The sequence below is a fragment of the Tachypleus tridentatus genome, chromosome 1 (genome assembly GCF_004210375.1).
Source record: "Tachypleus tridentatus isolate NWPU-2018 chromosome 1, ASM421037v1, whole genome shotgun sequence".
Lineage (NCBI taxonomy): Eukaryota > Metazoa > Arthropoda > Merostomata > Xiphosura > Limulidae > Tachypleus > Tachypleus tridentatus.
In genome coordinates, this window is record NC_134825.1 from 66,723,595 (window position 1) to 66,778,075 (window position 54,481).

The following is a 54,481-nucleotide window of genomic DNA, read 5'->3' on the forward strand; positions in this document are numbered from 1 at the left end:
GAGTATAACCAAAGCATAACGGGCATCAGTACAAGTTTGAGCATAATAAAGCATAACGGGCATCAGCACAAGCCTGAGTATAATAAAGTATAACGGGGCATCAGCACAAGCCTGAGTATAATAAAGCATAAACGGGCATCAGCACAAGCCTGAGCATACCAAAGCATAACGGGGCATAAGCACAAGCCTGAGCATAATAAAGCATAACCGGGTATAAGCACAAGCCTGAGTATAATAAAGCATAACGGGGCATCAGCACAAGCCTGAGCATAATAAAGCATAACGGGGCATCAGCACAAGCCTGAGTATAACAAAGCATAACGGGGCATCAGCACAAGCCTGAGTATAACCAAAGCATAACGGGGCATCAGCACAAGCCTGAGTATAATAAAGCATAACGGGGCATCAGCACAAGCCTGAGCATAATAAAGCATAACGGGGTATCAGCACAAGCCTGAGTATAATAAAGCATAAACGGGCATAAGCACAAGCCTGAGCATAATAAAGCATAACGGGGCATCAGCACAAGCCTGAGTATATAAAGCATAACGGGGCATCAGCACAAGCCTGAGCATAATAATGCATAACCGGGCATCAGCACAAGCCTGAGCATAATAAAGCATAACGGGGCATCAGCACAAGCCTGAGTATAACAAAGCATAACGGGGCATCAGCACAAGCCTGAGTATAATAAAGCATAACGGGGCATCAGTACAAGCCTGAGTATAATAAAGCATAACGGGGCATCAGCACAAGCCTGAGCATAATAAAAAGCATAACGGGCATCAGCACAAGCCTGAGCATAATAAAGCATAAACGGGGCATCAGCACAAGCCTGAGTATAATAAAGCATAACAGGGCATCAGCACAAGCCTGAGCATAATAAAAGCATAACGGGGCATCAGCACAAGCCTGAGTATAATAAAGCATAACGGGCATCAGCACAAGCCTGAGCATAATAAAGCATAACGGGGCATCAGCACAAGCCTGAGTATAATAAAGCATAACGGGGCATCAGCACAAGCCTGAGTATAATAAAGCATAACGGGCATAAGCACAAGCCTGAGTATTAACAAAGCATAACGGGGCATCAGCACAAGCCTGAGTATAATAAAGCATAACGGGGCATCAGTACAAGCCTGAGTATAATAAAGCATAACGGGCATCAGCACAAGCCTGAGTATAACAAAGCATAACGGGGCATCAGCACAAGCCTGAGTATAATAAAGCATAACGGGGCATCAGCACAAGCCTGAGTATACCAAAGCATAACGGGCATCAGCACAAGCCTGAGTATAACAAAGCATAACGGGGCATCAGTACAAGCCTGAGTATAACAAAGCATAACGGGGCATCAGCACAAGCCTGAGTATAACAAAGCATAACGGGGTATAAGCACAAGTTTGAGTATAATAAAGCATAACGGGGCATAAGCACAAGCCTGAGTATAACAAAGCATAACGGGGCATCAGCACAAGCCTGAGTATAACAAAGCATAACGGGGCATCAGCACAAGCCTGAGTATAACAAAGCATAACGGGGCATCAGTACAAGCCTGAGTATAATTAAAGCTTATAACGGGCATCAGCACAAGCCTGAGTATAATAAAGCATAACGGGGTATCAGTACAAGCCTGAGTATAATAAAGTATAACGGGGCATCAGCACAAGCCTGAGTATAATAAAGCATAAAGGGGCATAAGCACAAGCCTGAGTATAACCAAAGCATAACGGGGCATAAGCACAAGCCTGAGTATAATAAAGCATAACCGGGCATAAGCACAAGCCTGAGTATAAACAAAGCATAAACGGCATCAGCACAAGTTTGAGCATAACAAAGCATAACGGGGCATCAGTACAAGCCTGAGTATAATAAAGCATAACGGGGTATCAGTACAAGCCTGAGTATACCAAAGCATAACGGGGCATCAGCACAAGCCTGAGTATAATAAAGCATAACGGGGCATCAGCACAAGCCTGAGTATAATAACGCATAACGGGGCATCAGTACAAGCCTGAGTATAATAAAGCATAAAGGGGCATAAGCACAAGCCTGAGTATACCAAAGCATAACGGGGCATCAGCACAAGCCTGAGTATAATAAAGCATAACGGGCATCAGTACAAGTTTGAGTATAATAATGTATAACGGGGCATCAGCACAAGCCTGAGTATAATAAAGCATAACGGGGCATCACCACAAGCCTGAGTATAATAAAGCATAACGGGGCATAAGCAACAAGCCTGAGTATAATAAAGCATAACGGGGCATCAGCACAAGCCTGAGTATAATAAAGCATAACGGGGTATCAGCAAAAGCCTGAGTATAAAAAAAGCATAACGGGCATCAGCACAAGCCTGAGTATAACCAAAGCATAAAGGGGCATCAGTACAAGCCTGAGTATAATAAAGCATAACAGGGCATCAGTACAAGCCTGAGCATAATAAAGCATAACGGGGCATCAGCACAAGCCTGAGTATAATAAAGCATAACGGGGCATCAGCACAAGCCTGAGTATAATAAAGCATAACGGGGCATCAGCACAAGCCTGAGTATAATAACGTATAACAAGGGGCATCAGCACAAGCCTGAGTATAATAAAAGCATAACGGGGTATAAGCACAAGCCTGAGTATAATAAAGCATAACGGGGCATCAGCACAAGCCTGAGTATAATAAAGCATAACGGGCATCAGCACAAGCCTGAGTATAATAAAGCATAACGGGGCATCAGTACAAGCCTGAGCATAATAAAAGCATAAAGGCATCAGCACAAGCCTGAGTATAATAAAGCATAACGGGGCATCAGCACAAGCCTGAGCATAATAAAGCATAGCGGGGCATCACCACAAGCCTGAGCATAACAAAGCATAACGGGGTATAACAACAAGCCTGAGCATAACAAAGCATAACGGGGCATCAGCACAAGCCTGAGTATAACAAAGCATAACGGGGCATCAGTACAAGCCTGAGTATAATAAAGCATAACGGGGCATCAGTACAAGCCTGAGTATAATAAAGCATAACGGGCATCATCAGTACAAGCCTGAGTATACCAAAGCATAACGGGGCATCAGCACAAGCCTGAGCATACCAAAGCATAACGGGGCATCAGCACAAGCCTGAGTATAATAAAGCATAACGGGGCATCAGCACAAGCCTGAGTATAACAAAGCATAACGGGGCATAAGCACAAGTTTGAGTATAATAAAGCATAACGGGGCATAAGCACAAGTTTGAGTATAATAAAGCATAACCGGGTATAAGCACAAGCCTGAGTATAATAAAGCATAACGGGGCATCAGCACAAGCCTGAGTATAATAAAAGCATAACGGGCATCAGCACAAGCCTGAGTATAACAAAGCATAACGGGGCATCAGCACAAGCCTGAGTATACCAAAGCATAACGGGCATCAGCACAAGCCTGAGTATAACAAAGCATAACGGGCATCAGCACAAGCCTGAGCATAATAACGCATAACGGGGCATCAGCACAAGCCTGAGTATAACAAAGCATAAAGGGCATAAGCACAAGCCTGAGTATACCAAAGCATAACGGGGCATCAGCACAAGCCTGAGTATAACAAAGCATAACGGGGCATCAGCACAAGCCTGAGTATAATAACGTATAACGGGGCATCAGCACAAGCCTGAGTATAATAAAGCATAACGGCATCACCACAAGCCTGAGTATAACAAAGCATAACGGGCATAAGCACAAGCCTGAGCATAATAAAGCATAACGGGGCATCAGCACAAGCCTGAGTATAATAAAGCATAACGGGGCATCAGTAAAAGCCTGAGTATAATAAAGCATAACGGGGTATCAGCACAAGCCTGAGCATAATAAAGTATAAGGGCATCAGTACAAGCCTGAGTATACCAAAGCATAACGGGGCATCAGCACAAGCCTGAGCATAATAAAGCATAACGGGGCATCAGCACAAGCCTGAGTATAATAAAGCATAACGGGGTATCAGTACAAGTTTGAGTATAACAAAGCATAACGGGGCATAAGCACAAGCCTGAGTATAATAAAGCATAACGGGCATCAGCACAAGCCTGAGTATAATAAAGCATAACTGGGCATAAGCACAAGCCTGAGTATAATAAAGCATAACGGGGCATCAGCACAAGCCTGAGTATAATAAAGCATAACGGGGCATCAGCACAAGCCTGAGTATAATAAAGCATAACGGGGCATCAGTACAAGCCTGAGTATAATAAAGCATAACGGGGCATCAGCACAAGCCTGAGTATAACAAAGCATAACGGGGTATCAGTACAAGCCTGAGCATAATAAAGTATAACGGGGCATCAGCACAAGCCTGAGTATAATAAAGCATAAAGGGCATAAGTACAAGCCTGAGTATACCAAAGCATAACGGGGCATCAGCACAAGCCTGAGTATAATAAAGCATAACGGGGCATCAGTACAAGCCTGAGTATAATAAAGTATAACGGGGCATCAGTACAAGCCTGAGCATAATAAAGCATAACGGGGCATCACCACAAGCCTGAGTATAAACAAAGCATAACAGGGGTATAAGCACAAGCCTGAGTATAATAAAGCATAACGGGGCATCAGTACAAGTTTGAGTATAATAAAGTATAACGGGGTATCAGCACAAGCCTGAGTATAATAAAAAGCATAACGGGGCATCAGCACAAGTTTGAGTATAATAAAGTATATAAAGGGTATCAGTACAAGTTTGAGTATAATAAAGCATAACAGGGTATCAGTACAAGTTTGAGTATAATAAAGTATAAAGGGGTATCAGTACAAGTTTGAGTATAATAAAGTATAACGGGTATCAGTACAAGTTTGAGTATAATAAAGTATAACGGGGTATCAGCACAAGTTTGAGTATAATAAAGTATAACGGGGTATAAGTACAAGTTTGAGAGAACATTTTCGCCAACGGTGTCGATTATCTACACAAAACTGATGGAAAAACGACTACTGACATGAACATGCAGAAAGATAATAATCCCACAAGAACAGAAGCTATGGTAAAATGATATTATCACTGTAAAGAGGACGATTGTTTGGTGTACACTAAATTCTTACATGGACTTGAGCAAAAAATCAAAAGGTGACCAGATGTAACTTGGCTAAATTGGTACAGATGGCATTTGGAACAATATTCTAGAATGGTACACGCATAAATGTATAGCGGCATGAAAACAATAAAACCTGTACAACCTGTTTATTTATTTTTTGTGTACAGTTGCTGTTATTCGTTGTTTGTTGTTATGTTTGTTATGTGCAAACACATATACATGCAGAGTACATACACAACACATACATATGTATAGACATACATATAATAAACAATCGCACATTCAGACATACGTACACATATAAATAACTATTAGGCTTGTGTATTTAACTTCGTGTTCAAGTATTAATGGCTATCTTCGCCATGCCTACCTCAGGTACCGAACAATAATTGTTAGTTTATAAGGACATAAGAATAATGTTGAAAAACCGGAGGCTATATACACATAGATACAGGCACAAGTATTTAAAACGTACACACGCACTTTATACGGCCAAAATGCCCATATAGAGATATGCATACATGTAAAAACACGCATATGCGTACACACAGTCAAGCAAACATACATTCATACATAACCACCTGCGTATGTGTATACGTAAAGATCCAGGAACATACAAACAAGTGTTAGAACTTGACTTCACTTCTTTTGTTCCACATCAGTAACAAAAACGTGAACTGTAAGAAGTAGGTGAGCATTTATTAAATACAGCAAAGTGGGAGGGTCTATTGAATATAGTAAAGTAAGTGGATCTTCGTTGAATATTCATATAATAACCTTATTGAAATCTAATTATTAATTTTCTTGAGAAAAAATCATGAATTTTTTTTCAGGAGCTAAAATTATTACATTTTTTTACATTCACACTTCTCTAAAACAAGATATAACAACGCGGCGAGAATTATGATAAAGTTATGTTGTTGTTTTTGCTCTTGTAATTTTCTGTGTCATTTACAAATTGTGTACAGAAGCTTATCAAATAAAAAATATTTATTAAATGTGCGGCAACTTGATATTTATCTTTCTTTCAAGACTTTTATAAATATTGAATTATTTACATGGAGGTTCAAATACACACTAATGATGAAACACTATCAAAACTGTTAAGAAATTCAAATAAAAATAACATCTAAAATAAATCACTTGCTCCTATAGAACAACAATATGTCGTGCTCACCTCAGTAATAGTAATGAATATACGAACTCTACATGAAATATGCTATCGAACAACACTGGACAAATATAGAGAAACAATATATTTATAGAATTTCTGTGCACTAGTAATTTCGTAACCCTACGTGAAGTGCTCTTTTGTACAGTACAATAGTGATGCACAGAAATGATATATTTACAGGCGTTCCGTGCACCAGTCAAATAAATAGAAAATGAAAAAAACTGGATAAGAGTTCCGAAAGAAATATAACCCTGTTTAGGAGAGTTTGTTTGTAATTAAGCACAATGCTACACAATGAGCTATCTGTGCTATGCAAACAACGGGTATTGAAACCCGGATTCTAGCGGTGTAGCTCCGCAGACATGCCACTGTGCCACTGGGGGAGCGCTTGGGATAAAAGGTTTGAAATTGCAAAGGAACTGTAATTTATAATTAGTTTTATCCCTTACACTACACAGCGCTTCAAACAAAATCATTTTTACGTACACACAAAACCAAACACACACACATATACATGTATATATAGAAAGTGGAAGAAAAAGAGACGTTTAATAAAAAGTAGAGGTTAAACAATAATTCAAGATATAATTTCATCTTCATATTTACGGTCTTGTCTAGTTTTTAGTTAGTCTCAATGGACAAAGAGAGTATTACCAATGTTTATATATATTAGCAGGAAGGAAGAATAGAAACAACCATCTCACTAGTTCAGATCAGACTTAGATTTTCGCAATGTTTTATCAGATATCCTTTCATGTAACTGAACGATAAGTTTACTTGGTAAGTTGCCAATTATAGCGCCATCTATCTTATCAAGTATAGTCCTCGATAATAAAAACAGATTAAACCGTATGAAAAACGATAATTTTTACACACATCCCCAACTTTTCAAAGATTTTATGAATTTACTACACGCGTTGAAGAACATTAAATAACTATCAGAAAAAGTATTGCTTTTGTTTACTGGATTTTATTTTCTTACAAATGACGCCCAAAATATACGTTTTTTTCTCTAAATTTGCTCTAGCAACACAAATTTATATGAAGCTTGACAACTCATGATAGTGTACAGCCTTTGATGATAACGTTCGTAGTTTTTAATTTCATTAATGTAAGTAGACGTAAAACAAATTATTGAAAAACAATTTTGTTAAGAGCTGTTGATTGAAAGTATAATTTTATCAATAATATGAAATGTTTTCTGTTTGCTAAAGATAAAAACAGTTGAAATTTATTATTTTTGTTATTTAATTATCGAAAACAGAATTGAATTCATTCTCTCATGATCCATCGATGTATGCGAAAAGAATACGCACGTGCAGTAGATAAATCGTGAACCTTCCATATCGTTTTACCTCTTTACTATTGTTATTGGATCGAATAACACGCAAGCGTCACGAAAGAACGAAAACACGCCACTAGACCAACTGGGCGCAGTGCAGAGAACGTTACACGTTAGTTTCTAGGTTTAATGCAGGGCGGGAAAATTAGGCTGGAATATCAAGAGTTGCAATTACACGAAAAGGAAGTTAGTTCTCATCTCGAGCCTTTAACGAGATTCTTTTTGTTTTAGTTTTTCCTTCTAGCCAAATAACGTGTGTATTGATTTTTATTGGTTTTGTTGTCAACTTATGGACAATAACCTCCAAAAAACTTACAGGGTCAGGTTTTTCGTTTAAAACATTCGTAAAGTGTTTAATCTGTCACTTGTCTACTTGTTTCTGACTGCATGATCAGATGAGCGCGTAGCAGGTTATTGTGGAGTGTGGAGCTACAGTTGAAGGTTATTAACGGTAAGAGATATTTTAAACTATATATTAACAGTAGTATATTAGTAAAGAACTGTCTACCACTCAGCTAATATATCTTTAACTATATAGTAGTTCACTAGTTTTGATGTATCATCATAACTACATTATCTTCTAAAGACTACTGGTAATATTTGTACTATAATATAAACTCTAACAACAATCATTGTCTACAGGTGTACTCATTATTATTCATATTTCCTCGTGCTTAAATCCTCAATGTTACTAACACTCACTACACTATTGTATTATTTTCGACTTTTCTATTTTTAATTACATAGATAAATAAAGCCAACTAATGTGAATTTGGAATGGATTTAAACAAATGTTTTTTTTTCCCGTTAGTCTACGCAGGGCGAACGACGATGGGTGAAAATTTAACGACCTTGTGGAGAATTCTTTCCCGAAAGAAAACAACGTCTTGTCCAGGAGAGGGCAGACGACCGTTACAACGTTGTTTGTCCATCGTTGATGTAACATGCTTAGGTAAGTTCTGAACTCGGGTGCCAACTAGAATCTAAACACCTTAACATCTCAGATACTCTAAGTTCTTTAAATATAAATGATTTCCTGAAAATAATATTATCACAATTTCAGAAATCTAAGCCTTTAACGTTTCAGATATTGTAAGGTATTTTAAATATAATCGGTTTTGTGAACATAACGTACTGCCAGACTCAGAAACGTAATCCTTCTAAACATATCAGATATTGTAAGATCTTTAACTATAACCGGTTCCCTGGACATAGTGCACTACCAAATAGAAACACTTAAGCCTTTTAACGTGTCACATATGGCAAGGTTTTTAAATATAGTTGGTTTCCAAAACACGTACTGACAAACTAAAACACCTAGGTATTTTTATTTTACAGTATGTCGCATAATCGAGAAAACATGACAGTTCTGTTGTACGTCTCGTGAAATGTAATTACTTTTAATTTTAGCTAATACATTAATTATATATAAAAGTATATATTATGTCTATAAAAACCCGAAAGGTGAAGAATGAAAGCTTTACCTTTGATGAACAAGATGGAAATAATAAAGTAATAATTTTGTATTTTTCACAGAAATTATATAACACTGCTGGTTTGTTGAAGATTGTACTGATAAATTAATGAGATTTATTGTTCAGTTCCACATTGGATAACGATAAAACGCAAAACTTCTTGTTGAAATCACACTGTGATTTGATGAGGAGACAAAGTTTGTTGTAAGCTTTGTGTTGTATTAAAGCGTAACAAAAATATAGTTATTTAATATTGACACTGTAGTATGGTGAGGAAACAAAGGTTGTTGTGTGTTTTATGTCATATTAAAGCGTAATGAAAATATAAAGTTATTCAGTATTGACACTGTAGTATGGTGAGGAAACAAAGGTTGTTGTGTGTTTTATGTCATATTAAAGCGGAATGAAAATATAAAGTTATTCAGTATTGACGCTGTAGTATGGTGAGGAGACTTGTAAGCTTTGCATCATACTAAAGCTTGGTGAGATGGTTAATTTATTAAGTATTTATGCTAAAGCATTGGTTTAGTGTAAAGTTTGTTATTCTCTGTCTTGTAGGGGTTAGATTAAGATGTCGCAGTTTATTGGCAATCCATATCTAAGTAAATGTTCAACAAGAGATTTTAGTCTCTTTTGTATATTGTATATAAATATTTTATAATTGAAGTTGTTTGTGATGTCTGACGCCCAAATATTTTGTTCTTTCTCTAAATACGTTTTCAAACCGTAGTTAAATATAAAATAAGTTTTATCTTTTGTTTGTAAGTGAGGCTCACTCTTCTGTATCAGTTATCTAAAGCTTATGTTTAATTTAACATAATCCCTAAAGAGACATTACTGTAGATTCGTCATCTCTGCTACTTTTTCTTTAATTTTATTATTATATATGTTTATACTGTGGAGTAATTGAATAAGTGCCTGAGTAATAGCAGCATACGATTGGAGAAACATGTTATTCTTGTCTGCATAAGTTGTTTTAAGCATCGCTTCTTCTAAACACACATACACTCTTGTTATGTAAACAAGTGTGTATGTTTGGTATAACCTGTTTAGAAACATATCGAAGCTTTGTTCAGACATTTTATCTGTATTTGGTGTAGAGTCATAACTTGTCACGTGCTAGAAGTTATAGGACTTCAAATTGTTCATCTATCCAGAAATGGTATTAAACAAACGGATATTGCCAGAACAGTATGGTATCCCTCGTGTACTGTATCCAGAATCCTAAAACGTTATCGGACTAAAGGAAACGTTGTTCCAGGAAATTCTACTGATAGACGCCGAAAAACTACTGCTCCAGATGACCGTATTATGATCAGGTTAACAAGTCAAGATTGAAAGAAATCTTGCAAAACCTTACGACAGAAATGGCATGACACATTCATTAGAATAATTTCAGAAGAACAGTGAATAAGAAACTGACCAAACAAGATTGTATTTGCAAGAAGAGAGGTCTGTAAACCGATATTAGCCAGAATTCACAGCTTTTACCATGTTACTTGGGCAAGACTACATGTCAACGTACATTTAAGACACTGGCGACATATCCTTTCGGATGAGTCCAGTTTCCGGCTTGTTAAAGCCGTTGGTAGAATTGTGTTTGTCGTTTGCCAGGAGAAGAGATATATAAAGACTGTTTCTTCCACAGGGAACATACAGGAGGTGGTGTGATGCATGTTTGGGCAGTTTATTAATCACGGTGGAAAAATGCTCTTCATATCCTTCAGGGAGACATCAGTGACGTCTCCTACAAGCATCACATGGAGTTGAGATTTCTATCACATGCTCGGGCAAGGTTTAATGATAATTTTGTGTTTCAGGATAACACTGCCACTTCCCACAATGTGCGTATTGTACAGGATTGTCTCAACCAGGAAGATGTTACAAGAATGCTGTGGCCAGCAAAGTCTCTAGATTATAATGCCATTGAAATATGGCAGATATGAGCCAAAAAGTTGGTAACCACGACCCTGAACCAGCTACGATACCGAAGTTTTAGCGTATTCTAGTGACATGTTGGAGTGGAATCAAGGTGGATTACACCAGCAATCTCAATGACAGCATGCCACATTGCCTTGCAGACGTTATTAAAGTACGTGGAGGACCATTCAAGCACTGAAAGTTTAATATGAACTGATATAAAGTTACAGACGCTATTTATAATAATTTGATGTTATACTGAATATAACTTACATTTTTCCGTTTGACAGCTATAAGTGTATTTCTATTCTATCTTAACAATAATGAACTTATTTGTTACAATGTAGTATGCATTTCTGACCAAGACTTTACGTTCTAACTATTCTGCAGCATGTAACTGAATTAGTTTCATTTCTACCCATACATCAGCACATTATTGAAAAACTTTATTTTCTCCATACTTCAACATGTTACTAAATAACCTTTTTTTATTTTCTCCATACTTCAACATGTTACTAAATAACCTTTTTATTTTCTCCATACTTCAACGTGTTACTAAATAACCTTTTTTATTTTCTCCATACTTCGACATGTTACTAAATAACCTTTTTATTTTCTCCATACTTTAACGTGTTACTAGATAATTTTATTTTGTTCTCACCATAACTGAGCACATTACTGATTAAACTTTGTTCTCACCATGTTTCAGAACGTTACTTATTAAACTTTGTTCTCACTTTGTTAATGAACTATAAATTTGATGCTCGTATTATACACCAGTATAACACTGCTCATTACATTTCATGATTTCGTCACACTTTAAAATCATGCTTACCAATAGATTTTATGTTCACATTATACTTCTTAATAGATATATTTTAGTTTAATACAACTCTTACAAATATTCCAGATTCTAATATGTTATTGTTATGTATTATGCTGTACGATACTGTATAGAGCACTTTTATTTATAAAAATCTTAGCCCTCTGTACAGTTATATGATTAAACCTCTGATTGGTCTATAAACCTTCTTGAGATCTGTTATGAGTTTCGACTGTGAGGTCTTATATGAGAGATACACAGTCACCCTAAGACCATCCAGTATATGAAACAACATCTTGAACGAATTGTTACATACATAAACATGTATATCTACAGAAAGAAGGAAACAAATATAAACAGGATAAATAAATAATAATAATCATAAGTGAACAGGTTTCCTGATGTTCTATGCGAAGTATAAAGACATAAAATTGTGTTCTATATAACAACTTGGGAAGCTAAGCCTTCCTATTACGTGTAGCTATGAATTGTACAAAAAGTCTAGTAACATACAACGTACATAGACAAAAAGGAGAGGATACATTTTGAAGTCATATTTAAGCACTGTCGCTAGAAGTGAAAATTTTAACTAATTTACTAAAATAATGATGTAAAATTCCATTAGTCACCTTAAATATATAATTGTGTCTTATCTACTGATCTTACCGCCCACAGATACCAAAAAAATCCATATATTTGTTGGTTTTATTATTAAAATATGTAGAACAAAAAGGAAAAATATAAAACTGGTACCATAATATTTTTAGTTTGAGCTTGTCTCTTCACTTTATTACATTCTAGAGGCTGTAACAGCTCCAGATGTGCTCATTTCCGATTTTTTTATCTTCTTTCATATGCTTTAAACTGGTAACTTTACCATATACAATGTATGTAAATGCCTCTGGCAGATAAACAACGGATACACATATTCGATAAACTGATCTAGTTTCCATTGAAGAATCTAAACTATCGGCCTCAGAAGCTGGAAAAGACTAATCTACAAGTGCAATGCTTCCTGATTTTCCTGTTCCATTTCCTCTGTCTCCATCTTTTCGTACACACGCTAGCTGCATTAAGATTGGAAACATCTTCCATTTTCCTTGGACATTACCCTCAATACGAGGTGGTTCTCCTCGAGCATTTTTTTCCGAACTTCTGGAAGCTCTGCTGCTCGTTTCTTTTCTTTAGTATGCAAATCAAATCATAGCTCATTGAAGTTTCGAGGGTTTTAATCGTCTTTGATAGTCTGTTCATCTTTTCTTTAAAACTGGGTAGAAATTTAAGCAAATGCATTCACTGGCCACTTACGGACATCAGACTTATATCTGTAGTATAGACATTCATTTAAATGTATCTATCAATTAACTCTGTAGCAGTTTTGAATATTATCTATTTGAGGGTATCTGGTCTTTTTCTGTGACAAAGTTTTCATTATTCATTGTCACCATGTTGATATATGGTGTTATCCAATCCCATAACAATGATAAACCAACTTGTTGGGCAAATGATTTCTTTAAGAAGATCTTTAGCAGAATATTCCTTCTCCTTCATTTCTAAAAATGGGCGCTCGCTTCTGGTACTTTCCATGCTTGTTACAAACTAAGCCTGAAAACCTTCTGCACTGAATTTCTTTCACTGTGAATAGAATGCTTAGTCTACGAACAAAAATTAAGAAAAAGCATTCAACATCTAGATGTTTGATAATCTAGGGTAATATAATCGTTTTTATTTAACCACGACTGTATGGATATGGTTACGTGCTTTGATAAACCTTGATTATAGAATAAGGAAAAATAACAATGATTCCTTACAGAGTAGATGGATATGTTCATGTAGTACACTGCATTTAATTTACTTTGTTATAATATTTGTATTAAGTATGTACCAATGTTGGGAAATACGTGCAGGATTTAGAGTATTCTCATCTTTAGGGAGCGATAGGATGTTTGTATTAAGTCAAAACGAGAAATCGATGTCACTAGTCAAAGTTTCAGTCAAGACTTCATACACCTTAAACTAGCGATCAGTTGCTTTTTATTTGTATAACCCAGGCCTACTCTTACGATATAAAACATCAGAAACCAAAACAGTTACAAAACAAGCAAACAAGTTTTGTATTTATTTGTTCAATAAATACCTAAAAATTATGTTATTTATTGATATAAAGGGAAACAGATAGCCCTTCGTGCTTGATTACAAACAAACAAATCATTCATGGGAAAGTCATTAAGATATTTTAAGAGTGGCACCTAAAAGTCGCTACTTCCTACAAGAACGCTTTGCATTAAACGGAGTTTGAGCCTTAAAAGCATGTCGGTATAAATTAAGCGTCTTGTCGTATTCCTTTCCTAATAGCCAGTGAAGTGAAAGCAAAGAGTGACGTCATTCGAGACGTTAGTTAGTTGACTGAAGCATGTGCCTTGTAAATGGAGAAGGATCTTTGAGGTCCTAATCTTCATGTCTTCAGAAATATAGGAAAGTTTATACTAATTGTTCATAACTCCACAAGTAAGACGATTGAAAACAAAGATATTAAGCAAATCCTAAACTAACGAAGCTAGAGCGTCAAAAATATTAATTTCAAAGATTTAAAAAATTAGCACGAATTAAACATTGTTGAATTTTTTATTTAGAAAAATGAAAAAAAACTAAAGCATTTACGTATTTACTTTCTTGACACCGTTTTAAAGAAGAAAACTATCCTGTCAGTATAATACCAGAATAATAAAACTTATCCATGAAAGAAATATCATTATGATTATGTTTAATATTGGCCTGGCATGGCTAGTTGGTTAAGGCACTCCGAGTGTCGCGGGTTCGAATCACACCAAACATGCTCGCCCTTTCAGTCGTGAAAGCGTTATAATGTGACGGTCAATCCCATTATTTGTTGATTAAGGAGTAGCCCAAGAGTTGGCGGTGGATGGTAATAACTAGCTGCTTTCCCTCTAGTCTTACACTGCTAAATTAGGGACTGCTAGTGGAGATGGTCCTCGAGTAACTTTGCGTGAAATTCAAACCAAAGCAATGTTTAATACAAAAATACCCTTTAAATTTCTAATAAATAATTAATTGAACTATCCACTTTTTAGTAATACGATATTCAATGAATTGAACAGTGGTTAAATCAAGCGGAATCACTTTTTGTTTTAATTTGTGTTTTAGAATTCGATGAAAAGGTAAAAATTCAAAATCAATTTGTATGGCGTGTCATGATTTTCGACGTGTAACAAAACTAAAAGGGGTGATGATAATATCAATATAAGCGACCAGTAGTAAAATAAGTAAAAACGATTTTAGAAAAGTAGTTTAATAAGATTTCCAGCTATTATTTCGTGTTTATATTTTTATCAAAATTGCAACACAAAAGTTCAACTAAGTAAAGAATAAACAGTGACTTTTTGTAAGATTTGTTTAGAGTATAACGTGAAAGTTCAGAAAATGTAACTATCACAGTTTGTAAATATATTACAAAAAGAAGGTGGCGCCCACTCAAGAATAATTGATTCAATCTGAGAAGAGAGAGCAGCTCTTGCTCACACAGCTGTAAGTAAAGTTTTCTTAAGGACAGAGAATACCGGTTCTTTATAGCAAGGCCGTGCAGCGTCAGTGCAGTTTCAGCATGAAAGTTGCAAAGAAAATTTAGCCTGAAAGTTTGAAATAACTTAGTCAACAACATTGTAATGTAGATCATATCAATAAGTCATGTAGAAATCTAAAAGGACAGATATTTTACTTCCAGTCGCTTCAAAAAATAATAACGTATTTGGTGGATTTTTCTCATAATCAACGTTCGTTATATCTGTGTTATCAATTGAATCAACATACAATTAATATACATTTTACAGTGATGTTAAAATAATAGCTTTACTAAAACTACACGTCATTAGTTTACTTTCAACTGAAGAAACTAGCATGACTTTATTTTGATTAAATTTAAACTGACGTTTATGATTATTCTCAACCAGGTCATTAATCTGAGCTCAACCTGAATGCCACATTCCCTTCAACTCAGTCAGATTGGATAACCAAAGCTTGAATGCAGATTTTTTTCAGATCAGTTCGAGTCATTTCTATTATATTTAGAATTGTTTATTGCCAAGACCGTTTCAGGAATTTTTTCCTTCAATTTATTCAACAATTACAGAGTTTATTTATCCGAATGCCTTAGTTCTCTGTAATGTTTGAGAGCCAGTCTTCTTTCTGTCAAACGGCCTACAAGCACATGGTATCATTACACAGGGTGTAAGATATTTTAATACATGGCTACATTCGTTCGCTTTTAAGTCTCAGGAATGCTTCCAGCTCCTACATTGTTAAAACGCCTTCTCATCCCGTACCCCGACTTGTTTTAAACATTCACTTCTTTCAAGCACTTCAGATGAATTTGTTCTGCGGTACTTCTTAAATATTCTTGTAATTGTAGATTTTGGTACTCCATATTTCTTTGAAAGTGCTCAGTAGCCAATTCTTTTGTTGTAGTCCACTACAAGTACTTTCCCATTCTGTTGTTACCATAAAGTTCGTCCTCAACAGATGATGCCACTCATTAATTCTTTTCTAGCTACTGTCTATAATACAGCTTTATTACTTTGCAATGATTTTCAATCAATTATTACATTCTTGAATTAGATCTACTGACGTTCGATGGAAGGTGGCGCTACTTTTGTCATAAACAAATATTTTGAATGATTGATCTTGCTCTTATAAGTTATTCGTCAAACTACCCGAAGTTGTGTTTTTTGTTGTCCTTGTCATATTAATGTTGGGTTAATGTTCATTAATTACTTGTATTACACACGTTGTTCTTATTATTTTTGTACTTTGTGTGCTGAGTGTAGGGTGCCTACGACTGCATGTATTTTGAAGTGCGTGTGTAAAGTAGTTCCTCTTTTACATTAAATATCATATTATCATAAAACGCTGTCTGGAAAAAAAAAAGATCCTGCTATATCACTGGAGAGAATCTTAAAGTTATTTTGTTTGTAGACCAGTCAAGTAGTTGAACAGTAACCTAAACATTGAAAGAGTGATGTAGTGTTATTAAGTTTAGATAAAGTAAATGTATTTCTTTTAGACTAACATAATATGTGGAAGCAGTTATTACTATTATGAAGCATTAATCGAGAAGCATGTGTGATGAAATGTGCGTTAATTATTGTGTGGAATATTACTATACAGGTATTAATTTAACACAGTGAGTGTCCCTCTACAAAATAAGGCGTACGACGACTTGGTTAGTGACCTTACAGTGACGCCCTAAAGCGTAGCGTGACAAGAGCAAATTTTTAGAATAAAATAAATCTTGTTAACAGTAAAATGAAAAGATGTTTAATTTGGAAGCTCTATCGCTTCCCCTTACTCCTGTTGTGTTTATTCATAGTAGTATTTAGACACTCCTCAAATACGCTCATTCCTGTTGTGTTTATCCATAGAAGTATTCAGACACTCCACAAACATGCACCTAGACAGAAATCCTGTTTTTTATTTATCCAATAGAGGCTGAATGTAAAGCTGAATAGACACACATCAAACAAGGTTTAGAATTTCGCGTTTGTATTACCCCCTCCAGAGGAGTGGGACAGCGATAAGTTTTCAAGTTTACAACGCTAAAATATAGGGCTTGGTGAACACAGCAGATGGCTCATGTGACTTTGATATAAAAGATACTGATATTTGGGTTGCGTTGTTTATTCTATTTCTAACAGATTTTTTGTTAAAGGCAGAATGTATTACACTCTGATCTAATTTACTGTAGTAAAACTGTTTTGTTATTATTAATTAGAAGCTTGTTCTCGTCCTTAAAGAAAGTTACATCGAAAAGTTTAACCTATATAAGGGCTGGTGGTTGAAGCATTCGACTCATAATCTGCGACTCGAGGGTTTGAAGTCCCTCCACCAAAGATACTCGTCTTTTTATTAGCGGATGCGTTATAATGTGACAGCCAGTTCCACTATTCCTTTATAAAAGGGTAGCCCAAAAGTAAACGGTGAGTGGCGTTGACTAGTTGCCTTCCTTCTAGTTTGTCACTACTACTAGGTGCTCGGCTAGCGCAGATAGTCCTCGAGTAGTTTTGCGCGAAATTCAAAACAAGTAATTTGTATGTATATAAAAAAAGAATGTACGGTCGTCTACTTGCTCGATCTAGAGAAGGCTTTTGATAAAATGTGGCACTCATATCTAAAGTCCCGGATGTTACAGATGGAACTACTGCAAGATATTATTCACTGGTTATCAATCTTATTAGGTAATCGAAAATGTCGAGTAAATGTTGAGGGCACTTACTCAGAGTACTATACTCCTGAGTACCTCAAGGAGAGGTAGTTATACCCCTACTCGTCATAACGAATGTAAGTGACATGCTACTGTCCAATAAAAGTTTATGTTACACTTCTCAATTCACGGATGACGTAGCAGCCACAAACGTACAACCCACCTCAAACGAAACAACATAATATTGCCAAATGAAAAGTATATAAATTAATATATTAAAACCATAAGTGCTAGTGCTTGCAAAGTTTAGTAAGCTCCTTAAAAATAATCCTGAAATTATCTCCGTGGAACCTTTCTCCATACTGTTACAATATTTCGGCCTATGATACAAAACTAAAATGGCAAACACGCATAAACAGAATCACAATCAAAATCTGGAAGCAAGTGAATCAGGCTAGAATTCTGTCTGAGAAGAATACAAGCACGTCGCTAAAAAGTATAATAAAAATCTACAAACAGTATGTATATATGGCTGGTAATCAAGTATGGCTGCCGAGCATGGATTAACGTAGCGCAGACCAAAACTAAACTGTAAACATTACAAAACTCTGTCTTTCCTAATGTATGTAAAGTCCCACGCAAAACAAATTCACACGTGTTACATAACTAAGCAAATATACAAACACTCTGTGACAGGCTTCTGAATAGATTTTTTGTTTACTTTCAGGGGGGGAGGCTTAAGCAAAAAGAGATTATTATGCTCACTCGATTGTTGTATCATACATGATGAAAATGAGGCTAACTACCTCTTAGCCCTAAATATGCGCTCTAAGTATAGCAAACAGCCACCTGCTGCTAGACATACTTAACATATCATTTGTGTTGTATGTATGCAATATATTAAAAGGGCATTTATGTCAATACATACTAGAGATATTAGAAAATGAGTAAGCACTGTTTGTGGTATGCAAGGCTGATAATATATCAAATAAAGCAGAGTGTTACCAAAGCAAATGACAAACATTCAACATAATGGACATGGCTCCGATAGAGGTTTTGTAATCATGCTAATAACATCAAGCGAAAACAACGCCCTTATTTATGGAATGTTCATCATGTTACTAGAGCAGGTGGGAATAAGAGGTGGTAGCATCATCTTGACCCTCCCAGATTCCAAAAAGGATCTACATCCAATAAAGAGAGTTCACTTTCTGCTATTTGTAGGGCATAGTTAGTATGACTGTACAGGTACTGTTACGTCAAACTATACGCAAAATTGGATAAAAGACACTCGTCTAATTAACTTTGATGTGGAATATTTGAAGTATTTTCTGATAATGTGTAAGTTCAAATTTAGATTTTCAGAGCAAGAATTTCTGAATAACTATCTTCTCTTTAATATAATACCCAAACGATCAACGTTGTATAATACATGTTTCATCGTAGCTTACGTCATCCTCAGGAGTGTGAAAAACTAATGGTGTACGACATGTAAGTACAAAACACGAAGCATGGTCATGTGACATATGACTACTAGTTTACACATTAAAATAATAGATCATGCCATCTGGTTGCTTTCTGATTTTCTCATTCTTCATCCTTATTTAAGTTGAAATTCTCACAGTTTCATTATTTCTATGGTGTTTCTCTTAATGTTTTAAGTCATGATATCATTCGGAGCCAAAATAACACAATTTTCTTCACTGGATCACATGACCAATATAATTTACATGTTCAACAAGTACAGAACGTTTACTTTTGTTTTTCAACACTTATCTTATGTTTCTTTATTCTAAATTTTAAATTTATTCTAGTTTCACCAACATACACACCGCCACATTCACATTCAATTTTTATTAGCAATCGTTTTATCCATAAGTTTGATTTCATCTTTAGTTTTATTCAGTGGTCTATAAATTGGAATGATATTTTTTGTTTTTAAATGTACGAAAAATTTGGTATGCTAAACGTATGAAGTATGGTAAAACTATGGTAAAAAACAACATTTTTTATTTATTTTATCAAATCTGTATTTTATTTCTTTTTAATCATCATTTCTTATTTTGTTAAATTTTCACTATGAGGCGAAAAACTTTATCTAATGCTACATATTTGATTAATAACACTTCATTTTTAATTCTTCTGGATTAGAACATAACTTAAAGGACCCCTAAACATAAAAGTAAAAAGCTGACATTTTTCTGTGACTTTGTATAGCATGATTTTTCGCGTGTGGCAGCATAGTATTAAAAAAAACAAAAACGTTTACGATAGACCGTAGTTTCTAAATTATTTTTGTTTTTCTTAACTAGTACATCCAAAAACAGTAAATTATTATTTTCTTCAACTTCATAAGTAAATTGAATAGCGGATTCAAGAAAAGTTAAGTAATTAGCAAAATCTAGCATGTTTTTTCACCATGTCGCCACACTACGACGAAAGCAACATCATATACCTAATCTATATTTATAGTTTAAGTTTAATATTCTGTAAGCCATCAGTTTCAAATTTATAAATAGGAGATAATAGAGAATTCATAGCTAAACTTTTAGTCTGTAAAGTGATTTTTTTTTTCATACACGTTTAGTTTAAATTTATCGTGTCCGAAAATTTCAATGGCTGGCACATTATTCACCCATAGTTTGTCTCCAAAACAATTAACACCTTTATCAATAGGTACTTTCGTGAATAATGATACAATATCAAAAGATACAAATATATCATAATTACTTAGATTCGTCTTACTAATTTGTGTTTAAATTCTACAGAATATTTAATGGTATAAATATTTTTATCACTCAAGAATCAACAATTGAGAATTTCGCTACGTTGTACAAAGATGAACTGTATTTGATACTATGGGTCTGTGTGAATCTCCTGTCTTGTGAACTTTTGGTAAAACATATCTATAAAAGTTTGTTCGTTTTTCTAATTTCGCGCTAAGCTACACGAGGGCTATCTGCGCTAGCCGTCCCTAATTTAGCAGTGTAAGACTAGAGGGAAGGCAGCTAGTCATCACCACCCACCGCCACCTTTTAGCCTACTCTTTTGCCAACGAATAGTGGGATTGCCCGCATATTATAACGCCCCCATGATTGTAAGGGAGAGCATGTTTGAGGCGACGGGGAATCGAACCCGCAACCCTCAGATTACGAGTCGAGCGCCTTAACCATTTGATCATGCTGGGCCATCTACAAAAAAATTTTGAATTAAACATTTTTTCTCTGGAGGAGCTAAACGTATACAGTTTTTAACGTTTCCTCAATCAATTTATTAAGTTTATAAATGGGATTGATTTCAATCTTTTCATAGATATTTTCATCAAGCAACTCCTAAACAGTCTTCAAATAATCCTTTTTATTTTGAATGACCATATGACCACCGATTGCAATGTCCCGATCGTTTAACGACTTTAAAACGTGGGCATTTTCATTTTTCTTCAAATTGACTTTAACATTTTATACAAACTGTTTACACTCAGTTCTAATGATACCAACTTTATTAATGTTCTTGATTTTGTTCAAACATGTTGACACTTCCGTAATAAAAACTTCTTTTTTTCGAAAATGTTTCGGTTGCAAGTCAATCCCATCAATATGTTTATCGTTTAACACAATGTCTGATTTATTAATTATTTTTTATTAAGTTTAGTTTGAATTTTGGGCATAGATACACGAAAGCTACCTGCACTAGCCGTTCCTTATTTAGCAGTGAAAGGCTAAAAGGAAGGCAGCCAGTCACCACCCACCACAACTCTTGAGCTACTGTTTTACCAACGAATATAGAGATTTACCGTCACATTATAACATCCCCATGGGTGAAGGGAGGAGAATGTTTGGTAAGATGAAGATTCGAACCCGCGGCCCACAGACTGCGATTCGAACGTCCTACTCACCTGGCCTTGTCGAGCCTCCTATTAAGTTACCATAACGTTCAGGTAGCGGTTCTAAGTCATTCAATTTTTACCTCTTTTTACTGTTAATGTTTAATATAGGATTATACTTCTCTTTCAGTTTTAATTTATATTTCTCTAACTTTCTCTAGGTACGTGTCTAAATTATTTTTCCCCATTCATTCCATTGTTACTTATCATTTTTTGGTCACCGATTAGTAAAGATGGTAAACTTTGGTGATGACTAGTTGCCTTCCCTCTGGTCTTACACTGCTAAATTAGGGACGGCTAGCGCAGATAGCCCTCTTGTAGCTTTGCGCGAAATTCAAACCAAACCACAAACATGTATATTGATAAATTTGGGCTGTTAGTTACTAGCATTAAAATTATTCAAGAAATTTACAACTAGTCTCAAAATTACAGGAAACTGTTGTCATGATTATTTTAATCTGTATTTGTGGATCAATACAATAAATCTTTTATTTCCATTGAAATTACATAACAATTTCATTTTTATAATAACCTTTGTTCCGTACAACTATTAAGCGGTTCAACGAATACAATTTCCACACGTTCTTCGAATATACGACATGAAAACAATGACAACTCAAGAATTCGTGGCAATGTACGTCTATAACATTGTATACACAATAATGCCTGAAAGAAGTGTTGCTAAGCAACGTTGTAACGGAAAAAGTTCGTTTCTCAATAGACGCTTATTGAAATCGCTGTAAACCTAAACACTGTATAATAGAATGCCAAAATTCCCAATATTTCGTAAACCTTGTCGCGGATGAGAATTATGGACACGATAAGACTTGCAAGTTAACTAATCGTGACTTTCCGTAATGTTTTTTTATTGACATGTTATCAAACTGATGTTAGAAAACAAATTTTTAATTAATTATTCAAACATGTAACATGGATATAATGTTGTACTCCTTCTAACAAATAGATGTGAGTCGTGTAAAAAAACGTAGTTCGTTTCTTTTTAAGTTTTTATGTTTACTCATATCAGTGTTTTTTTTAGGACCATCACACAAATATACATGAACAGCATTTTCTCTTATCACACGGCATAAAAAGTGCATTATTTCTGCTTAGGCTCTCAGCATGATGTTTGTGCTAGGTAGATACAACTGGCTCAGTAAATAAGGGTACTACTACTTAAGCCTTCTCAACAAGGACTTACAGCAGACGAGTGCAATTTAAGTTTGTTTCATTGTAGATTTATGGTTGAAAAACTAAAAACATCTTTCTGATAAATGTGTGCTTTAAAAATAATAGTTTCATTACAGAATAATGTACATATATTAAGTTTCATGTATAGAGTATTTTAATCAAACTCGTGAAATATAAATATATATGTGTTTTTCGGGTGTAATCAGATTTCTATTTATTCTCCTTTTTAAGTAATACCACTTCATGTCATATTTTTCTATAATAAAAAGCTCTCCCTTGTAACTTATTCGTAAACTTGAGAACTAATAAAGGTACAGTTCTAGGTTTGATCAGTGCGGTAAACACAGCACCCATAGGCCATTTTGTAGCTTTGTGGTTAAGAGTAAACGAACATATGATTAGTATAAGATTATTATTACGAGCTTGAAGTTTTAATTCGCGTTAAACTGTTCCTAAAATGTAAGTTTCATTTAAATAGCCGTTATTTTTCTGTTGTTGTTTTTTCTTTGTTCATTTCCTATGTTAACATTAGAATGTGTTATCATTGCCGGTTCTGTAAATGTTTTTTGTGAATGTGAGAAATCAACATTCAATAGTGGAATCGGTTTCAAACTCCAAAGAAAATGATTTTAATTTAGTATATTAAATCCGTAACCACGAAGGAAAGGTAAATACTGTGCGGCTCTTAGCTCTTTTGAGGAAACTTATTTGACTCCAAGTGTTCAATATAAGGGCAATCCAGTATAGTATCACGAACTCATGTAAGGCAAGCCAGTATAATAACACGAACACATCTAAGTTGTTGTTTTGGAATTTCGCACAAAGCTACTCGAGGGCTATCTGTGCTAGCCGTCCCTAATTTAGCAGTGTAAGGCCAGAGGGAAGGCAGCTAGTCATCACCACCCACCGCCAACTCTTGGGCTACTCTTTTACCAACGAATAGTGGGATTGACCGTCACATTATAACGCCCCCATGGCTGGGAGAGCGAGCATGTTTGGCGCGACGCGGATGCGAACCCGCGACCCTCAGATTACGAGTCGCACGCCTTAACGCGCTTGGCCATGCCGGGCCCAACACATGTAAGACAAGCCAGTATAATAACATAAACATTCATAAAGAAATCCTATATAATATTACCAATATTTGTACAGCAGTCTAGTTTAATGTTACGAATATCCTTAACATACTAAAAGTAGCAGGACAAAATAAAAATATGTTAATTTATGAAATTTTAGGTACTCTCAGCTTATCAAAGCCCAGTGGTTGGAGAGTTTAATTCACAAATTTCGGTTCGTGGGCTCAAATCCAATCACTTATCGGCTTCGCTCTTCCAGTTGTAGGGGTTAAAATGTTACAGTCAATCTCATTATTCAACTGGAGTAGCCTAAAAGTTGATGGTGGGTAGTGCTAACTAACTATCGTATTTCTGCCTAGTATATTTCTTAGAGATGGAATGCACAATTAGCCCTTTTCAGCTTTGCGTGAAAGTAAATAAATAACCAGTCTATTAAATTGCCATAATTTTTAAAGGTTATAAAACATAGTTATTTATAACATTTGTACGATATTTTGTCGTCGTAGTTTTCTAGAGATACTAAAACAACAAGTTAAAATGTCAAACTAGTTATGAGTTCAATGAAACTCTAAACGAATTAAAAAAAATACTCCATGTAGTTTCTTAAAATGGCACTAGGTAGCGCCCCAAACACATTGTGTAAGGTAATAAGCTATGCTTACTGATTAGACCTAAAGTGGCACAGCGGTCTCAACACCATTAGAAACCGGGTTTAGATAACTGTAGTGAACAGAGCACAGATAGCCCTTTGTGTAGCTTTGTGCTTAATTCTAAACCTTCTTACTGATTAAATGCTATAAAATCAATTATTTCTTCTTAGATTAGACAAGAATCATTCATGTAATTTTAATGTTTGTAGTGCAAAGTGGAGATTTATATTTACTGTTAAAAGAAGAAATAAAACACGACCTATTACTCCAAAAAACATAATTGGGTTTACTTAAGACAACACTTTGTCATTATGGTTTCATCGGGGCAAACAAGACATTTGCTATAGAAGCTTTCAAAACAGTCCGAGTCTGCACAGTAAGTTGGACTTCTCCCGAATATAAATAAACAAATTTAAAGTACATACAAATGAACAAGATTATACTGTCTAAAGCAGACATATGTTGTTATACTGGTTATATATAAACAGTAAGCGTTAAAAATTCCAAGATATTTTTTTATTTGTAGCTTATTTTCTGAAATTATGTATATAGTAGAGTTTCTTTGTATTTTCTATCTAAAAGCTGCGGCAGTGAGTAAGAAAATTTGCTGTTATGGACAATCAATATCGAATATACCGGGCACAGTATGGGCGATGGCTCTCTGAAGACTTCGGTTGTATAGTGTACAAAGCATTGAGTATTCTACAAGTTACTGTAATATAATTGTTATCTCTTATTAGTTGATAATCTCTGTTTTACTCTGTACTTATACCTTTGAAAGGAACACCAGATATCTGTAAACGAGCTAACTTTAAAGGGTAATGAGAACATCTTACAATTATGATTTTTAATTAATTACTACTTACTACAACTAGGCTAAGACATCATTGTGCACTAACTAGAGACACAAGAAGTGGATATAGGTTTAAACTGACGTTAGTTATAAAGTAGTTGTTAAGTTATCTTTACTAAAACAAAAAGAAAAAGATGAACTAGTTTGACATCTTAGCAATGGTTTCTTGTCTTGTTTTCGTACTTATTGGAAAAAGAAACAAATGAGTGACAGTCATCTTGTGAAGTAAAACTATGTCAGTGTTGATTTTTTTTAGCATGAATATTTGTATTATACCTATCGAGTACCTTGGCCATCCTTACATGTGGGGTTTACTGACTCTACGATAGGCCCGGCATGGCCAAGCGTGTTAAGGCGTGCGACTCGTAATTTGAGAGTCGCGGGTTCGCATTCCCGTCGCGCCAAACATGCTCGCCCTTTCAGCAGTGAGGGCGTTATAATGTGACGGTCAATCCCACATTTCGTTAGTGAAAGAGTAGCCCAAGAGTTGGCGGTGGGTGGTGATAACTAGGCTGCCTTCCGCCTAGTCTTACACTACTCTATTAGGGACGGCTAGCACAGATAGCCCTCGTGTAGTTTTGTGCGAAATTCAAAAACAAACAAACAAACGAACTGATATTATAAATCCAAGAGCAATTTATACGCGGAATTAACTTGTCCGATGTACGGCTTCAGTTTGTATATGAATAAGTTATTTTTATTACGGAAACTCTGTTTATCATTTGGCATTGATAATATCATAAGAACATTTGATTGGACGACCATTTCACACTCATCTTGGGAGTGTTATAGCACACCTGATCTTAAATTTGTATATTTCTCCATTAGAGTAACAATTTTATTTTAGAAACCTCGACATAACTAACGGTATAATAAATAAAAGTGGATTTATAAACCACATTTGTCTATTTTAATGCAAGAACACAACCTACATATATTTTAGATTCAACCAGTGTGTATAGTAAATCTGAATACCACATGTATATAATAAACATAATTAACTGATGTAAATGGTGGACCGAAATAATGGTATTCATAGTAAATCTAAATAGTATATTTAACTAAGTAAATTAATCGTATTTCTATGTAATGTAATGTAACATGTGGTTTGGTAAATAACGTGTGTTGTTTTGTTTATTTATAAAGCCTACAGAAGCGACATGTAAGGTAGAATAAATTACGATACTTTACGAAAATATATTTATGATGTTACACTGTAACGGAATAATCCTATTTTTTAGTACTTTTCCTATACTAATATAAGTATGAATAGGTATATGTTTATAAGTAGGTGTATATGTTTACAAGTGAAATAGTATATGGATTTTAATAACAGCACCATTGTTATTATTGTGCATCCTACACATTATATCAAATTCTTAATTTGGAATAATAATAATACTGCTCCTGATACACGCATGCGTCATAGAATATGAAAAAACATACGCTGTTGTAATCGTTCTACCTGGTAATTAATCTAATTAAAGGTTAGAGTGTAAAAATACAGCATATACGAATATAAACGAATATAAAAAAGAAAACTAAAAACAGCTGAATGAAAAGGAAGATTTATAGCTGGATGTGTTTATGAAATCTAGATAATGGTTATTTGAAAATGTATATGAATATCGAATCTAAGTGTTTCGAACTTTGGAAAATGAAGTAAATCGCCTGAAAGTTTCGAAATGCATAACTGAACTAAACCTGAAATTTTCTGATTTTGAATACACGTTAAAGTCTTCAAAGTAAACTGAAATATGTTCTAAAAACCTATGCTTGGTGAATATCACACATCCTATGTGCTTGTAACATTTTGATATGTGACTGTATTTTATATTGATACTTTTCAAAGCATTTGAGTTAAGATAATGAAAGGATTCTTTGTCTGTCAGAAAATGATTTTTAACCCGAAACACGTTCATCTCTCTCTCTTGTTTTCTCACAGTGTGTGCTGATTTTTTATTTTTCATACTAACGTAGAAGCTCAAGTAAGCTTTTTAGGTTTTTTCTTAGCCCTCATCAAACACTGTTAACAACTGTGTAAGAAGAAATGAAACAACATACGCTTCTACGAAGACAAAGTGCCTAACACTCAGCCCTAATTGATGTACTACTTGTTCGCTCGCTGTCGCCAACTCGAAATTATACGGTGTATCATTTTGTTAGAAAAGGAGACATTGGTTAGAATCCATTCAATTGAGACCTAATGGATTTTTAAGCAAGCCAATCTGAAGCGAGATTAACTCAGAGAAGCTTTTACGATACTTAAAGCGTTTGTTTTAGTTACTTTAGCTCTTTACAGGTTATTGAACCATTAAATTCAAATAAATTTTTTATCGGTATTGCGCAAGTACTTTCATAAACACTACAAAAATCTCAAGCTTGTTTAGGATATTGGAGCAAAGTTACACAAGAACTATCAGCACTAGCTATAACTAATTTTGAAATATGGGAAGACAACTACTAAACATCACCCAAAGCCAACCTTTAGGTTACTTTAATCACAAAATGAGATTTGAATGTCAATTTTGTAATCGTCCTACTGTTCCAAGGCGCGTAGTATGATTTTGCTGCAACGGGAGGCGAACCATGGACCCTCAGATTCACAATGCGGAAGAGTAACCACTAGGTCACGATCAGCTCAATACGTTCTTGTTTTTATTTCTCTTATATTTATATAAAATAAATAAATTTGTATTTTAATACAATTTCGTAGTCTTTTTACGAAACTTCGAATTTAGAGTTATATTTACGAGACGATAAAAATTCTTAAATTCCTATTTATTCACGATAAAATTAACATTCAAACCTTGTAATCGTTTCTGTGGTCAGACACATGATTACAAGTTATAAGTTACACAGGCCTGCGAAGTTAAGCTTTCTAAATGTTGTTTTGGTTTTAATAACGGATTTTCTATGATTCAGCTACGCAAATTTCGAAAATAATATTCTTTTTTTTTCTATCATGTATGGATTTTTTTTACAAATCGGGAGGAGAAAACTCTTACTTGGATCAAATTATTATTTCGTCTAGCACAAAATGAACATTGTTTATTATTACTTTTGTTACAAAAACACAAACTGATTTTTTTGTGAAGTCTATGTTTTTTGTAGTCTTTATTTTACATATTGCGTCTGGAGCATCTCTTTTCAATCACCAGGAGTAATCAGCCATCACTCTGATGTTCCATTTTCCCCGATACCTCTTTTCCATTTCATTGATGTCTTGACGGAATCTTTTCCCTTCGCTGAAAGCACCGAGATTTTCAGGGAAATACTCAATGTTTAAGCGTAAAAAATGAACTTTCATGTCGCAACCCATCTCTTTGAATTTATCAAATATGTTCTTGACAATATTCTCATAATTTGAGTCCTTGTTGTTCCCTAAAAATTGTCAGTAGAATCTTTAAAAGCAATCCACGCTTTTCTTTTAACTTTCCTTATTATCCTTTCTAACTGTTCATCCAAAGTCAGTTTCCTAATCTGAGACCCAACAAAATTTTCTTCTTTAAGTTTTGCTTCTGAAAGAGCTGGAAATTGTCCACATAGATACTTGAAACAATTGCCATCTTTTCCTAAGGCCTTTACAAACTGTTTCATCAAGCTCAGTTTTATGTCAAGTGGAGGTAATAAAAGTTTCTTTGTGTTAACTAAACTTTTACATTCAAAGTAACCAACCATATTCTTTGTATTTGGCCTTATTAAGAAGTTCGAGATTTTCGTATACTTTTCTTCAAGTAAATCGAAAAAATCACCAGGTACAAATAAATATATGTTACTAATCTGAAGGAAAACACCTATTAGCCTTCTTTTAGAGTAATAAATAAGCAATCACCACTCACTCGGTTCAGAAACTGCAGCTTCTAGCGTTGGGAGTAATTCAGCAATATTGATTGCAATGTACCAGTAAACCTTCTTGCGCAAAGTATGTTGTAAACTCTTTCTCATGATTTCTGTATCAGTATAATGATGTTTCTGGAAAAGTAATTTCTTAGTCCAAATCTTCAGTCAAATAATGAAGTTCACCTTGTGTGAAAAATTGTGGATCACAAATAATTCCAATCATAATTTTTATTGTCATCGGATTCAGAATTAGATGAACCTGTGTCAAGAGTCTCTGTGGAGTAGGTACAGGAACATTAGGCCCTTGATAACAGATTGAACGTTCGGATAAAGAAAAATTCCGTTTCATTTTGAACGTTGTAACCTTCACGTTATATGTGCAAAAATAGTAATCATCTCTGCGGTTCCTAAGCTCACTCCAGACTACTGGAGTTCCAAAAGACAAAGATGTTTTTCTTACTTTAAGTCCATTATCTCAATTCTTCGACACAAACGGTACAAACTGTGGGAAACCCATGATTTGTCTTGGTCCACAAATGTTATTCCAAAATATGTTTAATATACTTTTAGCCAAATTCTTTAACGTTTTGCCTTTGTTTCTTTACAACAGATTTAACACAAATAAAACAGAATATGTTTGAGTCATTTACACAACCTCTTTTTGCCATAGCAACGAATAAATAATAATGAAAATAATAAATAATGTCAAAGTGCAAGCACAGATAAATAATATCCAGAAATACCAAGTTATGCAGCCTGTTAACCTTTATATATTAGCGGTGTGGTTCTCGTGGGTTTTTGAACGATCGATAAAACTCTCACGTCACGATTGTCCTAAAGAAATCTACAGCCAATGGTTGTGAACATTTTGAGCGTAACAAAATGTGACCCGATTTCAATGAAAATGATTCACTTATATAAAAATAATTTTAATGTTTCGCAAAAAATCTGTACGTTATGGAGAAAGTGGATATCATTTACAGATTCAGTGTACAAAGGTTACTGTGTAGTATGTAAAAGTTGCAAGACGATAAAACCATCGCTGGTCTGTGTCATTATTTAAAGTTAAAAGTCTCAAAAACGAGGAGTTACTTCAAGAACTGGATCCAAGAAACATTTTTCAGCCTACAGTCAGAGGAAGAATTTAAAGTTTCATAGAACTGAAACACTTTTTTTTAAAAAACAAAGCTAAATCTCGATATCGTAGTTCTATAGATTCTCACTCCAATTTGAATTAGTATAATATATTTTAACTACAGAATGAGTGACTTAAATTATTTTGACTTTATCGTAAATATTCTCTCCATGTTAACTATGAATATTAATTAAAATCGAGATATCTCTTTATTTAATGAAATTTAGAGAATTTTATTTAGACGAAAGGTAAATCTCTATATACACAAGATTACTATCATTTTTATTATTTTTATAGTCACAAAACAAATTTCAAAGTACTGAAATTTATCAAATGGTCCCTTGATCTTATTTATTATACTTGTTCAGTTGAAGTTAGATCTTGCATTCTTATAGTGATACTTATGGCTTTATATAAACTTCTGTACTTCCTCATCTAATGCTTCTCGTAAATTTAGTTATATGGTTAAACTAGGGAGTAGTTCTTTTTACAACCAGGAATTGCTGAGATTTCTCATCAGGACTTGAAAAGACTATTAGATCTATTGATCTTATAAAGTATTTTATCTTTCCATCAAGATTGGCAATAACACTCAGTCCTACGTTATCCAGAGTGTTTTATTACATTAGCATTTGTAGCAAATCTTGAAACTCTTAAAAGTATATAGCATTTTATTTTCTCATTAGGCTTACAAAATCTCTCAAAAATACTTAAGATGTATTACTTGTTTCCTCACCAAGACTTATGGGAACTCTCAGGATCTTTCAAACTGCAGTGTATATTATTTTTTCATGTAATAAATCTCAGAACTTCTTATACCGCAGGACCTGTTGCATCTCTCGGGTTTAGTTAAACTACTGTATATTTCCTATACTCTTCAGTACACGTAGCGTATCTCAGGTTTATTTAAAGTAAGTAGTATTTTCTTTCCTCAACAGGACTTGCAACAACCCTTGGAACAGGTGTTTATTGTCTGCTCGGAGAAGCAGCTAGGGAACACACTGGACCGTCTGTTGTGTTGTCTTACTTGATAGCAGCTGTAGCGTCTTGTCTGGTTGGTGAGTAAACATAAAAAGATGTAATTACGGTATTTTTTCTAATTAATATGTTATGAAAAATGTATTTTTTGCAGATTTTTTCATTGTTTTTTGAAATAAATGTGGTTACGTGTATGAGTGGAAGTTAAAAGTTCAAGTGTTTTATCATATAAATAATAATGAACCAAAATTTTATATTGGCTTTTAATACACGGAAGCCTTAAGACGCAATCACAAATGCTATATCTGGAAAATTAAGGTTGTATATATTTGGTAATAACAGTGTTATGCTTGTTACGTTTTGACCAATTTTAGAGTTAGACATTATTAATGAATAGGTTAAGTTGTGATAAAAATAGTTTATACGGTCATATCTCTAAAAATAATAGTTATAAGTGTGACACTTATAACTTAACATTATTATCGAGTGAGTTAAATTGTGATAAAAATAGTTTGTACGGTTCTATATCCACCTATCTGTTTGTTTTGTAGAGAAAGTAATTATTTTCTAGTGTATTTTATTTATTTTATATAATTTAACTTACAAGTACAAAAGAAAATCATATAGTTATTGGCACCGGTGTTAAAAGTGAAAACCATTATTAAATAACTTTTTGTAAAGAGCAATGTTGACACTATTTGTTCCTAACCTCAATATTTGTGATCCACAAATTATAAACATTTGGTTCTTGACGTCGATCTGTTAACTCCCAGGTGGTCCAGTGGTAAGCTGAAAGGCACAGCACAGATAACCCATCGTGTACATTTTTTTGCATATTTAACAACTGATAAACAAAGAGACTTGAATGTGTTAGCAATAATATAATTGAAAGCGATTTCTATGTTTGTTTTACCAGAAGTTTTTATATATTTTTAAACATTCTTGGGATTATATATGACAACAAGATAAATCACAGAATGAGCAAAAGATTAATAAACGATCTAGGAAGAAATATAAAAGTTAAACAAAATAATGATGAAGGTCATCTGGCTGAAATTTGACCAAATGTTTCTCTTATATACATCGTTTGTTAACCACCTTTGTACAAATTACTTATCTTAAGCCTAATTTTATATTTCAGTAGAGTAGGAAAGATGATTTTATACGTCAACTGCTGTCTGTTGTCAAGTGTTGTTTTTTTTAACAAATGATATCTACCTTGTTTTTATCTCTTCATCACTCTCTGTATTGATCAATCAGTTTATTTCTCTCATTTTCTATTCTACAAACACGTTTAATGTAGCGTGTCTGAGATTCCTGTCTTTGATTTTACTTAGCTGAGAATATTGTTTTATCTATCCAACATAACTTAGTAGATACCGCTCAACAATCCCTTGTAATTCTTATTCGCTTCTTCTACTTCCACAGACTGGTGCATATGAGAGTTGTGGATGACTTGACCTGAAGTCACTATAAGATTTAATTTACAAAACTATTTTCTACATAGTTCTGTACCATGGTCGATATTCACCATCCCTCAACAAAACAACAACAACAACCTTCAATCATGAATATTATAATTCTCATTCATCGTTAAACCAGTCTTCATCTATCAATAATTTAACTATCAGCTATGAAAAAACATACCTCATCTATCAATAATCTACCCTCATTAATCGATAAACCAAACTTCATTCACCAATAAGTCAACCTTTGTCCGTCAATAAAGAGATCATCATCCATCACTGAGCTAACTATGATACACCAACAGACTGACCATCCTATCAACAATTAATTCTCATTCATCAATAAGCTAACCTTCATCCAATAATAAACTTAACATCATTCATCAATCAACTAATCGTGATCTACTTATACAAGTTCAACTTTGACATAACATTTTTATAAACGTGGGCATTGTTATAAAACATCTAAAGTTTATTTTTGGTCAATAAGCATAAAGTTATATAATGAAGTATTTATTCTGTGTCCACCGCAAGGACTGAATCCATAATCTTATGCTAAACAGGCAGAAAATTAAAACGGTTCAACACCTAAATTTTCTACTTAAAAATCAACAGTTTTCAGATTCAACCTAAAGAGCAGTACTTAACTTCGCTAAACACATACACGATTCGGTAACAATTTCAATTTTAACATAATAACCAATCTTATAAAAATTTTACTTCTACATGTAAATTAGATTATACAATTTAAATAAAACAAATATAGAAAAAACAGATGGATGGGCAAACAGAGAAATAATCGTGTAGATCGGTTTTCTATTATAACTTAACAGAACCTACTAGGTAAAACTCTAAAGTTTAAACTGAATCAAAGCATAACAAACATAACACTGTCGTGGTCCGATATAAAAAAACTGCACTTTTCCAGATCCAGTATTTAATCTAGATAAACAACCAACATCAGTCCGAACTGTAAATTCTCACAAAACGCTGAGTCCATGTTTTTCAAATAGGAAGCAGATTTTAAGTCACTGTCAAAACTTTTACACGTGGTTTTTACCAGTTCTTTATATTTAAAACTACCAATTCGAACTACCTGTTTATTTAAAATACATACTGAAAGGAAAGTATAATTCATTTTAGTGTTAACAATATAAATACGAATAATGGCCATTAAATAAAGTATATTTATGCAAATGAATAAAAAAGATAACAGAAAGTAAAGCAGAAAACCTTGAACTATATTTGTGATAAATAATTGAAATAATGCATTTAATATTTTGCCCTGTCAGTGTGCTACACAGTTTTATTGCTCTCTAGTGTTATACTGGAATATTCTACTTAGTTTTCTGTCCTGGTTATGCTGTAATATTTTATTATATCCTTATTTTACCGAATTTCGTTGCTGTAATGTTATATTGGAATATTTTGCTATATCTTTAAGCTACCGAGTCTCATTGTTCTAGTGTTAGGTAGAATTGTTTAGCTGTATCATTATGCCCCTCTTGAAGTTTATGTTGAGACATTATACTAAATATGTGGGAATTGTTTTCCCGCATACATCGTGTAAAGGAAATTAATTCTAGTTGTAAGATGTAATCACGATTTTCAACGCGTGTTTTGTTGTACAATATCTTTAGCCGTTTTGAACAATCCACTGCATTATAGAACTTACAAATATATAGCTCAAAGTGTTACTGTCAATTTCTGGCTTTTGCTTCAGGTTTTTAACAGTGGCAATACAATACAAACATGTGATGTGATGGTTCAGAAATTAAAATAGAGTTGAATGTACAATGTTAGTTCTTTATTTGCTATTTTCAACTCAAACAACACCTTATGTAACATATAATAAAGCCAGGTTAGAGATCCCAAAATTTAGACGTTGTTATTCATAGTTTGGAAATGCTGACCAAAGGGACGACAACTAGCCAGCAGTACCAGTCTTTTACATGTCTATGTTTTACCAAATAGCAAGTCACAACTATAATTTTTCCAGCAGCTAAAAGTGCAGATTGTGTTAAACGGTATATCACAACTCAAACCTTGGATCTTTTGATCCATATTCTGCATGCTAACCACTAGATAACGTAAAAGTGTTGTTTCAATGATATATTTAAAACGTTTTAACCATTTATTTTTCCTACTTAACAGAAAAAAATAACCAACAGACTATACAACAGGTTAGGAGAATGTACTTTACTAATCAGTCTGTCCTAACTGTGAACCCGAGGATTTATGACTTACAACCAGTTACCGCAAATACTTGTTCCGCACTGCGAAGTCATGTGTGCGTTATAAGGGTGACAGTTAAATACTGCTATTGATTCGACCAGAAAAGGTTAACTCAAGAGTTTATGTTGGATGCTATTAATTATCTGTCTTCCCTCAAGTCTATCGTTTCAATATTGTGTGCATTTGCATGAATATCCGTAATAAACAATTAATAAGATCTGATCGTCTGTTTGTTTGGAATTAAGCACAAAGTTACACAATGTGCTATCTGTGCTCTGACCACCACGGGTATTGAAACCCGGTTTCTAGCGGTGTGAGTCTGCAGACACAGCGTTGTGCTACTGGGAGGCAGATGCGACAGTATTTCAAATTTTCTCTATATATAATTAAGTACAAATTTTGTCTTCTATCCATTGGTCCATCTGTCTGTCCGTATATTTCCTTATATATTTATATCTCTTTCCATCTATATACATATATAAATATATATATATATATATATACTTGTTAATTTATCTTTAGGAGCCCCCTCCCAGTGGCCCATTGGTACGTCTGCGAATTTATAACGCTAGAAGCAAGGTTTCGATATCAGTGGTGGGCAGAGAACAGATAGCCCATTGTGTAGTTTGTGCTTAACTACAAACACGCGAAGTTATCTTCAGTAAAACTGGTCTGCTTATCTTTAAGGTTTTACTTTGAAAACAATATATAATCAGAAAAGTAATTAGTATTGTTAACTTCAGACGCAACTCTCTCCAATACGTATGTCTACATTCAAACTTGTAATAAGATTGAAAAGTTAAATAATAATATTTTGTGTGAAGTAAAACAATGAAATAAACGACGTCTGATGATCAGGAAACTAGACCCATTGTACTCCGTACCTAAGAAAGAAAAATAAGAGAAGAAAAGTGTTCAGATTGAACGTTAATATACGGTCTCTCAGTTTGGAAATGACAGGAAATATCCGAAGATTCATGACGCATGAAAGATCAAAATTATTTGCTGGAAGAGAGCTCCTTAACTGAGCATCAGAACCAAATTTTTTTCTCTTCTTACTTTGCATATTGTGCGCGAGCTCTAAATGTCAAATTAACTCTCACTTATTTGACATTTAATTAAAGATTGAATTTGACATGAGAACAGGAAGAAGACTACATGCTGTATTTCCACAAACACGAACTCATAACTGGAGGTGTCGAAGTGTAAATATATTTTCTAAGACTAAAGCTGCCTAAAATAATACTTATGAGAAATGTATTTCAACGTGTTGGAGTAAAAGTGAAAATGTTCTGCAGCTGAAATTGTTTTATTCAATTTGTCGTTATAAGTGTTTTCACAACTGACCGTTTTAGTTTTCAGACTTACCGTAACTTTAACACTCCTACGAAAAGTGTGGCCTAATAGGCCCCAGAGCAACTTGAAAGGTTATTAATATTAGGCTAATAAATTTGTATTTAAATGAAATTTCCATTTCATTTGATGAAATGAATCAAACTTGTGAAACAGGAAATGACTTTTATCTGGGAGGCAGATAAAATGAACTATTTAGTAAAGATACTAAATGAACTATTATTAATTCATTTGAAATGAATCAAATGAAATGGCAATTTCATTTAAATACAAATTTATTAGCCTAATATTAATAACCTTTCAAGTTGCTCTGGGGACTATTAGGCCCCACTTTTCGTAGGAGTGTTAAGTGCTGAGTTTCATTGGGTCAAAGGGGAACTTTAAGATACTTTCCATTCTTATAAAGGTCAAAACTAAAATGTTTTATTTTATTGTTATAAGATATATTTCTATATAGCATTTGCACTTCTCGTAATTTAAGATATTAATCACTGATATTTCAAATAAAATGTACTTCGTGTTTTCACCTTAGACCTACATATATACACATATTTCTACATAATTCAAGTAATATCCTTAGTAGGTCCACCACAGCCAGGTTGTTAAGGCACGCTACTGGTAATTTTAGCGTCACTAGTTCGGATTCCCGTCACACCAAATCCGTTATTAAAATCAAAACAACTTGAATGAAGTTAAAATTCGCAGGCTTGCATTGTTAGTCCCGAACCTCAACTCATAATGTATTTAAGTTTTTAAATCTACTGAACATTTTGTTTTGTATCATTTTCCATCTCGTTTCGTAAGGACAGGAAAAAATTAATGGAAATGTAGCCGTTTGTTGAAAAGGTTTGTTTTAAGTTTTATCTTGAGTAACTAAGTTTCATGTGAAATGTAGCCCACAAATACCTTTTGCAGTGTTAAGGTATGTTTTTGCTGAAGAAGACTATAGTGTTCAGCATTACTGAGCTTTACTCATTTGTATTTGATTAAATTTCACATAATTCTTCTCTACATTATCTTTTGTTCTGTAATGGGAAATTCGGTCTCGTACCCGAGATTTCATCAAGGAAACGAACAACTAGTTATCTCAGACCACTGTGTATATTTAATATAAAAACACTTCCGGCATGGTCAGAAAGGTTAAGGCACTTGACTCGTAATCTGAGGTTCGCGGGTTCGAATCCCCGTCACACCAAACATACTCGCCCTTTCAGCCATGGGGACGTGTAATGGGACAGTCAATCCCACTATTCGTTGGAAAAAGAGTAGTCCAAGAGTTGGCGGTGGGTGATGATGACTAGCTGCCTTCCCTCTAATCTTACACTGCTAAATTAGAGACGACTAGCGCAGATAGCCCTCGAGTAGCTTTGCGCCAAATTCAAAAACAAACAAACAAGCAATATAAAAACTATCAATATAAACAAAACATGCTTTATATCTCAATATTAGTAAAAGTTGTTTCAGGCAAGCAAGATTACAAGTCGAGTGCCTTAACCACCTGGCCATGTCGTGCCTCCCACCAAGGGGAATCGACGCATTGATTTTAGCGTTATAAATCCGTAGACTTACCGCTTTACCAACCAGGGACTATTATTTCGTTTACCACAATGAATATTTTTAATTATTATGTTTTGGTTCTAGAAATATTGATAAAACTTTCATGTCTTGATTGATCTATAGCCAGTGATTGTCAACATTTTAAGCATAACAAAATGTGACCAGATTTCAATGAAAATGATTCACTTATGTAAAGGTACATATAAAGTTTTGTGGAAAATCTGTACGTGATGGACTAAAATGGACACCATTTTCCGATACAGAGTACAGGAATTTCTGTAAAACATGTAATACTGTCACAACAAGGAAACCATCGCAGGCATGTGTAATTTCAGAAAATATTTCAACCATCTGGTGTCAAATTAAAGAAGTAGAATAAATAGTTAGATATCGATGACTCCGTCTCTTAACTGTTTTGTTCTTTCCAGGTTAAATATATCTAACAACAGGGGTACAGAACAACCATAAATTGTTAGGGTATTAAACTAATTTATTCTCCCGCTCAAATATGCAGTTGTAAAAATCGCATCCTCATGCGGATAAAAGACATCTGTGAGTTGGTAACTTATTATCTGAGTTCAAAATATTTGGTATTAGCTAATCACAAAAGACTATTACAGATTTTTGGTTCTTTGTGTTTGCCATCCTAAGTAAGGCAGACTGATATTTTTCACTTGAGAAATATGCTATGGGCTGAGGTTGAAACTCTTTCCGCGTTATTTTTTTATCTCCTTTTCGTGTATATGTGATGTACATGCAGGAAGCTGTAGTAAACATAAGTGATTTCGAACCGAGACACGCGTCGCACGGTCGTTTCCCAGAAAATTTAAAAAGCAGTTTTTCCCAAAAAAAATCGATACTAATCCACCGTTGATCTTCCGTCTCGCCAGCTGTGCTCTGCTAGCTGCACACACACGCACCCTGGTGAACGCGATACGTGGGAATTACGAATGACTTCTTTTGTGTTTATACAGTTTATTCTAGAGAGTTTAAATACAAAAAAATGTAAATGTTGAAATGATTTTCTCACAGAAGATCTACAGGCGGAGGTTTCACTTCTCTTATCTAAGAGGCCCAGCGTAGGCAGGTGGTTAAGGCACTCAACTTGTAATCTGAGGGTTGCGGGTTAGAATCTTCGTCACATCAAACATGCTCGCCCTTTCAGTCGTGGGGGCGTTATAATCTGAGAGTCAATCCTATTTTTTTTGTTGGTAAAAGAGTAGTCCAAAAGTTGGCGTTGGGTGGTGATAACTAACTGCCTTCCCTCTTGTCTTACACTGCTAAATTAGGGACGGCTAGCGCAGATAGCCCTTGTGTAGCTTTGCGCGCAAATTCAAAACAAACCAAAACCAAAAACAAATTTTTTATCTAAGACATCAATTTCCATGAAGTAACAAAATTTTAACATAAGAGTATTTATGTAAAATAGTGACAGTTTCTTGAGACTATGACTGTTCTTTATATTGTAGAAAACTGTCACTAACTGAAACTGTTTGTTATAGTCTCAAAACTAGTCTTAGATAAGCTGAAACTGACAGAATAATGATCGTAAAGTTTTCTTACCCACTTATACCAAACATAAGCCACTTTAATTAAATAATGACTGGTTTAACGTGGACGATTTGAATAAACTTGCATTAATTTTATTTGCATATTACATTATTTATAAACGTTTATTAAAAGAAAATAATAACCTAAAATATTCTATGCAAATGCTATAAGTTCTTTATAGTTCTTAAAATCTATTATTAAGTTTTTATTTATTTTTATCATTTTTCCCTTTGCTAATTTTCTTAACTAATTATTTACAGTCTCTTTCCTTCACACCATTATCTTAGTTTTTTTAATTTTCAACAGAAATGTATTATTTCAGTAAAACGAAAAAATAGAGTACTGTGGAAAAATATAAGGAGGAAGTAAAAAATTGCATTGCAGTCTTCTGTCAAAGAACAATGGAAGGTAAATCACAGGTGGAACATCAGAATTTAATTAATATTCATATTTAGTACAACAGAAACTCAGTGGAAGTGTTTGAGTTCAGCAAACAGTTAATATTTAGTGTGTCTCTTTTGTTTTAATAACTGCAGACAATCTATGAAGCATTGTTGTAACACATTTAATCAAAGTGCACTTTGGGATTTTAATTCAAATGTCTCTAATGTCTTCCATAAAGTTTCTTTGGGAGTAAGTTTTGATTTGTTAAGTTTCTGGTCTATCAAATACAAATTAGATTGAAATCGGGGCTCTGTGGGAGCCATTGCATTATTTGAATGACTCCAGCAGCTTCTTTCTTAAATAAATATTTTCTGTGCAGGTTTGTTTGTTTGTTTTTTAAATTTTCGCGCACAGCTACACGAGGGCTATCTGCGCTATCCGGATTGACTCTCACATTATAACGACCTCACGGCTGAAAGTGCGAGCATGTTTGGTGTGACGGGGATTCGAACCCGTGATCTTCAGATTGCAATTCGAGTGCCTTAATCACCTGGCTATACCGGGCCTCTGTTCAGGTTGGATAAGTGTTTGGGGTCATTATCTTTTTTGGTAGTAGAATCCTTTACCAATAATATGCAAACCACTGGGTATACCATGACTGATCAGTATCTGATGGTATCGGGTTGAGGAATAATTCGTGAGCGTTTTTTCAAGTTAAAAAATATATTAATAAATGAAACGCTTTCGCAAAATATTTCATGTCATTTGGTAGATAATTTTTTGCTCTAATAGATGGTGTGCTTGATTTTCATATGTCTTTAATTTTTTGCTTTCATTTTCAGCTCATTAAATGGAATGTCAAATGGACAAAATCGAGCATTTTCGACACCATCTGCTTTTCGCATTTAATTTCTTGCAATTTCGTTTAAAACAATGCATACTATATACCTAGGTATTACATGAAATAAAGTATCATAATAAATGTTTTGGGTGTAATGTGTTCATGCATTGAAGTATTGTATAGTCTTGCATGTAATGCTTGAATGAAATTATTTAAAAACGCTCACGAATTATTCCTCAACCTAATACTTGCACTGGTCCATTACTCTATTTATGTTGCAAATATCTGTTGTTGCCAGAGGAAAGAAACATTCCCAAACCATCACACTGCCACCTATGCTTCATGGTAGGTACTATTCATTGAAATAAACAATTTCATCTTTCTTGTGTTGAATGTACAGCATTTGCTTCGAACAAAATATTTCAAACTTGGACTCATCCGTCCATAACACGTTTTTATTCAATCATCAACAGTCCAATTTTGTTATTTTATAGCAGGTTTCAGTCTGTTGACAATATTTGAAGATCAAAGTAAAAGCTTTTAACGACCAAATATTCCACTATTTTTGAGTCTTAATACTGTAGACCTGGACACTTTTCTGTCATTTGGTACTTGGTTGTTTATCTCATGCTTGTGATCATTGGCAGTATTTCTTCTGTTTTGCAAGCTGCATAAACGAAGATACTTAACATCAGTATCATTGACTTTAGGTGTTCTGCCTCTGTCTTTACGATTTCCAAATTTACCTGTCTCGATCTCATGATCTAGAGAATACTTTACAGTGTTTGATGAGCATTTCAAGTCTACAGCAATTTGTTGGAGAGTCCAACCAGCATCACGTGAAGCTTTTATGCTCTACTAACAATTCTACACGTTTCTGGGACGGTGGCATGAAAACAAAACTAAATATATAGTGTTGAACACTGTTTTATCAAGATTTACTTATGGAGTGCTATTAAACTGGTTTTTTCCAGCATATTCTGGTACTCTATGTTAGTTCCTTCCTAGATTCTTTTCACATAGTTAACACACTGCATTACAGTTAATTCAGACCCTAATTATGTTCATTCAAATAGAACCCTTATATCATATACTTGGTACGATTATATGGGAATTTCTAAGGAATGGTTCATTCAGTTGTTATCAAGGGTCAGTGAAACATTACCACAATGTTGAAATTTACATTCTGTAATGGTATGGTAAAAATTAGCCCCACAGAATACTAAGAATGACAAATTATTCTTTTTTGTTACAATTTCTTATTGTACTGTTTTCTTAATACAGAATATAAACATTTTACAAAACAGAAGTCGTACGATAATTCTAAGTTTTAATACTGTTGTTTAATTGCTTGTAAAAGTATAAATATTTAGTAAGCCTTTATTGATAAGTATAAATATTATTTCACAGCATTTTAAAACCATATTAAAATTCTAATAATTAAGTATACATTTACTTTACCCAGCGTTTTTATTATTTCTTATTCATTAGGTTTGTGTTATTCAGAGTTGGCTACACGATTTCCACGTGGGGGCTCTGCTTACGTCTACAGCTACTCGACCTTTGGGGAATTTTTTGGCTTTCTTATTGGATGGAGCATGATGTTAGAGTATACAATTGGCGCTGCCCTAGCGGCAAAAACATGGAGTCAGTACTTTGATGTTGTCAGTAACGGAAGTCTTTTTCATTTCTTCAATCAACCGCTAGGCGTTCTTGGCATTCCAGGACTTGACAGATACCCAGATGTACCAGCAGTGCTGGTAATCATGACTGTAACGGTTGGCGTCATGGGGAAAGTGAAGGTACGTATTGAAAGAACATAAATGAGTTATGGATACTGGTAACATAAGGAATTTATGTGTTTATTGCAGGTTCATTATTGGTATGTCCAATAATCACTTGTGGCTTTACACTTCCTTATTGCGTTTTCATATACTAGGGGGAAACTAGTGCTTTCCATATGAATCAATTTTAGGTTGTAGTATTTTATGTTTGAATGCATAAAATTAATAAAATGTAAAGGCAGTGCCGTATATTTAATGTAGTTAAAACAGTTAAAGAAAGCCTGTCTAGATAACTCCTGTATGAAGTTAGGTACATAAAGTTCTGAATGAATGTGGTGGCCGTGAGGTACATCTGAGTGACTGCGAGGTTAAACCTATTTCACAATACCTGATATCCACCAAACACGTCTAGTACAAAAGAACCTGTGAGTTCAATTGTGTGGTCTGAAATTACAAACCAATCGGTTTATCTAATAAGAGACACCATTTCTAGCGTTGCTTTCAAATCCTGGTTATCGGGACAAGTATTAAGACTAAACAAGATGACAGTTATATAAGTGTCTATAAGCGCATATGATACCTTAACACATATACACTGCTGTTTGAAACAGAGCTCTGAGGGATGGCTGATCTATTTCTCAAATGCTTTTCCCTTTACATTCTATAGTATTATCTGCACCGAGCCTTCCTTTAGACACGTGGTGACGTCGTCCGTATTTCCCTACTTCTGTTCTTACTTTTACAAATTTTAATGGAGTTTTAAAAGCTTCCCACGTACGAAAACGTTTTACTCTCTTAATGAAACAGTTTGTTTTAAATTTTGTTTACCGTTATTGGATTCAGTGTATAAATTCTTCTATTGATTTATAAGATCAATGGATATTGAAAACCTTCTTGTGTTACAATTAGACGATAAAAATAAGCAAATATTCTTCCATTCAGATGTTCCACACAACATGAGATCTAATTTTAAAGTTCTCTGCTCCTAGAAACATAAGTCTTTCATTAATATATTTCGGGGTGTGGATGAAACAGACCAATCAAAATCTATTGTGCTTATCGTAATACCACATTGTTATGGTTCTAAACTTGCATTCACTGACCTAGTTAACAACGTAATGTATTATTGCGCAAAGTGAGTATATCATCAGATACCCTTGATTGTGTTACTGTTGTTGACAAATAAACAGTTAACATTTAATTTGTTATGTTAACTGGGTCATCGGAACGCAATATAATTTTGTTTACGATATTTCACTTTGAGTAGTGTTAGGATGTGATAAAGAATTTACATTGAAGTAATTAATATTAATTATTATTCAAGATGATATAAGTTGTAATTCTCATCCACAACTAACACGTTTTCAACAAACTATAGCTAATACCACACGGAAACGAATTGCTAAGTCGGTCCAATACATAACGTTATGACCAGTTTTCTTTGAAACTTTAGTATAAAACAAACTGTTATAAGTACAAGTTTCTATCTCCTTGTAAATCTACTGTTGAAAGGTTATGTGGTATCTATTATTCTCCTTGTTTTGGTATATCTGTAATGACATTAAGCGGCCTTACTATTTTATTACAACGAACGATATTTATAGTAATATGACATTCTCAGAGCCTTTCAGTTTTAATGTAACTAAATTCTGTATACTATATTACGAAGACCTAGTCAGTTGAGAAAAGACGGTAACATATTTGGTATTAAGGTATCCTCAATTAATAACAGAGTAGTGACAACGTTTCGTTTCACCCCGTACGGTCTTATTAGAATCTGATAACAAGACTGCTGACTTTTTTTTCGGTAGTTTGTACTCTACTACACTATAATGTTTTAGAGCATGAAACTAACCTTAACAGGTGCTGAACATTGCAGTATCATTGACTCTTGTAATGGCTTAATAATGTTACGTAATTTGCTATTGTGTATTATTTGTTTTCCAACTTTAGACTGATTTTAACTTATCCTCACGGCTAATTTATTTGTTGTTTTTTTACATTTCATTATTTTACCAGTTTTCTATATCGTTTTAAATACGGGATGTTTAACGTTCTTAAGCTGATATTGATTTTGAATCAGTAATATAAAAACTAACTGTTTAGCGGTTATTCTTTCCATACTGAACGTCTGCTAGCTAATCTTCTACATGTTGAAATTGAAATACAATGTCTTGTCTAGTTTCAAAACTGTAGTTGCTTAGCTAAGGCTTTAATCACAGGATTGAGGACTGTAGGTAACATACAAAATAAAATACATTGACTTTTTAAACAATCATTTTTAATATTGGATAAATCCAAAACTAACCAGGTAAGAAATCGACGTTATGACAGTGGCTTGTTTGTTCATTAATTTTCAACTCAAAATAGCATTTTGTGTCTCAGTGTAACTCTTACTATCAATATTTAAGATAGGTTATAAATTACTTTTTTAGGAAATTTGAAATATATAACAAATAAACTTTCTCTTATTTTATGAAAAATAGAAAGAAAGAAGGGAGATGTTTCGCTGTCTTTGTATTTTTCTTGCACATTCTTAAAATTATATTTGTTGGAAATAAACACATTAGATACAAGAATCAGTTACTGTAAAGTTTCATGCAAGTTGTTCAGTATACGTATGAAAGGAATTCACAAACACGTGGCCCGGCATGGCCAGGTGAATAAGGCACTCCACTCGTAATCTGAGGGTCGCGAGTTCGAATCCCCGTCACACCAAACATGCTCGTATTTTAGCCGTGGAGGTGTTATAATTTGATGGTCAATCCCATTATTCGTTGGTAAAATAGTAGTTCAAGAGTTGGCGGTGGGTGGTGATGACTAGCTGTCTTCCCTCTAGTCTTACACTGCTAAATTAGGGACGGCACACGAGAGCAGATAGCCCTTGTGTAGCTTTGTGCGAAATTCAAACCAAACCACAAATACGTACAACTATATTCCCCCCTCTGTAAATTTTAAAGCTGTTTCGTATTTAAATAACATAAAGAGCATTAAAAGTATTGATAAGTATCGTTGTCTAGAGGCTAACGTTCTGTATTCCAGATCGAAAAGTTTAAGGCTTTTATATGTCGCTATAATAGTTTAGTACTTTCAACTGTGGTGAAGTATAACTGACAACCAGTAACCCTGTTCGGTTAAATACAGCCGCGCAAGAGACAAATGCTGCTGACTTGTTACTTTCTTTCTTGTCAAGAGTTCTAAATTATGGATGGGTTAAGCCTGAACTTCTTAGCATATGTGTTGTTTATAGTGCTATATCTCAGAACGGCTGGTATGAGTATTGACACTTTTACTAATAAGCAGAGAACAACGTTTCCACCTTCCCAGGTCAAGTTCTTTGTTAACCTGGAGATGACCTATGAAGAAGGAAACGTTGTTCTCTGCTTATTAGTGAAAGTGTTAATACCCATACCACACGTTCTGAGATACATTTTTAACTCAAGTAGGTTTCTCGTCATCAAGAATGTTTATGATTTCTTATTTAAAAGCCCAATACAAAATATTTTATGATGATACTCAATACTGTCTATAAAATAGTTTATTGGTTCTGAATATTGGATGTAATTTAACCCTGACTGTATCTATAGATGTCTATTTTGAGCACTAGGTTTAATTAAAGGCATAGCAAAGATTTTTTTTTTTTTGTTTAAAACCAGTTCTGTATTGGAACTTTTCATGTTGACCATTGATGAAAATCACCAATTTATATTGTTAATATATGTGTTTATGGGGTACACACATCTGAATGTAATATTCTTCTTTGATGAAAAGCGTGTGAAACATGAATTCAGTTTATTTTCCTTATGATTCTGTAGTTAGGATGTATTGTCAACAACGCTCTAGTCTTCGTCAACTTTCTGGTAATAATTGGAATGGTACTGGTGGGAATGTTCAATTTGGATTCAGAAAATTGGACAGCTGGTTCAGGATTCTTCCCTCACGGCGTGGGAGGGGTAAGCTTAAATTTAATAATTATAATAATTACGAAACTTAAAGAATTTTTAATTAACTACTCTTCAAAGACAAACTATTTCAAGTGTCAAAATATATCTTTTGCTTAAATAATTTTGACTAATACTTGTCTGAAATGGAAAAAGGTAAACATAAAGGTTTCTTATACTTTTCACTTTAAGATGTAATCTTTAAAAAAGTTCTTTACAGCTCTGGCATTTCATTATCACCCTCCTTTAAGAAGAGAAAGACTTAGATTTGGCCCGGTATAACCAAGCGTGTTAAGACGTACGACTCGTAATCTGAGTTCGCATCCCCGTCGCGCCAAACATGCTCGCCCTTTCAGCCGTGGGGGCGTTATAATGTGACGGTCAATCCCACTATTCATTGGTAAAAGAGTAGCCCAAGAGTTGGCGGTGGGTGGTGATGACTAGCTGCCTTCCCTCTAGTCTTACACTGCACGAGTCGAGTGCCAAAGGCAGAGCATGGCCAGGTGGTTAAAGCACTCGACTCGTAATCCGAGTACACCAAACATGCTCGCATTTTTTGCGTTATAAGTCCTTGATCTCACCGCTGAGCCATTCGTAGGGAGGATGGGAGGGTAAAAATATGAGTTTGTTTTATTAATTCTGATCATCAACACAAAAACTCAAATATGAAATAAGTAGTGATGTGTGGCGTCTTTCATGCATTGCTGTTTTAATACAAGACTCATTTAGATCAAAAGAGAATGTGTTAACGAAAAGTTGCCGCATATAAGCGCACTCTTCGAACAATCACGCTGGAGTGAATATTCACCCCTCTTCTGTTCATCCATAAAATGCTACTTTTTGAAAGTTTCAATTTAATTACAATGTTGAAGGAGGACAAATGTTCCAAGTAGCTAAATCTATTGAATAAAAATACTTTTGTTAACTGAAAAAGTAAAAAGTAACTTAAAAATCAATGATGTAATCTCACTATAACAAGCGCTTTTTGAACAAAGTTATGTTTCGGTAAATCTAATTCGTTCATAAACTTAAAAAACAACTCGTAATGAATTGCTTCTGAAAGCACACATGCGGACGTTTGATAACTATTTCACTTTTAAACGAGATGCCAGCTACAATCGAAAGTTTCCAAGAGTAACTAATTCTCAGTTGTTAAAAAAAAACCAATATCAGAAAGTCTAGTAGTAATTACCATAGAAACGACGCTTCATTGATTTATTATTTTTTTTACGAATGAAATATTGTTTGTTTGTTTTTAATTTTGCGGAAAGTTACAGTTGGGCTATCTGCGCTAGCCGTTCCTTATTTAGCAGTGTAAGACTAAATAAAGGCAGCTACTCATCACCACCCACCGCCAACCCTTGAGCTACTCTTTCATCAATGAGTAACGGGATTTATCAACACTTTATAACGCCCTCACTGTTAAAAGGGCAAGCATGTTTGGTGTGAAGGAGATTCTAACCCTCAGATTGCGAGTCGAGCGCCCTAACCACCTGGCCACGCCAGGTCCGAAAGAAATATGAGACTGTTACAAGACAATATTCCTGAAACTTATTATTATCTATACAATTTTAGAAAATCATATTCAGACCCCAAATCGATACAGTCATACTAATAAGTTTAATAGGCCTATATTTAACACTGCATTATACATCTATTCCCTTAGGGATTTTCAAAACTTTGAAAAGTGTGTAATAATGATATCCCAATCATACTATGTTCGCCCTATGGCCGACAGCGCGTTTCGCATATTACAGAGCTTATTAGCCGGCTGAGACACAACAAACACATTACCGATTAGAACAGTATTTATATAAGTTATTTGTTAAAATAATATATGGTGACTATAATATTATTTTTATATATTCCTTTAATTATTGAAAATCCCTAAAGAACTAGATATAGAATATAATGTTAAAATGTGATGGCGAATCACAAGTAGATTAATTATAATTGTCCTTTTCCAGCTTACAAAAATCGTTGACACCATAACAGTTGTTACTGGTTTGGTTTGGTTTGGTTTGAATTTCGCGCAAAGCTACACGAGTGCTATCTGCGCTAGTCGTCCCTAATTTAATAGTGTAAGACTAGAGGGAAGGTCGCGGGTTCGCGCCCGAGTCGCGCCAAAACATGCTCGCCCTCCCAGCCGTGGGGGCGTTATAATGTTACGGTCAATCCCACTATTCGTTAGTATAAGAGTAGCCCAAGAGTTGGCGGTGGGTGGTAATGACTAGCTAGCTTCCCTCTAGTCTTACACTGCACGAGTCGAGTGCCTGAGGCAGAGCATGGCCAGGTGGTTAAAACACTCGACTCGTAATCCGAGTACACCAAACATGCTCGCATTTTCAGCCGTGGAGGCGTTATAAAGGTACGATCAATCCCAATTTTACCAACGAATAGCCCAAGAGTTAGCGGTAGGTGGTGATGACTAACTCCCTTTCCTCTATCTAGTCTTACGCTGCTAAATTAGGGACGGCTAGCGCAGATAGCACTCGTGTAGCTTTGCGCGAAACTCAAAACAAATCGAGTGCCTTAACCACCTGGCCATGCCAGGCCAGTTGTTACTGAAGTAAATGGCTTGTATAAACAGTTTTCCGACCACTAATGTGTTTGTTGTGTCTCAACTGGTCTGGTTGGCTTTGGTTTAAGCAGGACATGTCGTTAGCAATGGATATGTGTACCATAATGTGGTTGAATTGCAATTATTGCTGTAATACACCCTTCCAGTTTTAAAAACTACTAAGAAACTAGATATAGAATGTAGTGTTAAAAATATAATGTCTCTAACAATAATGTCTAATGACAAGTAAAATAGTTGTAATCATGCTTTGAAAGATTGAAAAATGTACTTACACGATAACAAAACAATGTGGTATTTCAAAGGTTCCAATCCTGCGTTGGACACAGAAAAACAACGCCCGAAATAACCTCCAAATATTCAGGCTCATTTTGTTGTCCTTGACGAAGAGAAAATAAAGTACAACTTAACAATTTACAGGGTTTTTGTTGTAATTATTTATTTGTCTAAGCTCTAACACTGGTGCTTCCTTAGAACGAAATTTTCAAATAGCCAAGTCTGTCATTTTCAGTTTAATTTGAAAATAATCTGAAAGTTATCTAAGTTAAATCCTGAATTGAAAAGTAGTATTTGCGCATTATACGTCAGTGAGTTATAACAAACTATGGGAAAATTCAAATAACATGTAGTTTTACGGTTTATTTTGAACAAAATACCAATAATTTACTTGAAATAAACCAAAAAGACATATGATTAACTGAGTTATACACAAATATCTGATTATTTTCAGGTTTTCTCTGCTGCATCCGTGTGTTTCTTTGCCTTCGTAGGCTATGATGTAATTGCGACCTCTGGTGGAGAGATGATGCATCGAACGAAAACATTACCGGGAGCAGTTAGTTTTACTTTTCTTATAGGATTAGTGGTTTCGTTTATTACAGCCACGGCTGTGACATTAGTTATCCCATGTTCTCTTCTGGACCGACGAGGCCCCCTTCTGGAAGCTTTTGAAGTTCGCAAGATACGTGGCATGAAACTCTTCGTGATTGTCGGAGCCAACTGTGGGCTGTTGTCATCTGTGGGTACATCCCTCTTCGCCCTGTCTCGTGTGAAGCATTCCCTTGCCAACGACGGTCTTTTATTCCAATTTCTGACAAGCTACAATGAACGCACAGGAACAAGTTGGTCCGCTTGTATCGTTTCGGCTTCACTTTCAGCTATATTTGCATTTTTTTGCGATTCTCGAACTTTACTTGAAATTCTGGGAATGGGTACTCTTATTTCTTTCACTTCCGTGCTGCTATCGGTTCTTTGTTTACGTTATGGTGTTTCGGAGGCCCTACCACTTGAATTATCTGAACTGTCTCGAGAGTCAACAGCTACCTTGCCACTTGGTGGCGCTAACTTACCAAGCCAAAATTCTTATGCAGAAGATTATTTACAAGTTGTGAACGCCAGCACTCAAACCTCTTTTGCTGAAGAAAATATTACTACAGAAGCTATTACCAGAAGCAACTGTCTTGAATACTGCTCACCAAAAAATAATGATTATACAAACAGTGTAACTGGTAGGCCAACAGTCGAGTTGATCTCAAATTCTGATAGAAGAAGGAGAAATTATGGAGCTCTCCATCCAAGGCCCGTGTCAGTTGAGTTTGTAAATGACACTTACGTCACTTCCTTAACAGAATTATCAGCCCAAGACAGCGCACATCAAAAACTCGAGCCAACTTCTAAGTCAGCCGTTGTCACAGCTGTTCTGGTGGCTGCCGTTATTACGATAATTGGTACAATGGGAGTCATCACGATGCACGTCCCATACAGATTCGCCCAGAGTCGTTGGTGGATTGAAGTCATTTTCAGCTTTCTAATGATAACTGTTGTTGTCTGTGTAGGGTGTATAATTCGACAACCACATCATAAGCCCAGATACAAGAATAGTGTTACCTGCATCCCTGTGCTGCCACTGTGTGCTCTTTGGATGACCATTCATCTCATGGCTTCTCTTTCTTACATTTCTTGGTTGGCATTCCTGTTCTGGAGTCTTCTTGGTATGTTTAAACGTGTTATGAAAGATAAACTCTTACATGGTATTTTACGGCAACAAAGAATAATTTAGCTTAATTCAATTATCGATAGGTGGTAAGAGTTGTATGTAACCACAGTTATTTACCGATAATATATATAAAAATAATAAAATAAATTCTGAACTGCAGTGAGATTTTATTAAATAATATGAAGTTGAAGACTTCAATAGAAAAGTTTTTGATTTATTTGAGTATATGAACGTTATGCCAAACGTTTTCTTTTAGCTATTATTTTCTGTAATCAAACTTATCAGTTAACCTGTTAACACAGTGAGTAAATGCGTCTCAAAACGTAACGTATACACTAACGTTTTTAAAGATTTTTTTTTTCTAATTTGGTAAATCCAGTACACATTAACCCGTTGAAATATGTAAACAGATTAGAACTGACACTTTATTGGCTGGAGCACCTAATGAAAATTAGCATTTATTTAAATCCGTAAACAGATCAGAATTCGCATTTTATGTTTCTACTTTAAATTTGGATCACGGCTTTAAGATTTATAAAAAGATTTAAATACATCATAAATCAATTTGACATTTTCAAAATATGCTAACAGTATGGAATATGATATTTAGATTAGCGTTTAAGAACATTCAGAAGTTAAAACGTAAAGTTTAGATTTCACAATTATTTATTCTGCGTATATTTTTCACGTAAGTTTTATAGTTGCAAAAGGTAAGCAGAAAGCATCTATTTTATCTATGAAAGCCTAATTTTCATAAAACTAAATCTTTTCTCACATTTCGCAGGAATCCTCGAGTACTTAGCGTATGGAGTGTGGCACAGTACAGAGAGAGGTTTGGATGATTCGGTTCATGTGGCACTGTTAGATGTAATGGAAGATCCCAGTGGTGGTGCAGCTTACCACACAAATGAAAGACAGGCTCTAGTCAATGTCTCGTGAAATTGTTGGAATGTCGACGTAAACCTGGAATACGATTAAACATTTGTTGTAGATAATTTACAGTCGAAGTTCATTTAGAGGATAAAAGAGGAACAAAGCTAATAGAAACGTTTCATCCTTGATTTTCTTCACAAAATCGCACCAGTTATTGTGGTTTTCATATATAAAAGTATTCTTCTGCGAATCCATTAAGTACATATAAATATATATGACATTAATAGATTTTGAAATCAGAAGAATAAGCCAATATTGCTACGATGGACTTTCGTTGGTGATTGAAACGAAATGCATTTTATCAAAGGACGTCAACAGAGCAAATAATGGATTAGATATAAAAACAAAAACAGAGACACGGTAGTTTTACAGGTTTTTAAAGGGTTATGGGAATAAAATATTTTGAATTCGGATTAGATCTGTGTATAAAGTGTTTACTGAAGGTAATTTTACCATACTGGCGTGGATAAATTATACTAGCATATTCTGTAGAATACAATTTAGTTGCTAATGTAAGTTTTGAAATTCTTAAGTGTTTCTTCAGAATATATAAAAATAGATTAATTAGCGCTTGTATTGTTTAGAATGAACTTTATAATTCAAATATTATGCTTTCGAGAAATCGATGTCTAAATTGTAATATAGTGTGCAAATAAAAAAATATGGATCCGTGCAACACTAGAGTCAACGATATAGGTGCATTTGAGCCACGATAATTTAGTACATAATACACAGGAATGAATACACAAAGAAACATGGCGGTAACAGCAAGTAAATCATAAAACAGAAAAATCTTATAACATGAATACTTTCAGATAAATGTCATCTCCTCAAAAATGGAGTCCAGGAGTATAGAATCCCTGAAGAAATAATCTCTACCTTTTGAAATCACTCAGGCTAACAGGTCGCTAGCGCTTTATACAAAGTATAATATGTATTTTCCTTCTTTGATTCTACTGTTTTGTTAGCACAATACCTGTAGAATATTAATCGCATACATATAAATAGATGTGTGTGTTTGTGTGTGTATGCTTGTAAAATGCTGAAGACCAAAACATGAAAACTTTTGTGTATATAAAGTACTTCTTATGTACTTGTATAAAGTAAACAATTATCGAAGACTCTACGTACAAAGGGTCGTAATCACAGCAGTAACATTTTGTCATTGGTGGTTCCATACAAAGGATGGTAACCAGAGCAATAGAATTTTGTCATTAGTGGCTCCATAAAGAGGGTGGTAATCATAGTAATAAACTTTTCTCATTAGTGGCTCCATACAAAGGGTGGTAATCATAGCAATAAACTTTTCTCATTAGTGGCTCCATACAAAGGGTGGTAATCATAGTAATAAATTTTTCTCATTAGTGGCTCCATACAAAGGGTGGTAGTCATAGTAATAAATTTTTCTCATTGGTGGCTCCATACAAAGGATGGTAATCATAGTAATAAATTTTTCTCATTGATGTGTTTCTGTAGACTGTCTTAATCAAAGCACTAAGATTTCCTCGTTGAAGACCTCTTAGAAAAGGGTTGTAATCACAGCAGTAAGATTTGACTTTGAATGACTTCACATAAAAGGTCAGAATCATAACATTAATATTTTGTCATTTATCACTTATTACAAAGGGTCATAATCATAGCAATAACATTTTGTCATTTTGTGACTTTCTGCAGATAGCCACAAACATAGAAATAATATTTGATCAATAGTAGCTTCCTACAATGAGTCGTAAACATAGCAATATAATTTTAACAATGATAAGAAAATTGTTAAAATGTGGTCAGCAAATGAATCATATTCTTTCCAGCACTTGAGTTTAGGTCTAATATGTTTTCTTCCTAAAACTATATAGAAGAAAATTGTGTTTAAAAAAGTGTTTCTTATATCTTTTACTTTTGTTACATTTGGTAAGTGAAGTGACAAGCTCATTTATTTAACGTAAACATTAGAACATCAGTGAAATGTCACCAAGCACAAAAAAGGTCACAGCTCGGTGAGAAACATAAATAGGAACTGAAAATATCTGACAAGTGCATAAAATTATGTTTTCAAGTACTTATTGCAAAGATGAAACATGATATAGTAACATTACATTCTGACTTTTGTATAGTTGATTTAAACCTTCAATATGATTAATTAGGATTAACTTCTAATCAAACCAAGCTACCTACATGGATTAGAAGCAAAATTATCTCAGTAATTTATAAAGCTAATTTAATGTGTCGGTTCAACTAGGAGTAT

The 54,481-nt window shown here is 34.4% G+C and overlaps 1 protein-coding gene across 2 annotated transcripts; it reads left to right on the forward strand.

Annotated features, from left to right (window-relative positions):
• Window positions 1-7,619: 7,619 nt before the first annotated feature.
• On the forward strand, window positions 7,620-52,909 carry LOC143250949 (high affinity cationic amino acid transporter 1-like). 2 transcript variants are annotated; one of them, XM_076502180.1, is made up of 7 exons: window positions 7,622-8,030; window positions 8,391-8,531; window positions 31,581-31,700; window positions 42,499-42,809; window positions 46,607-46,744; window positions 50,041-51,301; window positions 52,091-52,909. In XM_076502180.1, exons 2-7 carry the CDS (start codon window positions 8,411-8,413, stop codon window positions 52,243-52,245), a joined length of 2,106 nt encoding a protein of 701 aa, XP_076358295.1. In that variant the 5' UTR covers window positions 7,622-8,030; window positions 8,391-8,410; the 3' UTR covers window positions 52,246-52,909. The 2 variants fall into 2 exon arrangements, with proteins under 2 accessions (XP_076358304.1, XP_076358295.1); XM_076502189.1 differs by lacking the exon at window positions 46,607-46,744 and having other exon boundaries at window positions 7,620-8,030.
• The last annotated feature ends 1,572 nt before the right edge of the window (window positions 52,910-54,481 follow it).

Coding starts and splice junctions, on each gene's coding strand:
- LOC143250949 (XM_076502180.1), top strand. CDS start 8,411: ATGGGTGAAAATTTAACGACCTTGTGGAGAATTCTTTCCCGAAAGAAA. Junction 31,701..42,498: donor TGTAGCGTCTTGTCTGGTTG/GTGAGTAAACAT, acceptor CTTATTCATTAG/GTTTGTGTTATTCAGAGTTG. Junction 42,810..46,606: donor GCGTCATGGGGAAAGTGAAG/GTACGTATTGAA, acceptor ATGATTCTGTAG/TTAGGATGTATTGTCAACAA.